The sequence below is a fragment of the Equus quagga genome, chromosome 13, assembly GCF_021613505.1.
Source record: "Equus quagga isolate Etosha38 chromosome 13, UCLA_HA_Equagga_1.0, whole genome shotgun sequence".
In the NCBI taxonomy this organism is placed as follows: Eukaryota; Metazoa; Chordata; class Mammalia; order Perissodactyla; family Equidae; genus Equus; species Equus quagga.
Genome location: NC_060279.1, coordinates 26,951,555 through 27,023,643, shown reverse-complemented (window position 1 = coordinate 27,023,643; position 72,089 = coordinate 26,951,555).

Genomic DNA, 72,089 nt, shown 5'->3' with positions numbered 1-72,089 from the left:
GTCAGGCGCTATTGTCTCGTAGATGCACAAGGCTCTTTCTTCTCCTTTGGGTGGACGGGATATAACTTACATAATAAATAATGGCAGGTTTCAGGCAATGGGGTAGAGCCATGTGTAGATTTTTTCTTTTTTCTTTTTTTTTGGTAGAGAGAGAAGAAGGAGGATTTTCAGTATCTCTAAAGGAAACCTGAACTGTCCATGGCTATTTAATACATAAAGAGAACGGGCCTCATCATCCTCAGAAAAGTTTCCAGTGCTACATGGATTCGAGTGCTACAGCTTGCAGGAGCCCAGCTGCAGGAGCCCCTTGGGGATGGTACGGACGGAGGGTGCTGAAGAAAGACGTTCTCCAGTCACCCCCAAGTTCATTTCCACTTCAAGCTGAGGGCGGACGGGAAGCTCTGTCTCTTCTGATTTGGTTTGAATCGAGGCCATCCATCCCTGGTGAGCTGCATTCCAGGCCTTTTCCTGGCTGATGTCAAAAGGCTGACTGTGGACTTCAGGAAGCCTTGAGGGCTGTCTTGCCTGCTAACACTGATTTTATGATATGCTAAACATAACATTCAATAGCTATTACTTCCCCTGTCAGAGAAACAACTTGGGCCATCTATCTTCCTCCTCAGACTATATTACATTTCTCCCTACAAATGACAACGCATTATAATATCTTTTATTATAATATTACTTATTTATCGCCAAAGGTTTTGCAGCATTAATGCTGAGGGTTCTCATCCTTTATCTGCTTTTTGGTTTGTTTGTTATGAACGTCACATGTTATTTATCAAGATGGGCTCTGTTCAAAATTTACGGAGACGGACTTCTCTGATTTACTTCTTATGCAAACCTGGGCTTTTATCTCATTAGATTTCTCAGCACGCAAGGGGGACAGGATGGACAAGATGCTCTGCTTTCTTGCTTTGTCAAAGGATCCAACGAGGAAAGACCAGGATTTAGGGTTATGGAGTCTGAACTTTGGAAGAGAGCTCCTGCGGTCATCTAGGCTGTGTCCCCTCTCTCTAGGCTGTGACCTTGACTATCCCATTTCAGCACATCTCTGCAGAAGGAGCCCCCAGAATTGTTCTTGGTAACTGGTTCCAAAGTTTAGCAGCCTTCCTTTCTAAGAAGCTCTTTTTTCCCCCAAATTAAACCTGCTTCCTTAAGTCGGTCAAAAATGTGACATTCTACTGAGATCTTATCTCTCTGGGAAGGATACTGGGAAGCTCAATGTAGAAAACACTTTAAGTGGCAGATACTCTTGGAGGCACTTATTTGTTTTACGAGAAAAAACCCTGCTCTCTTGAAGAATGACTCCTCTGGTTCTCCTAAGTGGCTGTGTATACATCATTAATGACTAGACAGAAAAGCTTTCTTTCCCCCGTTGGGGGTAGGTAGATGTGCTGGCAGAGAAGATAAAATTAAAGTGCCTGCAAACTAATGTTTACTGAAAGTCTGACAAAATTGCTGATATGGTCCTTGTGAAAAATAGAGATGTCTTTGCATTGATACATTGATATAAAGACATCAATTCACATTCCATTTTGTTAGAAAGAAATGTCCATTCAATTGTACTTGAGAGTGAACCTTTGTCCTGAATTTCTCTTGAACTTTTTCCAGCACCTAAAATCCAGGGGAGACTGAGTGTGGAGTCAAGACTGGCCTTGAACAAATGGCTAAGTGACAGATATAGGAGTTGCTGTTTACCTTTATTTATCTACCCACCTTCTCTGTTAATGCTCCTTTTCCATTGTAAAATTAAGACCTACCCCTATCCCATCTTTCCTTTCCTGGGCAGCCAGTACCTACATAACTCTAGCTTTTTCTGTCCTGTTCCATATGTCTCAGCTTTGCTGGGTAAAAACCTGAGAGGCTAACTGCTGATTGAGACCTGAAGCCAAAATTCCTGCCAGGCTGGTTTACATTTCAATAGCAGACTATTGGAAAGCAATATTATTCAAAGAATGATACCATTATGGCGGACATTCAGACCTCAGAGAGAACTGATGGGGAGGTACTTTGGACCAGGGCTGGAAGCAAAGGGGATTCGCAGGGAAGTACTTCAAATCACCCTAGGTGAGGGACTTAAATCCTTCTGTCCGTGAGACTGGATTAAAGTGTCCAGTTGAACAATCTTTCCTGCGGCCTCACATCCTGAGGCCCTCTCTTCGTTGGCAACGTGCCAGGGACAGGACAGAAGCAACAGTGCAATACCTTGACCACGCAGAGTGGTACATTTAGTATCCACTCAAAACAAGACTCCATGTACTTTTAGCTGTGTCCCCTGAAACAGGTGATGAGATGAAAGACTGTTTCTGTAAGCCTTGGGAAACTGCCATTCTTGCACCATGCTTGACCACTGTCTTCAAAAGAAAAGAAAATGATGTAGCTGAGAAGTCCTGCCTGATCGCGTAGGATTTCAAAGCAACACCGCCACAGGCAGGCGTAGAGCAGGGGTGGGGGCGGGGGTAACAGGGTGGCTTGGCTGATTGGTGAGACCTTGGGTGTTGCTGGGAAATTATATTGATCCAACCTCAGAGTCCTGCACTCTCCTTGAAGCCCTTGAGCTAGTAGCCAGTTGCTGGGGACTTGAGAAAGCTCTGCAAATTATTCACAAGGCAGAGGGACTCTTTCTGAAGCAGTGCAGGCCTGTTTCTGAAATACTAGTGTAGATCGGGAAAGTGGAAAAAAGGATGTTGATACTATACATTTTATTAGCCTGACTGCCTATCCTATATCCCACCCTTCAGTGTTGTTTTTCCCAAATAAAAAAATAAAGATGATGAGTTGAAAACAAGGGCTCTATGTCCAGATGAATGGAATGTCTTTGAATTTCCTCCTTTCCGCCATTTTCCAATAGTCCAGATGCTATTCTTTCTCCTCCTGCCCATTATGGTAAGTTTCATCCGTTTGGGTAGATTTGTTACCTCAAATCAGCTGAGTCCCTTTCTAATCCAGGAGGGAGGAGAACAGACTAGTTATCTTGTTCCTGATGGGACTTGGGCATCTCTTGCAGTGACGGTGGCCCTGAGGTGTAAGCTCCTTCTCTTTGATACTGCTGTAGGCTCGTTAATGGGCTGAGTTCAGGATGTCTTGGAAAGAGACCAGTGCTGACCAGTGGTCATCATTTTAGTACATTGTTTAAGACAAAAAAATGTCATTAATTATAAGCTATGGTTTGTAAAGTGGTGCAACAACAATTCTTGCATGTTGGTTTCTACAGACACGTAGACTCATGCCCAAGTTCTGTGAAGATGTTGGTAAGCTCTGTGGTGATGGAGAGAAAGATACTCCTAAAGACCTCTCAGCATCAGAGTCTGCTGTGGTATAGTCCACCTGATTCTTTTGGATTTTTTTGACCAGACAAGTTATTTACCTGTGTTATTTATTTGAGGTGCCTCTGGGTGATGTTGAATTGGTCTCTTCAATATCTTGCCATTGATAACTTCTAGGAGAGTGAGGTTGAAAAGTTACAGGCGACATGATCACCAATGAACTTTACCCTTTCAGTGTTGTAGTTCTCAGCAAACCATTTTAGTAGCATGGCCCAAGGAAGATAATAAATAGGATGCTATCTCTGCTCTGATCCAAAGAACTCCAGGTGCCATCTTTCTCCCTTCCTGAGTACCTGCTTTCCCTAAGTAGCTGACTAGGGCTGAGATTTTTGATGCCCACCTCTCCCTCAGCCCCTGCAGATTCAGTTGATGCTTCCCATATTTTTTGCTTGGATTGCTGCAAGAGCCCCTCAGTGCTCCCCACCCCTGCCTCCAGTTTTGCATTTCTTCAGTCCCTTCTCCATAATTTAGGCACAGTGACTATTCCAAAATGTGAATCTAACCATTTTAATTCCTTGCTTAAAATTTGCTTCATTTATCTCAGGATAAAACACAAATTCTTTTGCAGGCCAAAAATGGCCTTTGATGGCCTGTTCTTTTCAAGTTCAGCTCTCACCATCCTCCCCATCCTAATCTGATATAAACCTACTTGTACACCCATTGGGAGTCTTTTCAAATGGGCTCCCTCCTCTCTGGAATAGTCTCTCTGAAACCACTTCCCCTTCTTTGACTAGCTTCTACTTATCCTCCAGGATGAGCTCAGAGATTCCCGTCATTCAGGTGCCATTCGTAGTTGACTGTCATGGATCAGGTTTGAGCTAGGTGTCTGCTGTTGGGGTACATGTAAGCTTTGGGCTTGCTTCTGACATAGCAATGTCACCCTCTTTTGATGTTTTTTGTTTGCTTGCCTGTTTGCCTATGAGACATTAAGTTTTTGAGGCAAGGACCGTGTCTTAGTCGTCTTTTTAACTCGGGTACTTGATCAACAGAGTACGTAGCAAATGCTGGATGAATGATGCCTGACCTATACCAATATAGGCTAATTGCACACAGTTAAGCTCTTTCCTTCATTCCTCCCTCCCTCCCTTCTTTCTTTATTTTTCTCCTAGTTTGGGACTTTTTTTTTTAAATATAGTGCTACATGTGGCACTTCACTGGGTTTAGAAGGGGATCATTTTTTTGAATAGACGTCACCTCTGGTGTCTTTCCCAGATAAACCTGTACAGAGATTTACAACCCTTCCCTAGCCCCCTCCCACACTTTCTACTCTTATCACCAATCAGATATGTCTATGTCATATCTATATCTATATTTATATCTATATCTATCATGTCATGACCAAGATAGCTCTGTTCTCTATCATATTATCTCTAAGAATTCTGATAGAAAGTTAGAAGGTTCTGCTCCTCCTCTCCCTACCACAACAGCATCAAAATGAACAAGAAGGCCTAATTCTTTATTTGGTTCCAGTGGAGTGAGGCAATGGCGAGGATGGGGATGGAGGAGTAAGAGTGAACCCAAAGTGCTACCTTCACTAGGTAGAGCCTGGCAGGGAACCATTCTTTCCCCTCTCTAGTACCCTTCCTCTGAGGCTGGGGAAGCTGCAGAGTCTTTGGTAGTCATTACTGTTGTCTGTTAAATATTTCCCAGACTGATGATAGGATTGCACTTACTTGCCTAAATAGAAGTGGAAGGGTCACTTCCAGACAGAAGCTCCTAGAGCTGAGACGTGATTCACCACTCACAGATGGTGGCCACTCCATCAGCCTGGTCCCAGAGTTAGGGCAATGATGAGCAGAGCTCCCCTGCCAACCTGTACTGGGCATGTACTAGTGTTGAGAAATAAAGCTTCCTATGTAAAGCCACTGAGATTTGTGGGTTATTGGTTACCACAACATAACCTAGTCTCCCCTGGCTGATGCAGAGTCACTGAAATACAATTTTTCTCTTCACTAAAATTCTCCTGCTGGGGGTTCTACGGAGAAAGGTGGCTTCACATTATATACCCCAGCACTTCTGCAGGTCCAGCACTTCCTGGTCCAGCCTTGTGGGTGGGGAGCCATGATGCCTCTTCTTCACCTGATTTGCCCATGGCCCTCCCATCAGGAGAGCCTTGACCCAGTGCTTCACAATAGTAGACATCTCTTATGTGATCTCTGTAGCATCTCTCCCTGCTTCTTCTGCTGAGATCAATTTCCACTTCCTTTGGGGAGCTGTTCCTGCTCCACACCAACCTTATGATTATCATGGGCTGCCAATCACAGCATCAAGCACCCTTGAGCACAGGAATGGGCACATGATCTAGGCCTGGCCATTCATAATTCTACAAGTGATTGGTACAAGGGGTGGAAATATGACTCAAGTTGGTCTAATCAGAGAAATTTTCTGCTATTTTAAAGTGGGAAAGTAAGAGGCCTCTCTTTCCTTTGGGTTCTAAGATAGAATGACTTGAATGCAAAACATGCTGCCTGTTTCATGGAGAAGGTTCATCTGCAGTAGAAAAGAGCATTCTCAACACACACAGAAGCAGAGACAAGAGCTGTATATAGGGAGAAACCTGCCAGTTTTGTGAGCTAATAAATGTCCTCTTGTTCTTGAATCTCAGTCATTTATCTGGCAGTTATAACAGAAAGAATTCTTACTAATTCACCCAGCACTATCAAATCTTCTGTTTCTGAGTGATGCTGTTCCTCCAGGTCCTTTCCCTCTGTATTCTGGTGGTAAATACACAAGTGGTCCCCAGTCCTTGCTCATGATCTTCCTGGTAAGCAGACACTTGGCTCTGAGAGCCTCAGAGCTATGCCACTATTAACTTCACTTAGCCAGAGGTCAGATACAGACCCACTTCCAGCACACTGCTGGAACTAGAAATAAATGGAAAGGCCTCTGAGTAGATAAAATTCCATCCATAGAACTCACACTCAACCTCATGCATATTCCTCCAAGGATCATCTCTTCACAAAAACTCCGAGTTGATTTCCTCTCACTGTAGTTACAATTATGAGCCTCTTTCAATTTTCTTCTACCTTAGAATAGACCTAGTAAATCAGAAAGGGTGAGGGGGGCAGTGATTTTGGTCCTATTGGCAGGAAGTGACATTTGAGAGTCCATTCAAAGAGAAGTCAGAAAAACTGTAAATGGTGAGCAAAACGCCTCAAGGTTGGGGCTGTCAAGTGTCAGGACAAAGAGTGTTTTACACAACTGGAGCCCAGAGTACATCACTATGCATCAGTGCGCTGTCCATCACTGTTTCTACAGCTTCGTGCAAGAGCAGAGGCTGCTGATGGTGGCCCTGAGTCAGTGTAATGTTAAATCACGTTTGGGATCCTTGGTTTATTAAGGCAGAGGGTTGTATAAATTCATTCAAAAAAATACTGATATGATCAATTGTCTCAAATGCTCAGCATCCTAATGGTTAAACCCTAGTTTTTCCAGCAAATTTACTTATGTAGAACAGCCCTTTCTCTGTGCTGGGTCGATGAGATGTACTGTATTGTTTATCAATATAAATAATTTGCAGTATGGCTATATTTGCTTTGTTTGTATGCATACTCTTTAGTATTGCTATAATGTTTGTGAAAGCATTTTATAAACAGTGAAACACAATGCAAATGTTCTTTGTCACACGCCCCCTGGAAGTCCTGAAGGATACTGGTACCCCGCTGGCTCCTCCCTAGGAATCCCTAGACTAGAATCATTCTCAAAGTTTAGTGCACATCACACTCCTCTGGGGAACTTGTTAAAAACGCAGATTCCAAGGGCCCAGTCTCAGATATTCTGACTTAATGGCTCTGGGGTAGAACCGAGAAATCTGCATCGTTTTTTTGTGTGTGAGGAAGATTGGCCTTGAGCTAACATCTGTGCCAATCTTCCTCTGTTTTATGTGGGATGCCACCATAGTTGTTTGCTGGGTGCAAGCCCAGGATTTGAACCTGTGAACCTCGGGCCACCAAAGCACATGAACTTAACCACTACGCTACCAAGCTGGCCCCAGAAACCTGCATTTTTAAAAAAGATCCTCTCCCAAGGCACACCTCCCAGTGACTCTAACACAGATAGTCCAAAGTCTACCTTTTAAAAAATATTGCTCTCTGCTTCTCTTGAGCCTCCAGTTGCCCTAGGATAGTTCCCTTTCTCACAAGGGGCCTGAAAAGGAATTTCCCCTCCTGTACTGTGTCTAAAGTCAGAACCCAACCTGAATCATTGAACAGAGACTAGAAATCATAAAATAAAAGAATCTGGTTGAGGTGACTGAAATAAGTTGGAGAAAAAAAAAATAAAGGCTTCCTAAGTCAAATTTTAGATGGTGGTATAATTAGAATTATTATCCATTATTTATGTGGCAGACGATGTTCATGAGATACTTGATGACTCCATGTTAATAGGCAGTGTCTTTGCTGAAGGGGAGTGTGACATTGGTCTATCCCTTCTCTCTCCTCCTCCCTCCCTCCCACTGTCTCTCTTCTTCTCTTGAGCCCCAACCTGTTCTAACAGCACTTTTGGTTTAGCACCGTGTAGGAGTTTGCGACAGAGAAGTCAAGTACAAAATTAAGAGTCTTTCATTTAGAAACTGGTGACCTTCTTTCTATATTGTACCAGTTGTTTGACAATAGTTATGGGTGCTGTTGCCATTTCTTCCCCACCCTCTATTTGTTGGACATTTGTCATATATGACCTCATGAAATTCTCATAGCAGCCTTGCAAGTGGACACGATCTTTTTAAAGATGAAGAAGCTAAGGTTCAAAGAGGTGAAATGACCAGCCCATGGCAACACAGCTGATAAACAGTGAACCAGATGACCTTGAGTCCGACTCCCGGGGCCTCCCCAGTGCTTGTCAGGGTATCAGGACTCCCCAAGAGTCCTCAGAGGAAAGAGAGCGCGCCAGACTCTTTTGTCTTGGTAACGCATCTGGGTCTGTTTAGTGCTTTGCTCTCACTATGGCCAACTGGGATCCTTGCCTGCTCGTGTCAGGTTTAGTTAGTCTTCCCTGGGTTCCTCCAGCATCAAGGCCCAGACTACTTACTAAAGGAGCACTTTTGGTAGAGTGGCTCAATCTTAACCTGGAGGTTTCCAAGAACAAAAAGCACTTGGTACACGTTATCCTAGCTCTGTAGCTCAATCATATTAGCTTTACTATTGCCTTTGCTGTGACAAATTATTTCTTTCCTTCCTTCACCTGGACATAGCCTTTCAAAAAGTCAAGACCTATCCCGTGAGGTTGGTGTGTCCTAGGAGAGGGGGGAAACGCAAAGTTAGGTGTAGTCTGTCGAAACAAGAGGCAATTGGGCTTGAAAAATCCCTGCTCCTCAGGGGCAGTGATATCCTGGTTTAGTGTAATGAAAGTCCTCGTGCCCAGTGTCCTCTAACAATCTGACTTTAATGGGGTTACTATAGCTGGGGTAAAGCATTTTATATGGAACCAGGTTTACATTATCCCACTCTTTAGAGATCTTGCTTGCAATGCTGTTCAAATCCTTTAATCCATAAATAGGATTCCAGACAGCACTGGGCTGCCTTCCAAAACTGTAATCTTCCAGTATATGAATTATTACCAAAAGATTAGGGTGTTTCTAGTAATAACATTTCAAATAAATCAGCTTTCATGGAGGAACAACAAACTAATATTGGAAATAACAATATAAAGACATTTATATAGCCACTTGCTAGAATAACTTCCCTAACCAGGGGCTTCTTTTCTCATTTACATTCGTTCTGTTTGAAAAGTCTTTTTTCATTTATCATCAGCTGCTGGCGTTAGCCTTAAAGCATGCCACATGTTCCCGAGTCCTTGGCCTCTTAGGTTGTTTCTTTGAAGCCTATGAAATCACCGGGGATGGTCAGAGGTGTTGGCTATCGTCCCTAGAAGCTCCAGGTCCCTTTCACCTTTTTCTTTGGCCCTGGGCAAGTGTGTGGGAGAAAGGTGTAAGGAAATTTCAGACTGGAAAATGCTCCTTTGGGGCTTCACATCAAAGATCATGAATGAGATTGTGGAGTAGAAGAGAAGACTCCTCATATGGCCTTAGAGCTTGAGTCTTTTTTTGGTGCTACAAAGATCTCTGCTGACAGTAAAGATTTACCTCACATGCATGCACCATGGTGATGACCCCAGGGCGGCAGGATGTGAGGTAAGAGTACTTCCTTTATATCTGGATAGATTCTGGCTTCATCACTCACCAGTCTTGGAAAATTTGGGCAAATTCCTTTACTCCTTTTTCCTCCATTTTCTCATCTGTAAAATGGGATACTTACTGCCCCATGAGATTACTGAGAAGGTTAAATGAGTTACAAGTGGTACCATCACCATAGATATGAGTCTTTCTCTCTTTTCTACAATTCTTTTAAACCATTAAGTTCATGGTAAGAGGCTGAAGCAGCCTCTCTTAGCCACTGACGGCTGCTTTGAGAAATGCCTCCTGCCTAGAAGCAGAGACACCTAGCTCAACTCCCATTTCTGTGGCTAACCTGCTGTGACCTTGAGTGAGCTGTCACACTTTCGAATCTCTGTTCCATCTTCTATCAGAAGAAGAGTGTCTGGCTCCTCCCTCCCTTGGAGGGTGTGAAAGTAGTAAAGCCAATCTACTTATATGAGATCACGTTTTAAGGAGACATTTCATAGCCATAGAATTTTAATGCTAAAAGAGGTTATCTAGAAAGAGAAGGAATTAACATTCATTAAAAGTACTCAGCACATTCAAAGTGCGTTATATGCTTTGCCATATTTAATCCTAACAACCGCATTAGGGAGATGGAATTATGCCCAATTTACAGAAGTGGAAGCTGAGGTTCAGAAAGTCACTTTTAGGTAACTTACCCAAGGTCACACAGCTAACATGTGGCGGAGGCAGAACTCAAACCCAGATCTCTAAGACTCCAAAGCCCATGGTCTTCCCATCGCACCAGGTTTTTACCATCTGCAATTCTCCTTTTACAGGTGACAGAACTGGGACTCAAGAGGTGTTCAGTCGTTTATCCACAGACTTAGCTGGTTAGTGAAAAATCCAAGACTAGAACTCAGTTTTCCTGATTACTGTTCCTGAGGGCCCCCTTCCAAATTGGTATAAATCACTTAACCTAAACCTCTGTTTTCCATTATTATTTCAAAGATGTTTTGTTTTCGTTTCTGATAGATTTCCAACAGACAGAGGCTCCTAACATTTTAGCTCTCAGACTCCCTTCTTATATGAAAAGGCTGGAATAGTTGATTTCTTTGGTTCCTTCTAGCTCAAAAATTCTATTATTCCTATGACCCTCCATTCCCCATGGTAGCTAATGATCTGTAAAGAAACACTTAAATGCACAGGTTTACTACCTTCTCGCTCTGCAAGCTAGACGGGAGCCAGCTATTATTTTTCTTCTTCAAAAGGGAGATCTGAGACCCACATTGCTTGAGCAACTAACTCAAGGACATAGCTGATCAGTGGCTGAGCCAGGCCTGCAATGCTTCAGGGACATCCGTGTTTTATTCACCTTTTAACCTCAATCCGTAGCAGAGGGTCTGGAACATAGTACGCGCTGGTTTAGAGGAGAACAAATAAACTCATGCATTAATAGATGAATGAGTTGAACCCAGGCTTCCCAACTCCCAGAGTAGGTTTCCTTTTTCCAAAACCTTTGGTAGTGGGGAGGATTTGCCTGTTTGTTGAGTGCTTTGTGTGTTGGGCTTTCTTAAAACAGAGTAGACCTGTAGAGCACATGTCAAAAGGAGGATGTCTTTGCAGATCAGGAAGGTAGCAGGTTTGAATACAGACCTGGAAGGATGAATGAGTGAATTTGCACACACCACTCCAGCCACAGCGACTCAGTTTAAGGCAGCATTAGTGTATTATTAATGGAATGGGGAACAGGATGCCCGAAGAGGCGATGTGTGTGAATTGTCTCCTCAGATTAAAGGACCTTTGAAATGGAAAGCATTAGCCTCTGATTAACTGAGCCCAGCACTTTACATTCTGGACTTTTAAATGGAAAGGAAAAGAAAAGAGGAAAAACACCACTGTGTTTTTGGAAGCTCCTGTCATTTTTTTTTTCTTTCCAGTCCTGTGCTTAGCCGCCCCACAAGGCAGTGAAGAATGGCGTATACTACAAAGGGGAGCCGGCGGGCACACATGGGCCCGGTGCTGTTTCTGTCAGGGCAGCTCAAAGGGAAGTCTGCTCCACACGACGCATCCCCTTTTCCTCCCTAAACAAACGTTGTTTTACTGAAGCGGTGACGGTCTGATTTAATTACCGACGGAAAGAGAACCAGAACATCTATTCTTCTGCTCCATGGAGAAGTGAGATTGAAAGGCCTGGGAAGGATGGGAACCAGAATTCACCAGCCCCCAGGGTCCCCTGCTCAATTACTCTTTCTGCCTCGGTTTCCCCATCTGTCAAAGCGAAAACAAAGCTTTCCTAGCTGTCTCAGAGCATGTGGAAGGACCGCTTTTTACTAATTGATTGGATGGCAAAAGTGTGAGAAAGGGGAGAAAGAGGCACGAGGGGGGCTATGAAGACCAGTGGTGACAATTTCAGACATCTGTTTCCTGTCAGTATGGGAGATGGGATGGAGCTGAGTAAATGAGAGGGTTGGGGCATATTTCCCTGTTGGAATATGCCAGGTGCCACTCCCCATCCCCCCAATCATAGGCATAGATACTTTTGTTTAGATGAGATTTAAAATCATGAAAGCAGAGGGATGGACTTCTTGACCTGTAGAAGACCTTTGTCAGACCGTGATTCTGGGACACAGATTTTTGCAAGCAGGTCTTTGCTTTGGGAATTGCAGACAATGCATCTTCCCTGAAAGGCGCTCCATCCTTCTCCCAGCCTGCACATAGGGATGGTTCCACTCATTAGCGGGCAGGCCTGTTTCTCAGAGTCTCGCCTGCTCTTCTTAAGCAACTATTGTCTCCTCTCCTATTCAGCTGTCAGCTCATTCCCGTGATGCTGCTGACTTTCAGCCTGAGAAGAGAGCCCTTTCCCTGCTGGGCAGTGAGGCAAGTTCCATCTAAGGGGCTTGGAGGCCCTCCCCTCTGCCGCGGAGAAAGAGCAGGCACCCTCCTAATATCACACAGTGATCTGACTGGCCCTGGTCCTGTGAAAATAAGGGGGTGGGAAGACGAGTGAATTAATAACTCTTATCTGTATTTCTAGACACTCTTAGAGTTGGGCAAAATGTGGAGCCAAAATATTTCAGCCTAGCAGGTGGAGTTGAAAAAAATGAAGCACTGTGAGAAATCCACCTTGGGTTAATTGGACCGTGCATTTATTTTTAGAAATTAGGCAAACTCCAAAGATATCCTGTAATGTCACCTGGGAGAAGTGCTAAAACCAGAAGTCCAGATATTTAGGTTCCGGTTTCAACTCTGGAGCTAACAAACTAGCTTATCTGAACCCAACGTGCTGCAAGGCCAGTGAATGGTGATAATCACTTGACCAGAGGGTGAGCTTAGCTGAATCTCTGCATCTGCTTGAAAACAGATCTGCTCACAGACATGGAGCGTTTGATGGTACATAAAATAGTGGTAGCCTTAAATATGGGAAATTGTGAGGTTCTCTTGACACATCTCTCATAGGTATAAAAGGCATTTACTCTAAAGTTTGCTTTTTTGGATTCCAATTTATATTAAAACAGATTAGAAAGAGAGGAAGTAGAAAGAAAATACTGAAATTCTGTGCAAATCAGAGTTTTAATTATATTACAAAAGAAATACTTCCAAAAAATGAAAAAATTATATTTTGCTATTTGGCACCCCCAACACCTATCACTCTTTCTCCTTACTCCTGGGGCATGTTAGTGTGAACCATGTTTGGAAGATTCCAGAAAAGACAGGCTAACTCCAGAATTATTGTGGCATCAGTCCTGGGGTTGCTGGTGATGGAGGCAAACAGAAATTCTGGCTTGGGAAAGATAGAAAGGTGAAAAGTTCATGAGATACTTGAAGCTGAAAAAAAAAATGAAAATCGTATATCCATTAGAAGGAAGAGAGGAGGGAATTGCTAAAGTTTCTAATGGGACTAATTTGCCTGTTCTCCCTTGAGAGGCAGGTTCATCCCACACTTCAGGATGTTATGGATCTCTTGCATTTTCCCGCTGTCTTGTGAATTTCTTGTCACATGACATCTTTTCTCCTTTGCATTATTTTTTGCATCCCTTTTCCTCCACCTCAGGCTTCCGGATCATCAGCCCCACGGTGCCAGGTGACTTGCTCCCGTTCAGCATAATTGAGTCTCCACATTCACTTGAAACTTGGGCCCCTTAGGAGCTGGCCAAGCCTGGTAATTAAAATGTCCCCTTCATCTTTAATTGCTTCATTTAACATCTAGTGCAATGGTTTAGGAGTGCCCGTGCCCTCTGAAGCAAGCTGGTGTGTCCTGGATAACTGACAAGCAGACCTCTTGCCCTCGGCTCAGGCATATTCATCTATTTGGGAGCTGGGCATGTCTGAATCCCAGCCCTCCTCTCACCCACTGTGCTTTCTCACACATTTGCAAAATGTATTTTTAAATTTTCTCTGCCTTCCTGGGTGTCAAGTGGGGCCAGTCCCTGGCCTACCTCACAACAGGGAGAGGACATTATGTCTCCCAGCAAAACTTCTCATCACACGGGTCACACATTCTTACCTGAGTCAGGTGCGGGGCATGGGGAGAGCTCTAGGCTAGGAAGGGCAAAGTCAGTTCCAGAGTTCCCAGTCCTACTAGTTCCTAACCAACCAGTGTCTCATTGTGACATTGGGCAGGGCCCTGACTGAGCTCCCTTCAGCCTCCCTTTCCTTGTTTGCAAATGGTGTAGTGACAGCCACACTGCAAGGTTGCTGTGAGGACTAAAGGAGGCAAGCGAGGGAAGTTTGGGAATGCCTTAAATAAATGATAAAGAATTTAAGTTGTGATTTTGACCCAGAGGCCATCTGGGATCACGAGTGTGACTAAAAGAGACTGCCTCTTACTTGCGTCCTCTAAACATGGCTGTGGGAGAGGGGTGATAGCTCAAGGCCCCTAGACATGAGTTGTATATGGCAGGAGGGAGTGATGATTTTTCTGGGGAAATGCTGCTGCAAGAAGCCACAAGGCCACGACTCTTTACCTCCTCTTCTCTATACTGCTCTTCCCAAAGGAAGCATGGCTGGGTGGTGGGATGGGTACCTTCCCACCAGAGGGATTTTTCCATGCCACAGGTATCCTGATGGGGAAGGGTGGGTACCAGTGGCTCTTGCTCATAATTTGAAGAATCAGTCAGTAGCAGGTTAGGGTTAGATTTTTCTGAAACAATTTCCTGTGTTAGGGAAAGTCTAGCAAATTGGTCTTGAGTATCTCTTGGGAGCAGAGAAAGTTATGTGGGTGATACTAAGACCCCTCCCACTGAAAGTGAAGAAAAAAGGATCAAAGTATTGCCATATCCACTAAGATTTTTTCAATGAGCTTTACAATGCTTTGAATCTAGTAACTTCCCCCTCTTATGCATCAAAAAGTATTAGGGCTTCCTTTTGTAGGGTGTGTGTGTGTGGATGTGTGTTTGTATGCATGCACACGGGCACCTGTGCATTTGTGGACGGAGAGGGTATGGGGAGAGGGAATCCACCATATTCTATGTGGGGTGAGATGCCATGAGAAGACAACTCCCAGAACTGGACGTCTTGAACTGGCCTGGTTATTTGGGGGAAAGTCGACCCTTGGTGATTGCCAGATTTAGCAAATAAAAATATGGGGTGTCCAGTTAAATTTGAATTTCAGATAAGCAAAGAATTCCTTTTTTAGTATATTATGTACAATGCAATATTTGAGATACACATAATAAATAATTATTTGTTGTTTGTCTGAAATTCAAATTTAGCTGAGCATACTGCATTTTACCTGGCAACCCTACTTGGGGTGGGGTGGTAGGCAACATCAGAGTCTCTTTGGATTATGAAGGAAAAACACAACTTAGGAGGTAGGAGGATCAAGACCTGGTACCCACCCAATGAAGTATTTGGAAAAATATTCTGCTGCATACCTGAAAACAATAAATATGCTGAGAAAGCCACCAGTTATTCAGAGTAGGGTAACAGGATTCTGTGTTTATTCAGGATCAATCTTTCTTACCCTTTCGTTTGGAAAGCATTTATCAAGCATCTACTGTGTTCCAGACATTGCGTTTGGTCCTAGGAAACTTCAATAGAGAGACGATTGCGAAACAGTGCTGTCGGACTACTTAGACTGCAAGAGAAAAGAGTAGATCCACTCAAGGAAGCTCAAGAAATTTGAAGAATAAGTTTTTCTCTCAGATATTCCATGTTTATCTCAGATTTTCTCTAAATTTCTATTCTGTTCTCCTTTCCACCAACCAGCTTTTTCTACCTATTTGTTTTCCACATGGTCCCAAATGGCTATCCTGGTACCTAAAATTACCTAGTCTTCCAGTTCCAACATGGATCCTCAGTAGCGGCAAGTGTCTTTATGTATCTTAGTTTAAATCCTCAAAGAGAATATTTTTTTTTTCCTGAGGAAGATTAGCCCTGAGCTAACATCTGTTGCCAATCCTCCTCTTTTCGCTTAGGAAGGCTGGCCCTGAGCTAACGTCTCTGCCCATCTTCCTCTCCTTTATATGTGGGACGCCTATCACAGCATGGCTTGCTGAGTGGTGCCATGTCCATACCCGGGATCTGAACTGGTGAACCCAGGGCTGCTGAAGTGGAATGTGTGCATTTAACCACTGTGCCACCAAGCCAGCCCCATCAAAGAGAATTTGATTGACTAGCTTGTCTTTTAGGTAGCAGTGATAAGATGCTCATCAGCTTATGTATTCATGGCTCTTGTGTCATGTCCACCATGGTTTAATCAGCTATGGTCAGATGGGAAAATGGGCAAGAAGGCCCTGCAAAATTGTCTGGTACAGTCTGTTCCTTATTTCCTCTTCTTCTCACATGTTTAATTCCAAAAAATTTTCCTGTCTAAACAAAATCATTTTTAAAGCTTAGTGGTGAAGAGTGTAGACTCTGGAGTCAGACTGACTGGGTTTGAATCTTGGCTTTACTACTTTAGTTTTATTACGTCTGCAAGAAAGTTACTTAAACCGCTGTATTCCTTATTGTCCTCACCCACAAAATGGGGATAATGATAGCAACCACCTCATAGAGTTGCTGTCATAAATACAAGTAAAGCACTTAAATGGATCAGAAGGTGAGCACGCAATAAATGGTAGCTATTATCCTTAGTATTGTCACATATACAGACACACATTCACTCAGCCTCTTCCCATTAGAAGGCAATGTGGTGTCATGACCTGCTGTTGCATCTGGAGTTAATGTCAAAAGAGCCACTTTAAACGCTTATTTTTAGTCTCCAGGCAACGTCCATTTCTCTCCTGGTTACATTCCAATAGACTTAAATGGTAAACTTAATCAATATAAAATTAGAGATAAACCACAGAAAATTATGATAATAAAGAAGTAAAATATAATAAAAAATTATAGTAATGATTCTTACTCAAAATAGGAGGAAGAGGAACATTATGGAACATATATCCTATCTTGCAGGTTAGCCTTCCAGCCTTACAATACAGGATGTCCCTTCTGATCCTCTAAGTATTGTATTTGTGGGTGATAAAGTATTGGCAGAGGCCTGAATAGCCTGCACTTTTCTTTTTAAGACTCATTGAGGGGCCGGCCCAGTGGCCCAGCGGTTAAGTGCACACGTTCCACTTCTCAGCGGCCCGGGGTTCACTGGTTAGGATCCCGGGTGCAGACATGGCACCGCTTGGCAAGCCATGCTGAAGTAGGTATCCCCACCTCTAAAGTAGAGGGAGATGGGCATGGATGTTAGCTCAGGGCCAGTCTTCCTCAGCAAAAAGAGGAGGGTTAGCAGCAGATGTTAGCTCAGGGCTAATCTTCCTCAAAAAAAAAAAAGACTCATTGAGTTTGTGTATGAAAATTCCAACATCTGTTAAAACAGGCCTGAGCCTTTTGAAAATAGCCTGTCACCTTTAACCAAAGCAGCCACTTACCCATGAACACAACCACAAAAAGCTGCTCTGCCCTACAAGGGTTAAATCTCATGTGGCCCACACTCAGCAAGGCGCGGAAGCCTGCTGCCTCTGCCTCCATCGTGTAGAAGCATCAGCTCTCTGTGTGTTACTCTCATTTCCGCATGCCAGTCTGTGCCTATCTCCAGGTTTCTCAGTCAATGCGTTAATTGTTGGCATCTTCAGGGTGGTAATTGCTATCACCCCTTGAGTCTTCACTGAGTTTTGAATCAATTGAAATCAAGTAGAAAGGGGACTAAAACATAGAGGTCAAAACATACGCTTTTCTTGGTAATACTGGAGTTGAGAATGTGTGGTTTGTATCTATGGTCAGACTTATCGAAAATTGCTCTCTCTTGTCTGTTAGTCCTTCAAAGTGGAAACAGAGGCATGAGCCTCCGGGCCCAGGACATACGGCCATCAGACACCCCACTCCTCTTTTGGAAGCAGGAGCAGAACTGCGTGCACACACTTTGTTTCAGAGAAGGTGCTGCGTCAATCATGCCAAGTTCTTTACCTCCAGTGTCACCAATTAGATGGCCAGTTCCATCTGCTTTGGACAGCATCAGTTACGGACATAGAAGGAAGAGCAGAAGCAATTTTCCCAAAACTTTGGAAATAACTGAACCTCTTATTTTACGGAAAAGATAGAAACTTGAGGATGGGTGGGAAAGCATGGTTTGTTAACTTTGCAATGGAATGAATGCCTTGTCCAGGTGGGACTACTTGAGATGTTATGACTCCAAGATTTTCGGAGGGTCCTCATCCTTGGTTTGGTACTGATGGGAAATGGCATTTGTGCTCTACCTGAGGCAGGGGAGATGAGCAAGTTCCTGGGGCCCTGGGAAAGGAAATGGCAGAGTTAAGGCTGGATATTGGGAAAACAGAAGAGAGCTCCCAAAGCTCTTCTTGGCCTCCTTAAGTCCCCTTGGTCATTGGTGGAGAGAAATGAGAATACGATCGCTTCCAAATTCCTAGGGTTCGAGAGCAGACCTAGTGGGGAACAACCATAGCCACCTGGATTTGGTCCGATATTTGATGGTCAACTAGCTTTTATTGAGAGCAGCTGTATGTTTAAGGAGTCCTCCTACCTAGACCTCAAGAAACTTTGGTTCCAGTTGGAAGAGCATGCGTGTATGCAGCCATAGATGCACACACGCGTGCGCGCGTGCACACACACACAGCATGCATGTGCTAGGGAATGTAGAGCTCACTTTTAATGCAGTAGGACTTCAGAGAGGAGACAACGCTGGTTTTACCAAAGCCATCAGGAAAGGTTTAATGGAGGTGACAACACTGTAGCGCCACAGTGAATGCTTGATAACTTTTGAATAATTTGGCAGAAGAGAATAAGCATTGCAGACTGGGGGTGGGGACGATTTGGAGAGAGCGAGGAAAAATATAAGTTATTGAGGAGAAAACGAGCGAAATGTGTGTGTGTTTGTGTGTGTGTGTGTGTGTGTGTTTGGTGAGGAGGGAGAAACAGAGGAGGTGAGTAAAAATACCAGGATATAAAAATACATATTTTTCCCGTAGCTACAAAATAAAGGCCTTTTCGTGCCTTTCCTCTCTGACCTGTCCTGGGTATCTATGGTTCTGGTAATCAAATTTCCATACTCAGGGAGAACACAAATTCCACAAATGCCTTTTCTTTGTACACACACTCTCCACACCCATTTCCAACCACAGAAAATGCTGTATTAATTCGATTCAGGGGTACCTTTCATGATAGCATCTTTCCAAAGCAGACATGAACAGGCGCCATCTCCTCTTTCTCCTTTTGATGTAACCGCCCTGTGGGACCTATGGGAAAGCAGACCTCTCTGCAGGCTCAAGGGCCCTTTTTCCATTCCTCTGCCTTCTTCCCATTTAACGCCTTCCTTCCCTTCTCCAAGAGGCAATGTCAACTTCCTCCCTGCTGTGAGAAATACAGCTGGTTGTCTTTATCTGGAGAAGAGGTGTCTAGCAGCAGATGTTCAAGGAGGTTGTATATCCCACCTCTCCACCCCACCTCCTCCTGACGCACCCTATCAACGAAGGCATCTATGTCAGTCTTACAGAGTCTCTACAACTCTGGGCTCTGCTCTAAAGAGGGACATTCACTAATGAGAAGCTGGACCTTGTGGGAGTGACCATAAGTAAAAATAGTGTTTGGAGAAAGGAGAGACCAGGGGAGGATAAAGTGGCTAAGCTACATGGGGGACCTGGGATCTGAATTGCGTTTTGCTTATTTGTTAAAGGAGGGAATGGAGTCTGTGATGGAAATTTTGATAGCACTTGGGCCATTGATGATACAATATTGGAAGAGATGGTATAGGTTAGGAATGCATTTGCCTGCAAAGTTCTTGGCTGAGATACCTTGAGTTTTAAGGGTATAGGTTTCTTTCTCCTATTTCCCATTCCCTACTGGACTAGACATATCACTAACATCAAGCTATAAAGGGATTTCTTTCAGCAAAGAAAATTCTGTTCTAATTCTATCCTTTCTGAAAGGGTTGATGGTGATCAGCTCCCCTCCCCCCTCTTCTTGCCTCCCTGGAGGCTTTTTTTTCCTCCAGGTTGATGGATTCCCTTGACGTAAGAGGGAAAGGGAACTGCTAAAGAGTTGTATGCTGTGTATCTTCATCAATGTCTGCGCAGGCGAAAAGTGAGAGGCTGACTCAATTAAGTGGAACACCGATGGGGAAGGGGGCGTGGTTGGTATGGTTTTTCCAAAGGGCCACCAATCAAAATCAGCTCTAAATCAGTCTGTGGTAAATTTTAAAAGAACATTTTAATGATGAAATGACCATCTTTGAGATTATTTTGCAGGTAATTGAGTAAAATTCCCCAGTGAAAAATGTTTGGCATCAAATTCTTGAAAATGCTTCCTCCTCCTTTGTTCCCTAATGGACAGAAGCACAAACAGTCTCTAATCACATGAAACACAACTCTCCTTTCCAGCCTGTAATTATGGTGGGGACCCGGAGCGATGCCAGTTAAGGACTCTGTCAACTTGTCCATTAAAAGAGCTGGAGTTATGTGGGGGTTGTGTGTGTTTTCTTTCTTTCATTTTTCTTTCTTTTTTTTCCGTTCCCTTGAAAGAGTTCAGATCACAACTGTTTCCAGTGAGGCTGAAACTTTGACATAGATTGTCAGCAGGGGAGTAAATTATCGTCAACCAACTTTATAACACTTAAATACGAAATGAATGCTGCTTTGATTTGAAGGGAACCAGATCGGCTCTCTGACCTCATTGTTTTCAAGGTTCCTGCTGATTTGGAGACTGGGTTCGTGCTTGCTTGAGTTGCCAGGGAAAACAGAGGCGCTCTGTCTCTAGCTTTGAGGTGAAAGGGAGACAGCCTCCGAGGTTTCATGCCTCTCTGTGGAGTTAATTTCTCCCTCGCCCCCTCTCTTCCCTGTGCTCCTCCTTCTATTGGTTACCAACAGTCCTCAACTTGGGGGCAATGCCAGGTTTTCAACTGAAATTTTCCTTGATTTAAGAAAAGCGGCAATCTGAATGCCAAAGATTATTATTCAAAAGTGTTTCTCCTTCTGTTCTTTTCAGTTAGAACTGCTTCTCTTCTCCACCCAAGTGGGGAATACAGCACTTTAAGAAGAAAAGGACGGAGGAGCAGGGTTGGAACGGGCATCAGAAACAGGTAACCTGTGGTCACTCCAGGCAAAGTGTTGCCCTATCAGGAAGGCTAAGTCCAAGGTGAAGGTAAACCCTAACATTCTTTTGACAAGTAAAGGAATTAGATAACTCATTATGAAAGAAACAAAGCGTCAGCTTAGATCGTGTGGCTTATGTGATAGCTGACTCGTTTCGCTCTCAAAAATTTCAAGCACCCGCCATGTCAACTGAGTGAAGTTTCAGCTCCTCATCCTGGTGGGATTCAGGACAATCTAAGGCATGGCCCTGACCTGCCTTTCCAGGGTCATTTTCTACTGCTCCCCTCATTGGACCCTGTGCCCCAGCTGAGCTAATTTCCTCATACCTCCTGGCCCAGCCTTGCCCATCTCCATGCCTTTGTGCATCCTGGCCTCGAATGTTCTCTCAACACCTACCCCATGGAGCTCTGTTGAATCCCAACCTAGTTTTTACCAAATACCATCCTAGTATTTACCAAACACTGTCTCTCTCATGTGTCCTTTCCTGTCCAACCAGTTCTCACTGCCCTCCCTCCTCCGAAGACCTCGAGTGCTCTGTTCCTCCTTCAAGGTCAGTGCATATACTTGTGTATTTGCCTTAGTTCCTTTCTATATAGCAGGAGTTCCGACTTGCATCTGTGATTACTGCAGTGATTAATTCCCGAGACTCTGACATCATAGTGGGGGAGGCCAATTCTTTTTCTTTGCCCACTTTGAGGAACGTTCTGATTGTCTTCCACTTTTAATGGGGTTTCAGTAGCAATGGAAAATCAATGATAACGGAACAGCTCTGAGAAGCAGGAGAGCAAACTGCTTCCTTCTTTGTGTAATTTCAAGATCTGGAGGAATCTCTTGCAGAGAAAAATCTCCCTACTCTTTTACTGTTATTTTGAAATTTCTTGACCTGAGAACCAGGTCTCTGGGTTCCCCATGAGAGTCATAGCTATATACAAATACAGCTGGAAGAGAGAAAACAAGTGATTTTACTAGGAGTAAATGGCTGATATAAATTATTGATAAAAACACATTTTGATGGGGACTGTGACTCTGGATGGCTAGCATTGAAAGGAAAAGTGTGGTATCAGAAAGGGTGCAGGATCTGTGGGTGACTGATGAATAATCTAGATTACTCACAATTTAGCCTTGGGCCAGGTTGAAATTTGGCCAGAGATTCCTTAAATGGGTAGGAACTTGAAACCTATCCTGCCAATTTTCCAAATCCAGGCAGGTTCTGAAATCTCTAGGCAAGGCTGGACTGGGTGCTGCACGAGACTATGAGCTGCTTTGTAGACGGGGCCTCTGATAATCTGCCTCCTGCTTCATTCATTTACTGGAAGACTTTGATCTATATTACAATGAAAATGCCTCAATTGTTTCTAACCTTAGTGAAAATGAAAAAGCAGCATTTTTCCAGAAAGAGGTGAAAAAAGAGAGAAACTCTAAGGCCATTAAGCACCCAAGGGGAGAGAGAAAATAAAACCTCATTTTGCCTTGGGCTGAGTGAATCTCTCCCTCCCCACCCCCACAATAACCTCATATTCCCATTTGCCACAGCTCCACTGTTTGTCTGTCTTGTAGTCCTCATTGGCTATGCTTCCTTCCTTCTGTCGAGTTCCCACTCCCAATTCAATTTCAAATTGAACTCCCTCCTGCTTTCTCTTATTCTAACCCAGAGGAGATGGAGAACAGCTGGTCACCATCTTCCTTATGACAACCCTTCATATGGTGTAATTTTATTTCCTTAAATTAATGACAGTGTGTTGGGTGTCTTCCATCCCAGACACATTTTAATAGATGCTTTTAGCATACGGAGGGCTGAGGGAGAGAAAACAATGCCTCTGTCATGTTTGGGCATATCCTAGCTTTGAAGATGACTGAATCTCAACAAAGCTGGTGTCTTCTGATTGGAGATAGAATTTAGAAGAATTTACACATCCCAGACCCCCTGTGAGCAGACAGAATGGCGTAAGAATGTGCCCTTGGTTGAAGTGTGATGGGTTATACAACTCCAAAACCGACTTATTCACTTGAGATCAATTATTTACTACCTTGATAATACCGCTGCCATGATAGATGAGCCAGACAGTGAGAAGAATCATTCTCATTTGTCAACATTCTTTTCTCACAAGGCAGGAAAATGTTGAATTGGGTAGGTTTGGGTTTCTAATGGAGACCTGCTCATGATCTGTGGCGGTATTGGGGAACAGGGTGGTATGCTTAGGAAAAATACAGATTTAGAAATTATTTTCTAAGTTGTTCCCTGAGCTTGAAATCTTGCAATTCTACTCTCCTTCCATCTCACTGCATTCAGTTATCAAAGTCTTTTAACCCATCTGCTGTGGACTGATCATTTGTGTCCCCCCCAAATTCATATATTGAAACCTAATCCCCAAGGTGATGGTATCAGGAGGTGAGACCTTTGGGAGGTGATTAGGCCATGAGGGTGGAGCCCTCATGAATGGGATTAGTGCCCTTATAAATGAGACCCCAGAGGCTGTGTGAGGACACAGCTAGAAGTCAGCTGCCTATGAACCAGGATACAGATTCTCATCGGAACCCAACTATGCTGGCACCCTAACCTGGGACTTCCAGTCTGCAGAACTGTGAGAAATAAATTTCTGTTGTTTAGAAGCTACCCAGTCTACGGTACTTTATATAGCAGCCCAAATGGAGTAACACACCATCTTTTTAGAATTATCAATTTCTTCCCATTCCTGCAGCTACCACCTTTGACTGGATTTTCACTATTTTGCTTCTAGACTTTTGTAGTAGCTTCCTAAATGGTCTCCCCTTTCTAGGATTTTTAAAAGTTTTTCTTTGGTTTTAATTCTCTCTGTCTCTTCCTCCCCCCCGCCCCCTTCCTCTTTTGCTTGCCTTCTGTCTCTTTTGCTCCTTAGTCTTTTGCTTGAAGCAGATTCTGGTCATGTCATTTCCTGGCCAAAGTGTGGGCTGCAGAGTTTGCATCTCAGCCCTGCCAGTTGCTAGCTAAGTGATCTTGGGCAAGTTACTGAGTCTTTGCCTCAATTTCCTCGTTTCTACAATGAAGAGGTTGAAGATTGAGTCTGTAAGGAAACTCGTAGCTCTAATTTTCTGAGAATAGCTTTCCTTGCATAATGCCTGCCTCCTGAAGCCTTTGAATGCTTCATGACCCAGCTCAAATGTCACCTCTTTCCTTAACACTTTTCTAGTGGGTCAGTTAATGAAACCTTTCTCTTCTTTGAATAGTGACATCATTTTTTAACGTATATCTTCCAATTCTTTTCACTTTCTGTTTAATATTATATTTTATCTTCTTTTGGAGGACACTCTATACCTTACCCATTGTATATTTTATTCCTCTTCTCCATGCCTCGTCCCATGCCCTCCTTGTAGCTGGCACTCAAAATGTGATTGTTGATCTTTTCATGGATGGCAGGCAGTAAGCTTGGGGTTTTGGTATAGACATCAGCAAGCAGAGGCAGAGTTTATCAAGAGTGCTGCACTAGTTTCAGCCATGGCCAGAGGCTAAGTATAGGGCTGGAGGGGGTGAGAGTTTAGTGGGGAGGAGCTTCAAATAGGGGCTCTGTCTGTACCAGCATAGCACCCAGCACATAAAACATGCTCAAAAAATGTATGAATGAATGAGGAAAGCAGAGATGCAGCGTCTGACACCTGTAATTCATTTATCATTGTGCATTCCCAAAAGCTTTCCAGTTTTGCTCTCATATTTGTTCCTCAAATTCCAAACTGGAACATGTGATAGTGTATATATGATTATCCTGATTTTATAGATTTGGGAGTTTCCTATCTCAGAAACTTGAACAAGGTTGTGTAGCATCCATGTACTGAATACTGAGGATAAAAAGAGGAATAGAAATAGTCCTGGCCGTTCGTGAGCTCATAGTCCTAAGAGGAAGGAAAGCAGAAAGGCAGACAAGAAGTGACAATTGTCGTATAGCGTTCAGTTGCAATATTTGCTGTAATGGAGGGCTCCCGGAGAGGACAGTCTGCACGGATGGGGGAAGGATTCTAAGCGCGGAAGTGCTTGAAGTGATTCTTAAAGGATGAGTAGAAGCAAGAGCAAGAACTCAGGAACCCTCCACTGCCAGCCTAGTAATCTTTCTTTTTTGGGTAGAGAAATGCCCCAACTCAAAACTGTTATTTAATTTGCAACTTAAATCCACCCTCCCAGCTGCAAAAGCTAGCAGGTTTACTCTTTGTGTTACGGGAACAGGCCAGTGCCATATACCGAAATATATAAACACACAGGTGACTTTTTCATGTAGAATTCATGGCGAAACTGTGGAGACAGAAAGGTCCCTCCAAGGCCGGCCCCCCTTTGTAACCCCGGCCGCCTTGGGAGCTGCTGGTTTGGGAGACAGCCGTTATAGGCTGGGCTCCAGCTGGTGCATTTCTGTTTGCTGGGTCTGGGCTGCTGCAGTCTGGGCTGGTGAGACAAAGGGATGAATGGTCTGAGGTCTGGAAAGGTGGGAAAAAGGAGGCGGGCAGAGGAGGGGCTGGGTGGCCGGGTGACTGACTAATTGCTTTGTTCGGTGGCGGACTCCTTTCAGCAACAACAACAGCTACTTGAAGGCCCACTGCTTAAGTGCTTTTCATCATCATTACCTCCTGTCATTAGTCCCATCAGCTGCTTCCATCAGCTCATTGCTAGTCAGGGGCCACGGCATGTCACAATCTCGCTCTTGTTTGCAGCTATCTCTCGCGGCCTTCATCCGGAGCTCTCTTTTTCTAGCCATTGGTGCTCAACCTGTTCCTATATTTCATGGGTCCATCTGTTACTGGGCCTGCTGACGGCTGTCCCTGGCCATGTGTGCTTCTCCTATTAGACTGAGGGAGGAGTTAGGTCTGTCACTGCCCTGCACTGGCCCTGTGACCCTCTCCTCAGTGGTGACTCCCAGCCTGCCCTTGACCAGGCACTGCATCTCTATCAGCTTAGGGCTCTGCTCGGCTCTGGCCTCATGAGGACCCAGGATGGGGGCTGATTTCTCTAAGGACCCCAGAAAGAATGTCTCTCTTTTCCATCCAAGTGTGCCTATGTTGTATCAGGACTGCCACTGGTTATGCTGAAAGTCATTAATTGAGGGCTGATATGTGCCAGACAGTGTGCTGGTAACTATATGTATAATGAATCCTCTAACACCACTGGAGACAATGTCATCTCCATTTTACAGGTGAGAAAACTAAGTCTCAGTAGGCTCAGTAACTTATTCAGATCACATTAGTTTGACTCCATTTTTTATGACTTCAAAGTCATATTCAGAGGTCATTTTGTGCGGCCAGTTTATCCCTTAATTAGCCCTGTGGAAGAGTGATAGAAAAGTAGAATTCAGAATCAGACAGAACAAATTAAATTCCTGCTTTTGGCACTTAGTAGGTAAATGACATTTGGCAAACCACGTGACCTCTTTGGCTCTTAGTTTTCTTATCTATGAAATGGAGATTTAAATCTACCTCATTACCGCTGTTGAAAAGATTAAACGAGATAATGTAGGAAAAGTGTCTAGTACGGAGTCTTCAAAAATGGGAGCATTATGTAGACTATAATTGCTAGTCAGGATCACAATTGGGAAACACCACTGGGCGTATAGGAAGTTGTTTTATTTGAATTGTTTTCTTTGAATTGCTACCTGCTCAATTCCTGTTTCTTTCTCTTTTGGACTTGTGTATCAGTCAGAAGAAAGTGGGCTATACTGTGGTAACAAATGGCCCCTAAATCTTGCTGGCTTACAACAACACTGCTTTATTTTCTCTCTCTGTGCTGTGTGTCTACATCTTGAGTTGGTTGGGGCTCTGCTTCATGGTCATTGTTACTCCAGAACTCCGGCTGAAGGAGCGTTCCCTGGCTGGGGTACCCCTGGTAGTAGTGGCAGAGGGAGAAAGCCATGGTGGACCTCTGAAAGCCTCTGCATGGAAGTGACACCCATCACTTCTGCCCATATTTCATTGGCTGAAGCAAGTCACATGGTCACTCTGCGATCAACAGTGCAGGTGTGTGTAATGCTCTCCCAGGGAGTTGGAAACTAGAATATTCAGCAAAGACTAAAATGATCTGCCCCAAATGGGGCTGCAATTGACTTTCATAGTCTCAAACCTTATTTTGCTCCTGTCTTATGTACTGCTCAGATTTGCCCAGGAATGTTTAAGTTTGTTTTTGTCAGTTTTGATGAAAAAATATATTGCCTAAAATAACAAAATACACTTAGACTTAGTGAAAACATTTTCATTGCTGAAATTCCTGGAGGAAAGTAACTGTTTTTACATATCTCAAGGTCTCTAGTTCCAATCGTTTTTTTCCCTATGAGAATAATTATTTTTATAATGCTATTTTTGATAATGTGATATTTCTCAGGAATGCAACAAATGCTTTATAACAGAAAATAATGCATTTTTTATTGTTTAGAAATGAATTGGAATAGCTTTTGGTTGCCCCATGTTCCAGCTAAGGGAAGTTGAGAAGAGTCGGAAGACTGCCCCAGTAAACTTAATTTTCCCTAGTCACCCATCTCTTTTGCCTCCATCTCTAAGGGAGCATTTATCCTAGTTCTACTTTATTTAGGGTTTTTATTTATTTATTATTTCTTTTTTGAAGAAGATTAGCCTGAGCTAACATCCGTGCCCATCTTCCTCTATTTTATATGGGGGACGCCTACCTCAGCATGGCTTGATGAGTGGTGCGTAGGTCCTTGCCCGGGATCCAAACCCGTGAACCCTGGGCTGCCGAAGTGGGGAGTGTGAACTTAACCTCTACACCACTGGGCAGGCCCCTTATTTGTTATTTTAAAATTTATTTGTCAGTCATGGTCTGGTACTAGATTGTCAGTTCCTGGAGGGTAGTGACTATTTCTTTCTCATTTATCTCAGGTCTCCTCAGCAGAATACCTGGTCTTGCCTTACATAAAGCTTCTTGAACTGAACTGGGTGGAGCCAAGAATTACTCTCAAACATAACATAAGAGAATAGGCTATTTCCCTCTGTTCCTTACGTAAAAAGCTGTAAGAATGTTTTCTCCTCCATAGAAAGTAAAGTAGAGCCTTGCTAACTCTTCCTAAGGGTTATACCTTTAATTTGCCTTAATTTGCTCTTTCTAAGCCCGGTGTCGACTATGCAAGTTGCATGCTAATTTGTTTTCCTTCCATTCTCACCCCGTCAAATATTTGCTTGTGCTGCCTGCCCACGTTTAGAGACGTTCTCCTGGCTGTGCTCTGCGGGGTGGGTGGGAGCTGGCAGGGAGGGGAGGGAGAGAGGTTTCGGGGAAGCCACAGGCAATCCAAAACAAGGAAAGAATTGTACCTTGCTCTTTGGAAAAGAAAAAAAGATAAGAAACGCGGAGTCGTGATAGAGTCTGTTATATTAAATTGAGAGGAAAAATGTCTTTCTTTGATTTTTCTGGCTGAGCCCTGGGGTCAGCAGAACAGAGCACAGTGTTGGCTGGTAGCTGATTTAATATTCAACTGTTTCCTAAACACAAGAACAAGAGACCAAGGCTAGGATAGTGCCACACAGAATGATGCTGTTACCTATCTCTAAATAGCAGGACTTGGATAAGGAGAATTCTACTGACTTAGAGGATAATGAGTCTGTTACCACTCATTTAAGAATCACATCGACCGTCTTGTTTACCAAAGCGATGCTGGAGTTCAGCACAGAATTCTAACGATGAGGTGAACACACGCATGTCTTTTGGTGCCTCACCTAGAAGCTCGCTTACCTCTGCTGCTTGGGATTTCTGGGTGTTCAAAGGATTCTGGGTTCTCTCCACATGTGTCCAGACTGCTATGCCCTGTTGGCTAGATACTCAAGTTCTCCGGGCACCAGCCTTCATGATGCTTCCCACTGACGTGAAAGCACATACACTCTTCTTTATATTTTTGGTTTCCTGGGCTAGATAAAGTAGACAAGCTCTGCTGATAAGCTTTCACATAATCTAAAATTATTTTGGCAGCAAGAGAAAGGCAGGAGATAAGAGAGGAACACAGAAAGGGGGAGTTGGGTTGGCATCTTCTACCTTCCATTCACATAGTATTTTATAATTTCACAAAGCCCTTGCACATTCATTTTATCATGATGGTATGGCAGCAAATAATTGCACCATGATCCATAGACTTGAATTCCAACCCTACTTCTGACTCCTTTTAACTCATTTATTAAATATATTTTGAGTGCTTTCTACACTCTACAAAGCTCTGGGGAATACAAAGATGAAAAAGCCATCATCCTTGTCTTTGAGAGATTCACCATTTAGTAGAGAAGCATGTAAACATGTAAAAAAATGTGCTAAAAGTACAGTGTGATAATGCATGTAAAAAGGCATAGTACACAGCTTTAGAAATACACCCGATAAATGTGAGCTACTTTTAACATGATTGCTGTTATCACTATTAAGTGCTAACAGAAGTGTGTTCAATATGCTACAGGATCACTAAGGAATGTTTGCACCCGGGGTGCTAAGTGGGGACACAGGGGAAGGCTTCAAAGGAGAAATTGCTGTTGACCAGAATCTTAAAAGAATGAAAAGAATGGAAGATCCATAAGTGAGTAAGCTTTGGATGCAAAGCTGGGTGGGGGAGGGAGAAGGTAGGCAAAGATGATCCATATGGAGGGAACCATCTGCCCAATGCAGGAATGCATGGGAGACGGGGTGTGTGCCTGTGTGTGTGGAGTTTGGCTCGGCTGGCTAGAGTTTAAGAGGGAGGTTGAGTGATTAGAAGCAAACCAAGGGCCCCACATGCTGGTTGAGGAATTTGGACCTTATCTTTCAGGTTACAGGAATAAAAAGCATTTCATATATTTCAATCAGACTTTGATTTCAGAAAGCTGCCTCTGCCCCTGGTTAATCATTTGTCAAAATGCAACTGACGAACATCTACAGACCTTGGTTTTCTTATACGCAATGGGCGTAATGACTCATGACCTGCTCACCGAGGGAACACGTGGCAAGCATCAAAATGAGAAATAAAAAGGGGAAGGTCTGCTTTCTCATGATGTTGTCTTAACCATGTTCTATCATGTGCCTAACTGCTTCAAGACCCACCTCTTCCTTTCTCCACAGCATAACTGTTTCCTACCTCCTTCCAACTTCTTCAAGTTGTCGACATCCTCCTTCGGGCTCTGCTCAAGTCATTTCTCCTCTAAGAAGCATTCGTTTTCTATTGCTGTGTTAAAAATGACCACAAACTGAGTAGCTTAAAACAAAACCCCCATTTATTATATCTCTTTCTCCGGAGGGCGGGAGTCCAGGCACAGCTTAGACAGGTCTCAGAAGACTGAAATCAAGGTGTCATCCGGGTCTCATTCCTTTCTGGAGCTCAGGGTCCTCAAGCTCACGAAGTCGTTGGCATAATTCAGTTCCTTCTGTTGTAGGATGGAGGTCCCTACATTTTGCTGGCCATCAGTTGGGAGCTTCCCTCAGCTACTAAAGGCTGTCCCTCATTTCCTGCCCCATGGCCCTCTCTACAACATAGCAGTCTGCTTCTTCAAGGCAAACAGGAGAGCATCTGCTGCAGTTTTGAATTTCTCTGACTTCTTCTGTCTCTGACCTCTAGACCCGGTTTGAAAAGTCTCACCTGATTAGGTCAGCCCACCCAGACTTAAGGAGAATGGATTGTACAGGACATGCACACCAGGGGCTGGGAACCTAGGGGGCCATCTTCGGATTCTGCCTACACACCTTCTCTTAGTACCCTATAAAAAAAGAATTCTTCACCTTCTTGAAATTCTTACAGTTCCTGTGTGGTCTGTCATCATTCACTCCGTGTAAACACTCAATTGTATCCTGCCTCATATTACACTTGAGCTGTTGCAAGACGAGTCTCTTCAACTTCCAGAGCCAGGAGGATACCTTCCCTATTTTTTTAATTTATTTATTTTTTTGGTATCTTCTTGTACCTCCATTCATTGCTGGAGAGACTAGAAGTTAAAAAGGTGCTGGCATTTCTTTACTTTTTCATCTTGTGTTGAACTTTGCTGTGCATATGTTCCTTATTGCCATGCTAATAATACTCAGAACAATGACCTTGCTATGAAAGAATGCTCAAAGACCTCAGGACATCCCACTGGAATGCCACGCCACATGATATCTCTGTGGAGGCAGTCGGTACAGTGCTGTAGATCAGAGATACTGAATTTTGGAGCCTCAAGGTAACTGGAGAAACAGTCTTATTTGTGAACAAGAATAAATTCTCTGCTTAAAAAAACGTCTCACTCACTTTCAGTTAATGTCTCGCAGAAGCTGAACTAACGCTTAGGTTTCCTCTAATAGGTGATCCACATTTGAACTCAGTTCCTGTTTTTCCTTTAGAGCCTGGATTTTAAAGGGGGGCAACTTGATAAACCCCAGTCAACCTCCAAACGCTTTATCTCTGGAGGTTAACCTTCCGAAGAAAGTGTAGTGTGTTTGGAAAACAAATGCAGAGCAAACACCGTTTGAGGTAATCCATGCCCACCCAACTAACCGAGCTTGACAAGTCCTAAGAGATGACAAAACATATGAACTACTTCCAAGCAGTAAGTAGAGCTTAGAACTTCTCCTTTGTTAACACTACCTCTGGCTGTTGCACAGCAAGATCATTCAATTACTCCTGATGCTGAGTTTGAAAAAAAAGAGAGTCCTGTCCTTGTTTATTATTTTTCACATTTGCTGTAATGGCAGATTGTCAAGGCAGGGCCATTAAATATATGTGGGTGCGTGGCCTTGTCCTGATCAGGTCCAAACCCAACCCACCCACATTGTATATACAGACTAGTGTTTAAAGTTGGAAGATGGCTGTGTATATCCAGGCAGACAGATGTATTGTGTGTATAGAGAAAATGTATACAAGGGACCGCATTCCAATGTATACACTGAGCAATACACATTAGCTGTGGCTGTTGCTTCGAGGAGCAGGGCTGAGAGTGGAAGCATGAAGGATTCCAATCTTTTAGAGCCCTAATTACTATTCAGAGAGGCAGAAAATACTTGGAGGACAGAAACCTGCCAACAATTCTCCCTAAACTTAATAGTTTTAGTATCTCCCCAGAGCCACTTACAAGAATCTAGACAATCTGGGACAGTTTGTGACCTGTTCCTGGCTGGTCATAGTTGTAATGTTCACTTGCTTCAGAGCCCCAGACTGAATGCCAGCCAGGCACAGGGTTGCATACGCTGAGTAAACATGATGATGTATGGTTGGCTAGGGAGAGAGAGGTTGGACCATTGCTCTCTTGCTGTGAAGACATTATTAGAATTCACAGGAAATTAGAACCAAAAGCAATCCCAGAGATTGTCTCACTAAATCTCTCATTTTGCAAATGAGAAAACAACTGAGATTCAAATAAGCTAAAAATAGCTTGTGTAAGGTCCAAACATCAAATGGTAGCTGAGAATAGCCTGGGACCCTGATCTTCCGATTTCTAGTTCATGCTATTCTTCCATGATCACTCACACCTTAGAAAAGACCTGGAACGTTCCATCTCACTTAGGCTTTCAAACACACACTAGTGTTTATTGAGTGGCTGCTGGATGTGGGGCTATGTGCTCAGCATGTAGAAAGTAACAAGCAAGCAAGCAAAAGACTTTTCCTGCTCCACATGGAGAAGCAATTTTTGTGGGCTTGAGGAAGTTTCTCCAAGTCCCTGGTGTTGCCAGGAATCCTGCCGTGGTGCCCCATTCTCCAGCTTAAGACTTAGGAGGCTACCAAAATGCATTTATCTCCAGCCAAGGGCATCGCTTTCAACCTGTTCACTTACCCTCAGGATGAATGGTTTCTCCAGATTCTCTTCTGATAAAGAAGAGGAAGGCAGGGAATGCCAGAAAGTTGGAGAGAGAGGAGAAGCATTGATAAGAAGGTTGGTGTGAGGATGGGGCTGAAGAAGAAATTTCACTGAATCGTAGTTTTTCCAGGGTCTCAGCCTAATAGTGAAAACTGTGTTGTGTGGGTTTCCCTGGAGAATGGGGTTAGAAAGGAAGGAGAATGTATGTAAGAGATTGCAAAAATGGCCCCAGGTTTCCATCCCTGGAATCTGGGCCGGTTTCTTGATTTGCTTTGTTTAACAGAATGTGGCGGAAGTGATGTTGTACTGGTTTTGAGCTCAAGCCTGGAGAGGCTCTGAATTCTTTTTCCTTCTCTCTTGGGATACCTATAACAGGTATCAATCATGTGAACAAACCCAGGCTAGTCTTCTGGAGGATGTCCTTTATACACTGAAGAAATTGGGATGTGTGTGCACAGAAAAAAGATCATTTGAAGATTTAGGAAGAAGATGGCCATCTACAAGCCAAAAGGAGGGACCTCAGAAGAAATCAACCCTGCTGACACTTTGACGTAGGACCTATAGCCTCCAGAATTGTGAGAAAATGCATTTCTGCTGTTAAAGCCACCTAGTCAATGGTGCTTTGTTGTGGCGGCCCTAGCAAACAAATATACCAGCCTAGCAACCAACCACAAATGTATGCACCAATTTCGCCATCATCAGCCAAGCCTGGCTCAGGTTTGCAGAACCACCAAACTAATCCCAGCCCAAATTACCCATCTACAGAATTGTGATAGAAACAGGTGGTCGTTCTTTTAAGTCTCTAAGTTTCAGACTGGTTTTCCTCACAGTAATAGATAACTGAGACAATGGTTAAAGACCCACTGGACAGCCTGTTGCAAATGCATGCATGTTGAGTTGGCCCACGGAATTCACAGCATTTCCCCATCAGTCCTTGTGGGACTATGTGTGTGTATAAAGCCTTTATTAGACAAGAGTTTACTCTTTATGGATTTAGCCCCGCCAATCTTCTCATCCCCAACACCTACACTATCAGTAAGAAGAATTATTACTGCCGCTCTCCTGTTCTGTCTCCTTTCTCAATTGTTCCCACTGTCACTTAGTGCAACGAGCTTCTCTCTCAACTGGGAGTCAGACAACTTCTTTGAGTTGTACCAGAGCAAACATCAGAGGCCAGATTATTATCCATGAGTGGCTGGGATGACACGGTGGTGCAGGAAAGAAAGGTCATGATTATCGGCAGTAACTGCTTCCGGGTTGGATTTCTAGGTCTGTCAATGTATGTGTCTTTTGGGAAGCTCTTCAAGTTGATATTTCCTTAGGTTTACAACGTGGATAACAATGTATACTTGCAGGGTTGGTGTTATATACGGGAAATTCATGTAATTTCAAATAGCCCAGAATTCTGTATATAGTAGGCAGCCAATAAATGTTGGTTTTCTTTCTTCTCTATTCTACCACTGTTGGGAGGCTCAGAGTCATTTATTCACTGATGTTTGTTTAGTGCTAACAAGTTCAGGCACTGTTGTAGGCTCTAACAAGACAGTAGTGAGCCAGACAGATAATGTCCCTGCTGTCACAGAGATTACATTGTATTGGGAATATGAAGGGGTTAAAATCTATCTATCATTTATCTCTCTCTCTCTCTATCATCTCTAACTATCTATCTATCTATCTATCTATCTATCTATCTATCTATCTATCTACCTATCATCTATCTCTATCATTTATATCTATTTCTCTGTCTGCCTATCAACCTATCAATCATCTATCGATCAATCTATGCAAGGTAGTAGAGGCTCTGTTCCCATTCCGTTATCTTTAATCAGAGCAACTTCTCTTCTATTTGCTTTAGAAGTTGGGCTTCTGAATAAGGTTTAGTTTGAAGAAAGGGTCATCTAGTTGGACAAAAAAAGTTTGAAAACCACTCCACTCATTCATTTGCCACCAGAGAATTCCATGTTTTTCCTCACATAAATGATTTTACAAGTTAATTCAAGCTCACTACTTTAACTTGAAAATGTTACCAAAATATATAGCATATAAAAAGAAAATTTAAAAATATGGCACACGTCTCCTCTTTCTTAGAGTATGTTGAGCATGGAGTATGTGGAACATAATGCACACTTTTCTCAATGGTTCCAAATTCTCAGCCTCTTTGAAGCATTTGACAACACTCACATCCCACTCTTTGCAACTTCCCTAGGCATTCACAGCACTGAATTGTTCAGTTTTCTTGCTACTTTTTGGACTATTTTCTTCCCAGTTTCCTGAGCCTACTCTTGCTCTTCCTCCTACATCTCAGTGTCACTGAAATTCTTCTTCTGTTTTCTTCATTCTTTTTCAGAATGATTCTTTTCCTATGGTCTCAATGATCTTCCCCTTGCCCTTCGCAGATGACCCCTGCTTTCATATCTCTTAGCCCATTTCTCCACGGAGACTAAAACATTTCAGCTTCTTATGGGGCGGGCATGGCTTCCTGGACATCCCAGAGGCCTCACAAACTCAAGCCCAAATCCCACCTCAGTTGTTTCTTCAAAGTAGCCCCTCTTCTTACCTTTCTGGGCTGTGGTGTGACGTTATCAGTCTGTGAGTCGCCCACTTCAGAACCTCAGGGGCCTTATCCTCTAAACCTGCTTCTTCAGCTCTAACCTCCAGTAGTTTTTAAGATCTGTTGATTGAGTCCTACAAATTATAACTTATTTTTATGACCCTGGTTCAGGATCTAATTTTCTCCCACTTGGATTGTTGAAATTGTCTGCTGACTGGATTCCCTATCTTCATAACCTGGCCTTCAAAATTATTTTTATCTATTGCGTTTAAAATACTTTTCCTACAGTAGAGCTTTGATTGAATCAATTGCCTATTTGGAAAATATTTATGGCTTCCCACTGCAGATAAAATAAATCTCAAATTTCTGAGTAGCTCACCCCTCCATGACCTGGGTCTGACTTGCCTCTCTACCTCACTCTCTGTACACTTCTGACTTTGAACCTGCTTTGGACTTGAAATATTTGATATTTTCTGTTTCTATGTTTATTCTCACTTTTTTTTTTCCATTTGTCTACATTCCACCCTTCTTTCAAGGTACAATTTAGATTTTTTGTTTAGGGAGAAAGGAGAGTATCAGACAGTTGTTGTCCTACAAGCCACAGCCTGGGAGAAAGTATTCATACTACGTATATTTGACAAGACTTGTTTGTATCCAGAAGAACTCTTACAATTCAATAATAAGTAAACATCCCAGTTAAAAAATGGCTGAAAAATTTCATTCACAAAAAAATGTACAAATGGCCAATAGGCATACAAAAATAGGCTCAGCATCATTAAAACTGCAACACAATGCATACTATGTACTGAATAGAGTAGCTAAAATGAAGACTGACAATTCCAAGTGTTGGCAAGGCTGTGGGGCAACTTGAACTCTCAGGCGTTGCTCATGGCAATATAAAATGATACAATAACTTTGCAAAATAGTTTGACAGTTTCTCATTAAGTTAAAAATATGCTTAATATTTGACTCAATAATTCCACTCTGAGGTATTTTACACAAAAAGAAATGGAAACATGTCCTTACTGAAACTTGTATCTGAATATTCATAGCAGCTTTATTTATAATAGCCCCAAACCAAAAACAAGTCAAGTGTCCATCAAATGCTGAATGGATAAACCAACTGTAACATATTTAAAAATGGAATTCTACTAAGCATTAAAAAGGAATGAACTTTGATCTATACAATAACATGGATGAATCTTAAAAATACTATGCTGAGTGAAACAAATCAGATATAAAAGACACATATGGTATGATTCCATTTACATAAAATTCTAGAACAACCACAACTAATGTATAATGAGAGAAAAAGATCTGTGGTTACCTGGGTCTGGGTGTGGCTGGAACTAACTTCAAAGAGACATGAGGGAACATTCTGAGTTGATGGAATTATTCTGTCTTTCTTTGGGATGGTAGTAACATGAGGGTCTACATTTGTCAAAGATCACAGAACTGCACACTTAAAATGGGTACATTTTATTGCATGTAAATTACACCTCTATAAAATTGATTAATGAGTGCAAAAAATATTGTGCTTGATTTCTGGCATTTACCTATAGAGAACCCTTTGGGCCCTCACTCAGATATGATTTACCTTATTTTAGATAAACTAGAAAATATACATTACGTAATTTCTTAGCCCAGATGAGATGAATGGCTAGTAGCATGCACTCAAACCAGCCCGCTTAGATTTGAGGGCTCTGCGGCTTAATGACTCTAGACAAATTAGTTAACTCCGTCAGCCTTACCTTTCTCACCTGTTGTAGTGGGGATAACAATAGTGCCTCTCTCATTGGGTTTTCACAAGGGTTCAATGTACTGATACACGTAAAATACTTAATACAGTGTTTGGTATAAAGTAAGTACTATGTGTGGGGTTTTTTCCTTTTGTGGAGTAGTCTTCTCAAAATGTTTGTCGTATTCTGACTTGAATTTGAGCTTTTTATCTTTATGTGCTGTTCCCATTTGATTCTAAGCCACTTGAAGGCAAAGGAAATGTTTTCTTCCTGATGTGTCCCCAAGAGTCTACCACAGCATGTTGGATGGTTGGCTGAAATTTTATTCCACTGTCATAATGTGGCCAAATAATAATACTAGAAATTAATAACCCGTGACTGTCGATTGCATGTGAACACTTACCATTTAATCTTCAAACAGCCTGGCAAGATAGGCATTATTAACTCCATTTCAGAAATGAGAATGTTAGGATCAGAGAGGTTAGATGACTTGCCCAAGGTCACACAGCTAGGGAGAGAGGCTGGATTTTAAAGCTTTCTCAGGACTTTGTAGTTTTATACAACCATTTGCTTCTATGCTAAGAAGCCTGATAAAGCTTCATCTTCTGTCTTCTCGGGCCTGATTTTTATGTTTTGTTTTTTTCCTCTCTATTCTCTCTACTGTCTTTTCTATGCCAGACTTTTCACATTGTCCACATACCTGAGGCTACTAGAATCTACTGCTGTCCCCTCCCTACATCCAGTCACTTCTATTTTATGACAACTGTTGAAGGTCAAGAAATCCTGTAATTCACTTTGTTTGAATTTTATCTAAAACAAGAGTAAATAGGCTTGGTGGGGGGGCAAAGGGAGTTTTCCCATATATAAAATTTTATAATTCTAGAGCAGGAACTTTTCTGTAAACTTTTAAAGAAATTGAGATATAACATAGAGCCCAGTGCACGAATTATACGTGCATAGCTCCACGACTTTTTACAAAGGAAAGATCCATGCAACCGCCACTTAGATCAAAATATAGATAACTGCCAGCAGCCCGTAATCCTCCTTTGTTTTGGGCAGGTATTTTTTGACATATATTATGATTCAAAGTTCTTCTTTGCTTATGCCTGTGTTCTGGATGGTTGCACTTATGAATAAGTTAAGTTAATATTATTCACTGATTTTAATAGTCTTACCTTTTTAACTCTACTGTGTACCCCTGAAGTATACAGACAATGGGACGATGCCTTAGACTTCTCTTAATTCTGGAGAACATGCTGCACAGAGGTAGGGGCAGGGAGGATCAGAGACACAGCAGGGTGATGGGGCAGAGGAACTCAGTGCTCCCAGAATTGGCTCTTTTCTGAAGAACAGACGCAGTCTGGGCAACGTTGCCCCAAGCTGCAGACTGCCCTGAGTCTGCCAATTTCTGCTCGCCTCCCAGAGATGCCTTCAGGCCACAGTTTCCCAGCCCCTAGAACGTCCCTGAAAGCAACTAGTCTTTCTGTGTGGGTATCACATCACCTGCTCCTGCCCTGTGACTGTGTTTCTTTCATGCTCACCATGTCCCTTTGATCTGCTGAAAATGTCCTTCTTTATACTTCTGATGAAAATGAAATTAAACCTGGGGAGTAGGGCAGGGGAGGTTGGGACCCGAGCAGGAATGTATTGCCTGAGGCCCTGGCTGGGCTGTCTTCCAGCAACTGAGAGGCTGCTCTGGCCATTGGGCCTTTGGAAAGGCAGCCCTGGGAAAGGACTGGCTGATGAGCACTGAGAAAGCCCGCAGCTCCCAGGGTTGCAGGGGCTGGCCAACCGGGCTGCATTTTGAAGATTAGCAGCTAAACCTACAGGAACTGAGAGGCAGAGGAGGAGCCAAGGGGACTTCAGGCAGACTTTTGTCATCTGTCCTGCCCTTCTGTAGATAATGGCCCTGAGGCTTCTCTCTCCTCTTTTTTTCATCTGATGATTAGGTGACGAGACAAGAAGCCTTGGCAGATTCAGGCGTGCCTTAGGTAAAACCATGTCTATGAAACAGTTAAATTTACTCAGAAGGTAACTGGAGAGACGTCCGTCAGTGGAAAAACCTGCCTTATGAATTAAACCTCAACCCCTGAAGATTAGCTCTGGAGGGAGAATCTTCATGTGGGTGGGGCCGCAGGCCAGTGCTGCCCACATGGCCACGCTTAGGCTCCTCTTGCTTTGGGATCTCCCGGTGGGGAACTCCCCACTTGGCTGGCTTGCTCTCTCTTCTCTGGCCCGAGCTAGGCCTCCATACAGGCAAGATGGACCTTTGGAAAGACTTGACTAAACTGTAAGAGAGAACAAAAGTGAAAGAAGCCTGGGAAATACAAGACATATTTTAAATATCCTGGCTCGCTTCCTGTATGAGTTCCTGATGCTACTCCATCCTGCCTGCTGCAGGGGCTGTGGCTTCTACCCTCTGCCACCAAAGGCCTTGCGAACCTCAGATGACCCTTTGCCTTGGCAGTCTTATTTCTTACGTCTTAGTCTATATCTGCATGGGGGCTTTGCTGAAGAATGAGAAGGAACCCCTGCCCTTTGTTAACCTCTACTATGTGCCAGGCACCCTGTAAAGTGGTTTACGTGCACTATTTCATTTCCTCTTTCCAACAACCCTAGGTGATGGGTATTATTCAGCGCATTTTGCAGGTAAAGAAACTAAAGCCCAAACAGATTAATTCATTAGCTCGAGGCTGTACGAGTTAGTAAGTAGTGGGGTCCAGATGGGAATCCAGGGTTTACCATGCACTACCTGAGACGTCTCTCTTAAACGCCGTAACACCATCATGGTCAAATCCAAGAAAAGACCATTCTGTTGTCTGACAGGACTCTCGCCTCAGTTCTAGGCTCTAGACTGAGCAACAGACCTCTTCTCCAGGTATCTGCCTGAGGAGAGACCTGGACCCTTGAGATAGGTGTGTAATTTTACCCATGGGTGTCAACAGTATAGTCCCATTGTCATACTCCAGCATTCATAAAAGAACTATGCAAATTAAATAATGGGGAGGGGGCCACTACTTCACAGAGTGCTTTAATGTTTTACAAAAGGCTTCAACATAAGATTCTTTTATTGAGCAAACCCCGCAGGGCATTTCAAGTATCGACTGATTAGCATACAATTGCTCAGGTAAACTACTATGCTGCATGCATAATAGCTATTCTTGTAAGAGCAGTTACCACCTATTGAATACCTGCTACGTACTGTGTACTTTATATAGATATTTTCATTTATTCATCAAAACTTGACAAGAAGATATTATCTTCCCCATTTTAGAAGTGGAGCAATGGTGGCACTTTCCCACACTTGCAGAGGGAGGGAGGAGCGGAAATACGAACCCTTCCGCTGACTTGAGAGACCATGCTCCTTGCCATTCCACACGGACAGGTCTTAACAACCTATCTCACCATCATATCATTAACACAAATAACTTTTCTCTTTCTTTATTTCGAATGGGGCACTAGACTTCAAATACTCGTCATTCTCTGATAAAATCTCTTATTATTTGGACTAGCTTCCTCTTTTGCTTTCACTAAACTGTTCTTCAAAGTCATCACGCCCCCTTCAAACCTCACATCCTCTTTAGCCTGGTCCTCTGGGTGCATTCTTTCTATCACCCTCTTTCTACCCCCTTCAGTATTCTTGGTCAAATAAATTTAACTGACTCCACACATACTCCCTGATGGTTTAGTTCTTGCTGGTCCCTCAAAATACAAGGAGAAAGGAGAAAGACTGTCCCAGGCACTTGAAGACCTTATATTCGACTGGAAGTGTCAGGAGGTAAATAAATAATTATATGATTATTTATTAAATTAAAATAGTGATAAATGCTACCATGGAAAAATACAGTAAAACATATGGGTACAATGTCAATTCATTTATACCCATGGAATACTTAGGAGTGTTCAATGTACTTAATGCACTTTAGCTTATTTAATTTCCCCCATAATCCTTTGAGGGAGGTCCTATTGTCATCCCCATTCAGTAGACCAGTAAACCGAAGCACAGAGAGGCCCTATGGTTAGTGAGTGGTGAAGCCAGGATTCGACTTCAAGAAATGTCGTTTCCACTGTAAGAAATAAATATTGAGAGTACTGACCGAAGGAAGTGATGTTTCAGTGGGCATTGGAGCAGATGAAAGGGGGCCATAGAAGGGTAGAAGGAGAGAGCATGTCTGACCTCTGCCCGCATCCTTGACCTATCCTCTCTCTCCCCTTTTTGTAAGCTTTGCTCCACTGTTTTTCTCCTTCCCCTGATATATTTACAAAATTTTCCTCTCTTCTGGTACAGTTCTCAAAGCCTATGAAAGTTCTGGTGTGTCTTTGATTGTAACAGCAAACAAAGGAAGATGGCAAAAGAAACAACAGGCAGAAGCAACAGCAGCTCATCCTGGATGTCTTTCCCTGCCCTTCTCCCATGCTTCCCTCCAGCCAAGTTTCAGGAAGGATGGCTCCACCTGCTCTTCCACTTGCTCAGCCCCTCCCACACCGCTAAAGTGTCCTGGGACCAGGCTCAACCACCATTTCACTCCCAGAGATCTCACCAACGACCTTCTCATTTCCAAACCCCATAGACTCTTCACTTCTCAATCGCTCAGACCTTTGCATGGCAGGCGACGCTGTCTCCACTCCCTTCTTTCTGAATCCCTGCCCTCCCCTGGCTTTGGAGATGGCATTTTTGTTGGATTTGCCTCTCAGCCTTGACATTTTCTTCTCAATTGCAATCGTACATTCACCTTTCTTGTTCTCCTCCTTCGTCTACTCCTTAAACACTGGTGTTCCTTAGGTTCTCACTTGATGTGAAAATAGCGTCGATTTCCAGGTTTCTGCCTGTTGTCTGTGTCTGGATTCCTCACACGTCTGTGTCTCCAGCCTGGATCTCAGCCTGAGCCTCAGTCCTGGACGCCAGACGTCACCACCTTGATGCTCACAGGTCCCTCAGATCCATCATGTCCCAAACTGACCAAACAATCTTTCCTCCTAAATGGCACTGTTTCTTTTTATTTTCCTTTTGAGTAAATCACCCCACTATCTGCTCATCCAGCTCAAAATCTAGAACTCGTCCTATATTCTTTCTTCTTTACCATGCCACCACCTAAATAGATAGGAAATTGTGTAGCCCTCACCTTCAGCCTCACTTCTCTCTGTCTTCTCTCTGACACTCTGAGGAGCTCTTGCCCCAGTTCAGGCTGTTCTCTGTTATCTGGTCTTTTACAATAGACCCTTAATTGACCTCCCTGCCTCTTGTTTGTTCGCCTCCCGCCTCCCGTCTGCCACACATCCTGCTGCTTCCAGGGTGATTTTTCTGAGTGTAAACCATGTTCTCTTGCTTAAGACTCCAAAAATAGCTACCTCAAAGGGGGCTTCAAACTCCTCAGCACATCAGTGGAAAGTGGCCTTTCCACTCTGCCTCCCACCTACCTCACCACGGCTCCCTCACCTTATGCCAGACTCCCTGAAGTTCTCAGAACATGCTGGATTCTTTCATATCCCTGGGCCTTTGCACATGCTGCTCCCTCTGTCTGGTGAGCACTTCCCCAGCTCAGAGTCCAACCTTCTCCCTTTTCCTAAATAGGCTTCTCTTTTAGCACCTGTTGCACTTAATATTTTGCACTTATTTTTTTGTCAGCCTCCTTTAGTCCCACTCAATAGGGGCAGAGCCCCCACCCCGTGTCCCCAGTGCCTGGTGCAGCACTTGGCACATGGCAGCTGCTCTTTCAATGTTTATTGAATGAATGAATGAATATATATGTCTTGAATGAGTAGAGATGACATCATTTCTCCACATTATAATAGGCGCTCTGATGTAGGAAGCAGGAGGCTGTGATTTTTGGTAAGTTAATGAACCTCTCTGAGGTCAGTTTTCCCATCAGTAAAATTTGGATTTGTACCAGCTTCAAGACTGAGAGAGAGCTTAGATAGTATTTTGAGGTCTTTCTAAGATTTAGAACACTTTTAGTGCCTTGTTCACTAAGAGCATTTAAACACTGAACAGGAGGTATTAGTTCAGATTCCTCTCCTTGCCTAAGAGTTCTTTTATGAAATGCATTTTCTATAATATTGGAATTTATTGAGTGCTAGTCTATTGCGTGCTGGTCTATTAGGTGCCTTAAAAGGATAACTGTCATGTTATCCTCACAACAATGCATCAAGGAGGTATTTTCATTATCCCCGTTTTGCAGATAAATAGACTGAGGCCCAGGGTCACTTGCAGGATTCAAATGCAATCACTTCCACTATGGTTAACCTGTGATTTAATTCCTGCTCTATTCTATCTCAATTTTTGAAACTGTGGCTGGGGAGCCAGGTTTCATTTTATTGTACTATAGGCTTAGGGTGGCAAACTTTCTTTGGAAAGGACTAGGTGGTAAATATTTTATGCTCTGCTGTTGCATATTCCTCCTTTTGTTGGAGTGGAGGGGTATTTTGTTTTTCTTTTTGCAATCTTTTAAAAATGTGAAAAATATTTTTAGCTCATGGGCCATGCAAAAACAAGTCAAATGGCTTCGTCCTCTATAGAGTTCGCCTTGTTTTCGTGTGAGATTACTGAGTCAAGAAAGTTTTTCCATTAGATCATTGAAACAATACATGGAATTAACTAATGTTTTAGCAATTCTTGTTAGATAAAGATCAAGCAATGTAATTCCACAGCAAACAGATCGACAGTCCCAGCTTCCCTTGCAGCAGCCTATAAGGGTTCTGTTAAATGCTGACCAGCCAGACCAAAAATGTCAATTGTCTGCTCTGTGAACAGTTCTGTTTTACAGAATGTCAGGCACTGCAGGGAGCAAACGTCTTCATTTCCCCATTCTGATCTCAATAATTTATATCGGAGCTCTCTCCAAAAAGATCTGTGATGAAACAGGGGTGGGGACTTAAGATTTTGGACTGGCCTTACAGTGAAATAAATCAACAAATTAAGAGTTTATTCAACACCTCCTCTTTAACCTTTAGTGTTCTATGTGGGACATTAAAACAAAAGTTGCCTCAAGGAATTTTAAATTCACTTAGAGTAGAAGGGAACCCCGATGACTCTTAACTTTTTGGGGTGAGAGACCCCTATGAGTATTGCAAAACTCTGTAGACCCTAAGCTCTAGAAAATGCCTGGGTGAATATACACAACAGTTAGCATTCATTTTGAGGGGTTTCTTATTCTCCCAGAAGTCTAACCACAGGCTCAGTTTAAAAAGTCCTGTTTTAAACAATTAGGGAAAAACGAAATGCTTAAGTGAGTGGTATTGATTGAAGAATCAGTAGTCCCCTGAGCCTGGCATCCCTCTGGAGGAATATGATCTCAAGCTGCTGCCCACCTGTTTCTGGGTCAATGCCATCACTCAGACACCAGTAGAAAATGTCCGTTTTCTTGGCCCTGTTGTCCGTGTCATTCGGGCAGATGAGAGACCGAGCATGGTGCCCCAGAGGCTCGCTCCCATCGGTCCTCTGCTCCTTATCTCTGAGTGTCATGTTTTCCAGCCAGCGCATCTAATGGGAGGTCATGGTTCCCTAGCTCAGCAGTTTCCTCAGAGTGTTTTCCCACAAGTCAAGGACAGCCCTCTGGGAAGAGCGAAGTGTGATCTGTCTCCTCAGACTCCTGCTCAGTGGAGCATGTGTTCAAAATGAGTTATTCTCCATTCAAAACTATGACCTTTGCAATATGCTTACCTGATCTGTAGAGAGAGGCAAAGCTGGCAGAACTGAGACGGGGATAAAGGGATCCTATGGGGCACCAGAGCGGGCACCTGAGGGCTGTCCTTGATTATACCTGGTATCAAGGAAATGGTGGAAGAGGTGCCTGCTGAGCTGGTTCCTGAGAACCCAGCATTTTGCTCTTGTATATTTGTTCTCATGGCTGCAGCAGTGGGTTGAATAGTGTCTCCCAGATAGTCATGTCCACCTGGAACCTCAGAATGTGATCTTATCAGGGAATAGGGTCTTTGTAGATGTATTAGTTAAGGATCTCAGGATGAATTCTTCTGGGATTTAGAGTGGCTCCTAAATCCAAGCTCTGAGAGGAGCATGCACAGAGACAGAGGGGAGACGGCCACGTGAAGATGGAGGTAGAGATTGCAGTGATGCTGCCAGAAACCAAGAAGCACCTGGAACTACCAGAAGCTGGAAGAGACAAGGAAGGATTCTTCTTTAGAGCCTTAAGAGGGAGCACGGCCCAACCAACATCTTGATTTTATACTTTTAGCCTCCAGAACTGTGAGGGAATAAATTTCTACTATGTTAAGCTATCCAGTTTGTAGCACTTTGTTATAGCAGCCACAGGAAACTAATGCAGCTGCCTTCGAATTGCTGTAGATGAGTGATGAGCCAACCTCTTCATGGATGGAGATTCTGTTTCCTAGTGTACCCTGGCTGATGCTCGTGGAGGCATGATTGGGGGCCTGAAGACTGATTTGAGGGCCCTGCAGTTATTGGATGTGCTAACTGATTGAAAGAGTCAGCAAGTCATTTGAGCTTTCTGTGTGTTGGTGTCTGGAGTCTGTTATGGAGCCAGACCTTCCCTACTTCTGCCTTCTCAGCCAAGTTGCTCCCAGAGCTTCAGAAATTCTGACAAGTTTGTGAAGAAAACCATTCACTACCCTCCAAACTTACTCTGCTCTTTTCTTTTCTCTTTCAATGTCTTTGCTCAAAATTTCTTCTCCATTTGGGATAATCCTCCCCGTATTCATCATACCAAACTTTAAACCTGTAATGAATTGAGGAGTTACTTGCATCTGTTTTATTTCCTTTACTAGACTATTAGTTACTTGAGGTAGGGATCATTCACACTTGCTCCACAGCCGACACTGAGTCCAGCATCTTGTAAGTCCCCATTTGTAGTTCATGTCACACGCTACCCAATATAAAGGAAGAGTTTAAATCCAACGTGAAGGCTAAGGGTAATGTGCACGTTTTGGTGTTTTTAAATGGCAAAGAGCCATGTTTTTCTTCTTGAGACTTTTCTCTTGAATCACTGCCCAAATGTCACTGAGTTTGGTTAAAATTACAGAAGATCTCTAGCATACTATTGTGAGTGGAAGTAAGGCTTTTCACTTAGGTTAACTGGGTTTGCATCCTTGCTCCACCATTTACTCATGCAGCCATGGGTACAACTAAGGCTTGATATGCACATGGATTCGCAGATTGTAAAACCCACCTCATTGAGTGTTTAGAGGATGTACAATCCTTGTCAGATAGGTGGTAGCTGTTAGATGTTAGCTCTCTTTATCCCACTATCTTTTTTATTGGCTCTCTTTTTGTTTCAAGATGGCAGACTGACATATATTCAATGCACAGTATTTCTTGATATCTAGAAATAATAATGGCAAAGACATATGTAGCTTCTACCATGCATCAGGCAATGTACTAAGTTCTTACCTATGCTAACTCATAGTGGAGGTACTATTATTCTTCCCATTTAATGAATCAGGAAACTGAGTCATGGAGAGGTTAGGTAACTGGCCTAGGTCTTTTCAGTTAGTTAGAAGTGATGTCAAGACTTGAATCCAGCAGTCTGGTGCTAGAGTCTGAGGTCTTAATCACTAAACATACTGCATTGAAGTTATTGAAATAAACAAGCAGAGAAACATATGGACCTCCTGAGCGGCCCAGTTGGAACCCAGATCTGCTTTCTAAAAATTTTAATCAGTGAGAGAATCTTCATAGCTGATCTCATTGAGCCTTCTATATTAATAATGGGAGCAATGGTAAAAACTCAGAATAGAGGCCAGCCCGGTGGTACAGCAGTTAAGTTTGCATGTTCCACTTTGGTGGCCTGGGGTTCGCTGGTTTGGATCCCGGGTGTGGACATGGCACTGCTTGGCAAGCCATGCTGTGATAGGCATCCCACATATAAAGTAGAGGACGATGGACACTGATGCTAGCTCAGGGCCAGTCTTCCTCAGCAAAAAGAGGAAGATTGGCAGCAGATGTTAGCTCAGGACTAATCTTCCTCAAAAGACAAAAACAAAAAACAAAAACTCAAAATAATTTAGCAGTGGTCGAAATCTGCTCCCCTTTAGGACTACCGTAGCAAAACAGGTAGTCAAGAATAATGGTTAACCTCAAGAGTTTTGGTAACAGAACTGAGTCTGAAACCACTTACTAACCCCAGGATGTGGGGCTAGATAGTGAACCTCTCCCAGCCTCAGTTTCCTCTGTAGTAAACTCCTCAAAGAGTTACTGTGAGGATCAAGTGAGACTTTGTACATGAACTGCCTGGCAAAGGAACACCTGATAAATGGTGTTTCACCATAACGAAACCCATCTATCCAGTGGCTTCAAGTCTACTGTCATGATCTCCTGGTGTGCCACAATCACTTGTGAAGGATATAATTCCTTTAAAACAATAATGAAAACACCAACATTCGTAAATGATAAATCCTTTGTTTTCTATAGATTCAAGTACAATAAAGGTTATCTCTGTGTTAGTGCCACTCTTGCTTGCATTTATTTTATTTTATTTTTTTTGAGGAAGATTAGCCCTGAGCGAACATCTGCCGCCAATCCTCCTCTTTTGCTGAGGAAGACTGGCCCTGAGCTGACATCCCTGCCTGTCTTCTTCTATTTTATATGTGGGACGCCTACCACAGCATGGCTTGCCAAGCAGTGCTATGTCCGCACCTGGGATCCGAACTGGCGAACTCCAGACCGCCAAAGCGGAACCTGCACACTTAACTGCTGTGCCACTGGGACTGCCCCTCTTGCTTGTGTTTATACATAGTTTCTTCAGGAGGGAGAAAGGGATAAAGTTAGTTGGTGTTGAGGGGATTGTGTACAACCTAGGTATGTGCAGGGAAATGTCAGATCTCAAGTGCAAGGCACTGGAAAAAACAAGTTGAGGTCCTCACCACTCACCTGTTCCTCCACCTTAGTGGTAGAGAGTGTACATGTGAGCTGTGGTCACCTGGGAGAGCCAAAGATTGATCTCAGTGCTGGATGCTAAGCATTGGTTTGTAGAAGGAGTAAAAAATATGTCTTGCTCTTATTTGTACAACTTATTTTCAAATATATACATGAATGTATATGTATGTGTGTGTGTGCACTATTGGGATATACATATATGTGCGTATGTGTGTATATATACACACACACGTCTGTACATATGCATATACACATATGTATGCTGTTGGGATTAATAAAAGTCACCTAAAGACATAATTATACTCATGGTAGCTGCTTGCCTTTATGTACTTTTCAATCAGCAAATACTCAAGATAACATTTTTTTTTATATTAAAAAGGGTACAACATACTTAAAAAGATTGAGAAATAAACTCACTGATGAAAGTGTGCCGCACCATGTCTTGCACGTTCAGCCGCTCAATGACCATTTCTGCCTGCTCCTTGCAGTGGTGCAGCAAGCTGTCGGCTCTTGCTAGGGAAGGGACATGAGCCAAGACCTCAGGCCAGGAGATGGGAGAATCAGAACGCTGGGTGGATCTAGACTGGGCTCAACTCCCAGGCCTTGGGGACATGAGATCATGGAATTCCTTCTAGGCAATAAGTCCTCTATTTGGAGATGTCTGCACTGTTTTCGAGGAGATCTATTCAATTTCCTGTTGAGGCTATAAAGCTGGGCCTATCTCTGGGGAAAGAGCTAAACTGAGGCAAAGTTTCTGGTCAGTTGGGCTGGGATTTAAGCTTCCAAGGGGTATTGGAAAAGACATGAAGAAGCAAGGACCAGATAGAAGGGCACTTAGATGCTGTCTACTCATAGTGGGGGCAGAAAGAAGGCCGCGGTCCAGTGCCCATGGGGGCCTTGGCAGCAAAGTCTACTCTAGACACAGCTGACACCGTTTATTTGGGGGTGGGCTCTCTATTTCAGAAATTAATGGTGCTGCGTCTGCAGAAAGCAAGATGTTACTCCTCACAGCTGGGCAGATCAAAGGCAGTCAGAAAAAATGTATGATTTTCCCTCTCCCAACGTCCTATGTGGGTGGCCATCCATTCTCCGCACACACAGCTTTAGTGATATCAGTCCCCTTAGGGGTGAAGTGGGGTCGCATGCCACTCAGGGGAAAATAGACCTGGTTTTTATTGGAGAAGGAGTCTCAACAGGGTGTTGCAACTTGTCCCAAATGACTATTTGGAAGGAGGCAAGGTTATGATGTCGAATTGCAAGTTCATGAGGTTCCAAGTTAGGATCTGATCATTTTTGCAGAAGGTTTCAATTGCACATTTGAATACAAAAAAAATTGTTACGTGTGGAGCAAGTGTGTGTGGGAGAGAGAGAGAGAAGGAGAAGAGGCAGACAGACAGACAAACAGACACACACTAGAGAGGAGAGAAATTTCTTTATGTTGAAAAATATGGCCTCCCTTCAGGAGGCAGGACCTAGAGTATAAGAGTTTCCTTTCAACTCTATACTTCTGGAATTCTCTCGGCTTTTCCTTTTTGTTCATTTTTATGATTGTTTTAGCTGGTAATCATTGCACAAGCATGCTGGGTCAGGCACTGGGCTAAGTGACTTATATACAATATCACACCTAATCCTTGCAACAGAGACAGTATTATCCCCATTTAAGGTGAGGAAAACGAGGCTCAAATTCATTAAATGACTCTCTCAAGGTCACAGATTCATATGAGGCTGAGAAAAACCATATTTTGACTAATTTGAAAGTCCTGTGTATAGCCCCTACACACATCTCCTTATTTCTATACATTCCTGTACCTAAGGCTCCCTTTCACGTATTAGAATCTCAGAAGCCAGAACTAGAATCTCAGGATTACTGTTCAAACCTTTCTTCCAAATTATGTGTGATGGGATCACAAATTTAACTTCCCACCTAACACAGATATGCAAAAGAGTGAAGTACGACATTTTACTTGTGTCTGTAATTAACTCGGTCTTTCTCCTGAATTTCCGCTTAGTGGGAAAATAAATTAATGAAATGTTCAGTCTGATAGAACCTTAGTACAATTTTAAAAGTTAACAAGTTAAATAATGCCTTCAGATAATGACCCATCTCTCTCCAGGAAAAAACAGTCTATTATCTCACAGAGCTTCTCTCTCTCCTTGACATTTGGGCAGTTGGAAGAGGAGCGTGTGGCTTGGTACTGGGCAGATATATTAGTCAGAACACATACTGCTAGCTTGTATAACAACCTCCCCAAATCTCAGTGGCTTACTTAACACAAAGAAAGTTTATTTCTCCTTCAGATGACAGTTTGATGTGGGAAGGCTGACTTTTCTCCAAGTGGTTAATGATCGGGGCTCCTTTCCTTTTTTTTTTTCCCTTCAAAAAATCCCTCTCTAATGCATGACCTTAGCACTTTTCTGGGAGACAGAGTACATAAAGGAATTGTGCATGGTGGATATACTACTGCTCACGTTCCATTTACCAGAACCTGGTCACAAGGTCTTAGCCTAGGTGCAAGGGAGGCTAGTAAATGTAGTTTCCTGCGTGCTCAAGAAGAGGAACCAGGATTGGTGGGATCTAGTCGGGATCTGCTGTGGTGAGGAATTGCTCCCCAGCACTCCTGCTGGTTCCTCTTTCTAGTGCCAGCTGCCAGCTCCCTCGTCTGCCTAATCACTGGGTTAAGGTGCTTTGTCTGCTTCTGATGCTGAAGTGAGTGGCTGGTGCAACAGCATCATTTGTCTTGGTTCAGCTAACACTTTCATTGGAGCTTCCTGCTGACCTGGCCTCACCTTGGCTCCCACTGGCATCTTACTACTGAGCCTAATGCTATGTCTCTGGTCAGTCTGCTGTCCAGAAGTTCCACTCCTAGGTCCTACAGTGAGGTTATCTTACATTGCCATGAGGGACCCAGTGAATCTCAACTCAGCAGCCAAATCACCCAGGAACTCCCTGTGGTTCAGTCAAGCTAGACTCAGGGCTGCCCTCTGCTTGACCACACTCCAGTAATCATTGCTTGCTAAAGCCTCGGTTGCGGGGGGCGCTGCCTGATAGCAAGATTCTTCCCAGAATTCCACAAAGTAACAGGATAGATGATTCCTCCCGTTCGTGCTCTCATCAGTTTATCTAATTTACCTTGTCCTTCCCTGTACCTAAGTCTAGACAGGGGAAGAGGGGTGACCATGCTGTTCTCTGTGCCTCACCCCATTCCTTCCTGCCATCCCCAGGATCCAACAAGGTGGGCTTTTCTTCCTCCTCCCTCTGCGATCGCCTGTCCTTCACAGAACAGGCCTTCACACTGTAGGAAAAAAGCCTAAGATTCAGTCCAGGTGTTGATTGAAACCAGGTGCTGCTGTGCTAAAGCAGGAGATAAAGAGATTCGGATAATCCTTTCTCAAGACAATAGCCTGGGTTGCCTGTTATTGGAGAGCTTCAACGATCTAGATTTTGACTTTCAAAATTGAATATTACCTCAGTTTTTTTCTTTACAATCATTTTATAACAATTTCTAATCTTGCCTAGGCAGGCAGATGCCTAGGGTGGAGAGTAAAGGCATGTATACTCAGACAAAAGAGAAGCCTCATTTAATTTTAAATCCCTCAGTTTAATGAGGATTCTCTAAGGATTATGGGCCAGGATGCATCCATTTAACAAATATTTATTGATTATGTTCTGAACACTGTTGCAGGTAATGATGATACTGCAGCAAACAATTTGTCCTTGAGAAGCCTATATTCAAGTGGAGTCAAGGTACACAGAAATGAACACAAAGGAAGTGAGTGTATATATTTCGCTAAGTAGAGCTAAGTGCTAAGGGAAAAAATGAAGCAGAAAAGGGGATATGCAATACCAGGTAAAATGTTAGACAGGATGAACAGGGAAGGCCTTACTGAAGTCTTTTGAGCAAAGACTTGAAGGAACTGAGACAGTGAGTTATGTAGATTTTTGGAGAAAGAATGTTCCAGGCAGAGGGGACCACAAGTACAAGGATCCCAAGTGGGAGTCTTCCTGGCTTCCTGGAAGAATGCGAGGAGGCCAGCAGCTGGAGCAGTAAGAGGGGAGAGGGGAAGGAAATGAGGTCAGAGAGTAATGAGGGGTGTGCAGACAATGCTGAGGCTTTATCTTTTATGCTAAGTGAGATGGGGAGCTGGTCAGGACTCCGATCAGAAAAGTGATGTGATCTGAACTTCGATTTTAGCAGAATGGCTGTGGGCCAGCATTGTCATTAGAGTTAGAGCCAGAATGGCCCGTCTCCCTCAGATGGCAGGGCATGTTCCTTCACATGGAAGTCCATCGAGGTTGGGCAGGCTGAATTGTCAGGAAAATCTTCTCTCTTACTCAGTTCCTCTAGGACAGAGGTTGCAAACGATTGCCTACAAGCCAAATCTGCGCCCGCCTGTTTTTGTAAATAAAGGTTAACTGGAACACGGCCATGCTTATTTTGTTGATGGGTCTATGGTTGCTTTTGAACTACAATGGCAGAGTTGAGTAGCTTCAACAGAAACCATATCGTCTGCAAAGCCGAAAATATTTACTAACCGGCCCTTTTAAGAAAATGTTTGCCAACCCCTGTGCTGGTAAACAAATACTGGAAAGACAGCCAAAGACATGAAATGTGGGGATAAAGTAGATTTAAACCAAAAGATGTCAAAACAGGATGCAAATTTATTTTTATCAAAAATATGTCATAAAATGAAAAGGAAATAGGAATTTAGTTGCAATATCACTTCCTGGAAGTCTGGAGATTTGGGGATGTCAGGAGGGAACTTGGCGAGGTTGCCGTACCACTGGGAACAGCGTTGGTAGAAGAGCTACCTGTTGAACCTAGTGGATCACAAGCTAGGCTGGCAAATTCCATCATGGCTTAGACTGGAGGCGGCTGCACTTGACCTGATTTGCTAATTGCTTTGCCTTTATTTTAAATGTCTTGCTTAAGTATATGCCGATTTAGTCTGAGAGATCATCAACCCATTTCCATTATCAGCTCCTGTATGTTAATGTCAGATAATAGCTAGCAATAGCCTTCAGACTCTTAGAAGTGTGTTTAATTTTGCAAAAATAATGGGGACTTTCTTCTCCTCTTAGACCCTCTTCTGTGCTTCATTCTCTTCTGTTTAATATCACTAGCTCGGCCCAGGGCAGCCTTGGTGAGAGGACAATTCTTGCTAATGCAGGACTGTCAGGAACTGGCTGGGCAGCTCTCTGCTCGCGTCTCACCTGAGCCCTCCGCGAAGTCTGGCCTCCTACATGCCTGGTTTCCCCAGTTTAATTGGTTCCACTCAATGCATGCACAGTCACCAAGACATTTTCCAAATTACTTATAATTAGTGCTCTAGTCATTACAAATGAGTTGTCTCAGGCCAACTTCAATTCCCTATTCAATGGCCCGAGCAGGCAGCATAGTCAGAGCTGGGGTCACAGGTACCATAGTTACCCTAGAGGAGGAAGCTAATGCTCAGTCATGTCTGCACCTGCTAATAAAGTCATGTTGGTGAATGTTTCGGTGTAAATGGCAGTTACTTAAGGTATCTTATGCAATTTTGCATAGATGAGGATTTAACAAGACACTACACACCTTAGGGCCATTAGCACTCTTCCAAGAATACGCCCTTTGACTGTAACAGCTCATATGTCTATATCCTGGAGTCCCTTGGCCTCTGGAAAGTTAATACCATCACCCAATCACCCAAGCACATAAGGAGTGCCTGTTGCCATGGCTGGACCAGGCCCATGCAGTGACTTTGTAGAATTATCTTTGCCCTGTGAAAATTGAAGCTGCAGGGCCCTCTCTGGCCATGACTTAACCAACTTGATAGAAGCTTAGAGTGATACCATTCAAAAGCCTCCTGTCTAGAGCTGAACTGGGTGAGAACAGAGAGTTTTCTTTCTTTGAGAAGCTTTGTGTCAGTGTCAGAGGATTAGGTTCCTGCTTCCTGCTCTGCCCCCTGGTCTTACCTGGTCTATACCCACATAGGTGGGTAGAAGCTGGAGTTCAGGGGTAGGCCCTAGGCCCCTACGGTATTTATACTTAGAATACAGGAAAAATAGGCCAATCGGGCAGAGAGGAATATAAAATTTTCAGGGTTGCAGCCTAGTTCACACAACCCAGTGTGAGAGATTAAATCTGGCTCAGGGCACACTCCGTACTCAACACTGAAGATTCCAGCTAGGATGAGATCCTGTTGGAACACCGTGTTGGTTGGCTTCTCCAGAGAAACAGAACCAATAGGATGTATAGAGATATATAGAAAGAGATTTATTATAAGGATTGGCTCATGTGATTATGGAGGCTGAGAAGTTCCCCCATCTGCCTTCTGCAAGCTGGAGGCCCAGGAAAGCTGGGATGTAGTTACGGTCCAAGACCGAAGGCCTGAGAACCAGGGGAGCTGATGGTGAGTCTCAATCCAAGTCTGAAGGCCCAAGAACCAGGAGTACCATTGTCTGTGGGTAGGAAAAGACGGATGTCCCAGCTCAAGCAGAGAGAGTATTCACCCTTTCTCTGCTTTTCTGTTCTATTTGAGTCCTCAACAGATTGATTGATGTCCACCCACATGGGTGACGGTGATCAGTTTGCCTGTTCAAATGCTAATCTCATCTGGAAAACCCTCACAGACACCTAGAAATAATATTTTACCAGCTATCTGGACATCCCTTAACCCAGTCAAGTTGACACAAAATTAACCATCATGACCACCAGGCTGATAAGACATTGGATGAACTTACAAATAGTGATGTCATTATAGTCACCAGGTGGCATTTAAGCTGGGCTGTGAAGGATGTAGAGCTGAGGGCATCCCAGGCTCAGGGGACAACTTGGACAAAAGCAAGGAAGTATAAAGAGAAACGGGACAATATAAAGATCAGATGGACATGGTCACTATCTGTAAACAGCTTACATGTTGAAATGAGCTTCCATAGAGCATCATGGCAGCAGCAAGGCTTTGCTAAGGCAGTAAGCTTGCACCCTGAGCGATATTCTAGAGGAGATGCTATGTGCATCATAGCTAGGAAATCCCCATGCCTCCAGGCCTTGGGATGCCCACCCGTGGTGGTTGGTGCTGCCACAGTAGGGGCCTGGGCTGCTAGGAGGGAGTTCTAAGCTGTGATGGTTAATTTTATGCATCAGTTTGATTGGGCTACTGACTGCCCAGACATTTGGCCAGACATTATTCTGAGTCTGTCTGTAACAGCGTTTCTGGATAAGATTAACATTTGAATTGGTAGACTGAGTAAAGCAGATTGCCCTCCCTAATGTGGGTAAGGTTTATCCCATCAATTGAAGACCTGAATAGAACAAAAAAGGCTGAGTAAGATGGAGTGGGCTGCCTGCCTGACTTTTGAGCTGGTACGTTTGGTCTATTCCAGCCTGCACACTTGAACTGAAACATTGCCTCTGGTTGGGTCTTAAGCCTGCTGGCTTTTGGACTGAAACTTATACCATTGGCTGTCCTGGTCTCCAGTTTGCTGACTGTATGTAGATACTGAGATTTCTCACCCTGCATAATTGTGTGAGCCAATTCCTTGTAATAAATCTCTCTGCTTTCTTCTCTCTCTTTCTACACATGCACAAACACACACCCACACACATACACATCCTATTGGTCCTATTTCTCTGGAGAACCCTGATGAATGCATAAGCCCAGTTGATATTCAAAAAGAAGACGTTAGTCTCTACTTTTCAAATTCCATGTTGTGGTGTGTTCTCATTCTAAAGAGTTCTGGACGTGTCTCTTTTCATCCTCTTCCTGGCCTGGCAGTCAGAAAGCTCCTGTTGTAGGGAGAGGGAGGGGAGGTTAAGAGGACAGACAGTCCCTCATTCTCTGGCTCTTCAGCCCCTTCAGCCCACCTCCCAAGTCTTTGGAGCCTCCTCACTTCGAGACCCTTCCAGAGAAATTCTATGGTTTCACTTCCAAGGGCCCGGTGGCTCATCTGGAAAATGAGGTCTTATTTTGTGGTGTTGCAGGGAAGCACCATAGACCAGCCCCAGTAAAGGGGAAGAATTATTACCCTTCAGTTTTTCTCGTCTTCTCTGCTTATCAAAAGATTTTGCTATTAACCAGAAATTTTCCCTTAAAGATTTTCATTTTGTACCAACTGCGGTGAATGAAGTTAAAGGGAAAGAAAACTCTCCAGGTACAGGAGTATCACGGTTACTTGTACAGCTCTGGCTCTTTCTGCTGAGTCAAGCTGGGTTTGTTTGTTCTCAGCTCCATCAATGAATATACATAGGTACACACGAGGGGGTATGGAATCATGCTGAAGGATATTTTTATACAATATCAAAAAAAAAAAATGTGGTCTCTATCCAGTACAACAGAGATAAAAATCCTTTGTATTTATAAATTATCTCATGTTAGCCTAGAGTGCTATCCTATACCTACCTTATCTCCTTTATCTACCCCCCAGCCCATGCAGTCCAAAGCTGTAAGGATGATCCCCCTCAAGTGGAATATGAAGAAATTTAGAACTAGGTGGATTAAATGATTCGTTGTCAGTCACATGTTGCAAAGTCTGAATTAGAAACTTGGTTCCTTCCACTCTTCCGTCTTCTTTTATCCTCCCTTCCTCCTGCCTCCCTTCCTTCCATCCTTCTGTCTTCCTCTCTTTCCTCTTTCATCAGACATTTGCAGGGAATCTAGAGGTACTTTCCTAGGTGCTGGTGATACAGGGATGAGGAGCACACAGCTCCTGCCTCTGAAATGGGCAGGCAACAGGAAACACAGACATGCTAGCACATCAGTAGAATGCAATGTTGGGAAGTAACCATACAAGTTTAAACCAGGCACTGTGGGACATCCTGGGTGGGGCAGGCTAAATCCTCCGGGAGGATTTATAGAAAATTTTCTCTGAAAGTAATATTTGAGTTAAGGATAGAAGGATGTATAACAATTTTTTAGATGAAGAAAAAGATGTGGGCAGAGGGAACAGCTTATGCAAAAACATAGCTTTGTGTAAGGTCATCCTGTGGTCAGAGAATTGCAAGACGGTCAGCATTGCTGAAACACAAGGAGCTCTCTTCTGATCAGCTGATGCTGACTTCCAGCAAGAAATACAAGCCTTCTAATCATAGTTTGGCCCATTCCTGAGACCGCAAGAACAGAGTCCAGGCGATGTGTCGTAAACACTGCCTGACATAGATTAATTCTGCCTGCCCGTTGCCAGCCTTTGATGGCTGTTCCTTTTTCTTCAACAATGAAGAGAGCTGTGTCAGTCTAATGACTGTCATATTACCTCCCATTAACTTCATTATTGGACACTAACTGTTTCTAGTAATAATTCATTCACTGGTAATGACTTGGTGTCCAATTCTTGAATAATTACTGTCACAAATGCAATCAGACGGGTGCTCTGGGTTGCTTTCTCCATCTGGGATTGGGGCACAGATCAACTGAGGGCTCAAAGCCTGTAGGATTTGCCTGGATTTGACAGAGGAAAGTCATCTCATGAGTGACAGGGACAGAGATTTCCCCTGTGGATTCTGGAAACCCAAGATAGATTTTTCCCTGCCCTTAGGCTTTTGGATGTGGTAGGTCTGGGTGTGTATGTGTGTGTGTGTGCATGTGTGTTCATGTGCAAAGCCATTGCTTGGTGGAAACATCAGACCTTTCTTTCACTTTAGGGACAGTAATTGATATCTGGCCGGAAGCTTCTGGTGGATTAAATTTTATAAGCCATGACACACAGAGGCCTTGACTCAAATCACTCAAACCCTACTCTAATTAACCACATTTATTTGTGAGCAGAGATATGATGCTCGTTTGGAAGACCACAAAGTGGGTTTCTGAAATTGTGTGTGGTTGGGGATAATGTTAGAAAGAGGAATGAAAAATTGGCCATAGAATTAATGAGCTAGGCTGATATGAAATATCACAGTGTAGAGAGAAGGAACCAGAATGAAACTGGGGAAGAAGAGAAGATGGATAGAGGTCAATGAGGGAAACTCAATGGGCCTGAGACCTCAGGTCAGCCTACTGAGCTTTCCCAACAACACTGTTAGGAAAGATCTCTTCTAACATAAGCAAATCCTTCAAGTCCTATAGGCTGAGAATGTTGGGCCTGTTCAGAAACCATGCACATAACTCTTCTTCTGTGAAAAATCACACCTTGCCTAGACAAGAGAGTGCTCTTGAAATTTTCTGGACAAAGAGTTACCAATTTTTTTCTGCATTATATATATATATATTTGCTGAGGAAGAGTTGCCCTGAGCTAACATCTGTTGCCAGTCTTCCTCTATTTTGTATGTGGATTGCCACCACAGCATGGCTACCGACAAGTGGTGTAGGTCCATGCCAGGGAAACAAACCTGGGCTGCCAAAGTGGAGCGCACCAAACTTAACCACTAGCCATGGGGCCTGCCCCCTGAATAATATTTTTTGACCTTATGTTCACAGAATTAAGTTGATCAGCATCCTCAATTCATGACACAATATTGATATCAACATCTGTTATTTTATTCTGTTATTTGCTGCTCTGTTCCTGCTCTTCACATCTCTACCCCTCCCTTCATAGGCACCAACTCGTGTGTCTGTGTTATATATATTCTTGATGACTCTTAACAAACTACCATGAACACAGAAGCTTTAAGCAAAACAAATTTATTATCTCACCATTTCTGTAGTTCAGAAGTCCAGCAGACTGGCTGGGTTCTCTGCTAACTGTCCTACAAGGTTGAAATCAAGGTTTCAGCTGGCCTTGGCTCTGGAGGGGAGTCTGTTTCTTAGCTCATTCAGGTTATTGGTTGCATGGAGTTCCTTGCTGGCTATTGGTGGCAGTCATTCTCTGCGTCTAGAAGCCACCTACATTCCTTGGTTCGTAGCTCTCTCCATCTTCAAAGCCAGCAATGGCGCATTGAATCCTTCCTGTGCTTAGAATTTCTTCTGTTAGAATCTCTCCAGTTTCCTCTTCTGTTTTCATCTTTGCTTCTAAGAGATCATTGACCCACCCCAACAATACAAGATAATCTCCTTATTTTAAGGTCAAATGGTTAGTAACCTTAATTACATCTGTAAAGTCTCTTTTGCCATATAAATTAACACATTAACAGTTCTGAGGATTAAGGAGTAGAATCTTTTTGGAGGTCATAATTTTGCCTAGCATTATCACCCAACTTTCATTTGCTTGTTTACAGAAATAGCCTTATAAAATTATGTTGTGTATACTAAAAAATTACAGAAATAGTTTTGTGCTATAAATCTTACTTTTCCTTGCTTAAAATCATATTTTGAAATCTATCCTGTTCATTATTTCTGGCCAATATGTAGCATTCTGTCATATACATATATTCAATAAATTACATTTTATTTATCCATTTCCCTAGCTGTGAATACGCACAAACAGAGCTGCAATGACTATGTGTCTATATCTCATTATGGGCCTGTGTGAAAGTTTCACTGGGATACACATCCAAGATGGGATTGCTAGATAATAGAGCAAAGCATACCCAACTCCACTAAAGTTTCCAGATCGTTCTCTAGAATGGCTACACCAGTTTGATTTCCCATTAGCAGGACATTAATGTCCCATTTCCCCACTTCCTTGACAGTGCTTCATATTAAATCTTGCCTCTGCCACTCTTTTGCTATCTAACCTTTGTTTAAGATACTTAACATCTCTTTCCCTCTGTTTCCTCCACTGCAATATGGAGTGATACAAACATCTTCTTCATAATGTGTTGAGAGGATTAAATGAGTCAATATATGTTTTGCTCAGAACAGGGTCTGACACATAGTAGGTGGTATTATTATTATTCTATTATTTTATTGTCAAATGTTTACAATATAATAGACATAAAGTAGCATTTTTTTTGTTTTAATTCACATTTTTTTCCTTATTAACGAGGTAGACCATAACTTCATATAATTATCAGCTGTCTAGATTTTCCTTTCCCTTTTCGTGACTTTATTATATTTTCAAAAATAATATTTTCCAGTGTTTCATGGCCTGTTTCATCTCCACAAATATAACACTTAAAATATTAAGCCCCTCAACATGTCTAATAGTGAAACTTGTTTACATGCTGTGTACCATACAGGATGTTTCTGCCCATGGAAGAGGCACTGACAGAGAACAATTCTTGTTACACATTGTGTGGCTCGTGAGCATCCTCACTTTGCAGTGGTACCCCAGCTAGCTTTAGTTTTGTTTATTTCCCATCAATGGTTAGTCCCACTGCTTAGAGATGATCACTGTCATTAGGGTTGCGGATTTGGTTCCCGTCTGGTATGTGCCAGTTTCCTTCAATCTGTACCTCATGGGAGACTAGTCTATGGCCTCACTGTTGATTGATCTCAAAGGGGAAAGTACCAGAGAGGAGAGAGTCTGACTCCATCTCGACCTCCAGAAAAACAACAGAAGGCGTGGGTGAGACACACAAGCCATTTTTGTGTAGGGCAAGGACCACTATAAACGGGCCTGTTCATCTGCAAATTGACAAATGGAACTTTCTTATATGTAGAGAAAACATGATTCATAACTTAAAAACAAAATGGATTTAATTTAGTAAAGTATCTTACTGATCTGGAAATTGGTGAATTCAAACACCATTAAAATAATGAAACAGGGGGTGGCCCGGTGGCATAGTGGTTGTTTGCGTGTTCTGCTTCAGTGGCCAGCGTTCACAGACCCGGATCCTGGGTGCTGATCTATGCACCAGTTATCAAGCCATGGTGTAGCATGTGTCACACATATAAAATAGAGGAAGATGGGCACAGATCTTAATTCAGGGCCAATCTTCCTCAGCAAAAAGAGGAGGATTGGTGGCGGATGTTAGCTCATGGCTAATCTTCCTCAAAGAAAACAATAAAAAGAAAAGAAACAGTCTCACTCTGTAACTCAATTGGATTGTTATTCTTCATTTCTTATTTTTTAACCTTGTTAACTATAAGGTGGTTGAAATATTATTTTCGAAGAGTTGCAAATGGGCTGTCGTCTCTGTGTGGCTTTTGACATACCCAAGGGGCAGTGTATTCTTATTGTTGTTCAGCATTCTTTTTTGTCAAGTTTTCAAAGTTAATATTTACTGCTTTGGAAATCTTTAATTAAAAGTAACCACATACGCGAGAGGTAGACTCCTCAGAGGCTGGGCCCTACAGGTGAGACTAGATGGTGCTGGAACAGATGGCAGGATGTGGTCTGCTGGGAGCAGGAGTCAGGTTCTATGGTCTGAAAAGGCCAGAAGAAAAAAGATCTGTTATGTTCAAGACTGAAGAGAGCCCTGCTAGACCAACTGGCATTTGGAGAAGGAGTTTCAGCTGATTCTGGGTAATTGATAAGCAGCCTTTCTCCTTATCAGGTATAGAGAGCACAACACTCTGCTTGGGGTTTGAATGGTCTTCACGGAACAGCCTCTGACTTGCAGTTAAGAAACAGAATTGTTTTGATTATTGTTGCTGTCTAAACCCATGGTGTATAAGGAGAGTTTCCCCCCCAGGCTATGGTATCTGGGAAGAAATATCAGCATCCGTTGATATATGGACACATGTATAAAAATAGTTATAGGTAATAACAAAGCAGCATAGAGAGGTGGATTTTTTTTCCTGTCTCTCTCCCAAATGCCACAGGGAACTGTGAAAAGGTCAGTCTGTTTTCACCTAAACGGAAGAAGGCATATGTAGTAGGGCCTGCCTTAGGATTCCCTTGAAGCCTTCTACCTGTGAGCAGCTTGCTGAGCTGGCGAGTTGTCTCAGCTCTGAACACACACCCAGTATCTACAGGAGTGGACCTTATCATCTGTGTGATGGCTTTTCCAGTTCAGTGGGGCAACAACTTGAATTCAGGAGCCCTGTCCTGATCAGGGACGCTTGATAATTCTGCCCCGGTCAGGTATTTGTCTGTCTACCCTGTCTTGGAGATTTTCTTTATATCGTCATTTTGCTCACATTTTCCACAGATACTCTTCTTCAAATGAACTAGGATATGGTAACAGATGAAACTTCTGCCTTTGTTTTCCATAAATCCAACCCTAGACACAATAGGTTCTGGAGTGGAGTCATGGATGTGCCTCAGAAGGCTCCAGTTAAAAGGGCTGTGGGTGGCAGGCCACAATGCAACAAAGGGAGTGTCTATAAGTCATAATTAACAGTGATAATAACAAGTAAAACTGAGCGTTATAAGTATTTTCGAACATTGTGCTAAACGCTTAAATACATTATCTCACTTAATCCTCTCAATGATTTCATGAGGCAGATATTATGATCAGTATTTCCTCCTCACAGTGAGGAAATTGAAATGTGGAGAGTCTCACTAACTTCCCCAAGGGGCTGGGGTTGAACCTGATTTTGTAAGATTCCTGAGCTCAAACTATTCACCACCCCTGTATTAACTGCTGCCCCAGCAGAGAGAGTTCAGGTTTTGATCTCTTACTATTTATAAAGTGCTGTGAGGGATACAAGGGGGACAGCTTGTGTTTATAAGGAGGGTTAAGATGGTGGTTCAGACCATAAGTACTCCATCTTTGGTGGAAGGGAAATCTCTGTGGGCTGGAATTGTCAGGGAAGTCATTATGGAGTAGGTAGATCTAGAAAATGGGAGAGGATTTGGGCCTGCTTTTTGGAGGAGAGAACACTTTCCAGATAGTAAGGAAAACTAAATAAAATCTGTGGACTTATCTGAAAAGATAAAAAAGACAGGACAGTCGTGTAACAGAATACCTCCTGACCTGTGGCTAGGGTGATGTTATGAAGTCCTATGCCAATCCTTGCTTTCTCAAGAAAAAGCTGTTATTATTATCAGCACTCCAGCAGACAGGGAAATGTCTACATCTGAAAGATTTGCCCTAAAGGCCTCATTGTAAAGCCTGGTGTAACAAAGCTAGTCAGATACCAAATTCTTGTTACTTTTCAACACTTGGGAGGATTCCAAAATGGCAGCTGCTTTGACAGTCCCATGAAGTATTAATGGAATTTTATCTAGAAGGGAATAATCTGCTTAGGCATACCAACTCAGAAGCAAAGATCAAGGAGAACCTGGGTCACTGACAGGAGCATATCTCTCTTCTCCTGAATGAATAGGTGTTATGGAAAGAGGAGCTTTCCCTTTGATGGTTGTGCCCTCTGGTCCATGGCATGGTCTTCTCCATCCTGAATTATTGGGTGACAGAACATGCACTCCAGCAGAACACATTATTATTATTCAGGAGCGAGTGACTTGAAATTGAAATGCTCACACGGTCGTGAACTCCAACAGCGTTAAAAATAAATCCCTTTATCTGTTCTACATTCCTAGGCTGGTAGTCTTTTCCATTGGATCCCCCTTTAAAAGATGTGTGGACTGCACGTTGAACAAGATCGAATGTGACTTTGCAAAAATAGAATGGCTGGTCTCTCCTCTTTCCCTCTCCACTCGACAATGCAAGATAAATTCACTCCACGGGAACCTTTTGTGGGCTGTACTGCTCAGGCAATTTGCAGTTTGCTGGGGGAAAGGTAGCTCACGCTACATTTATCACCCCCTGCTGCCGGCTACAATTCAACCCACTTCGAACCACTGAGCAGAGGTGCTGATGGGGGCTCTGGCATTAGAATTCCACATCATAATGGAAGTGCAGGGAAGCAAAAGACAAATGTATCAGGGCCACTCCAGGTCTTTCACTAAGGAAGGGGTCTTAGTATGACACTGGGTGATGGGCACCAAAGATGGCTATTTTGCAATAAGAAAAAATATGGTTGCTTTTCTGTATTCTTTTATATTTTCCCTTCTGATAATCCTAGCTCCAATTGTGAGTTTCCTGTTGTTACCAGAATCATCAGCTCATATTGTGAGTGGTAGCCTTGATTTTACTCTACAATCACTGCACAACTCAACATGGCCAAAGCAAGGAAATAATAAAAGGACACGATGTGCCTTCCTTTTCTTCTTCTACTTTACTTTGGGACATGTTCTAAAAAACACACACACAACAAGAACAACAATAGAAAAGTGGATGTAGTGGGTGGTTGTATGGAGTTAATGTATTAGTCACGATAGGATAGGTTATGCTGCAGAGATGAACAACCTCCAAACCTCTCAAAACCAAAGTGTATTTCTCATGAAAGTCTGTGGATGAGTCTGCTTCATTTGATTCCTCAGGGACCCAAGCTGATGGAGCACTACTTGGTGCTGGATCATCTTGAACACGTGGACTTGTCAATAATTCTGGCAGAAGAAGAATATGCTGGAAGGTGTCCCACTGACATTGAAGTTCTTGGACTCAGAAGTGAAACACGTCCCTACCACTCACAGTTTGTTGGTCAGAACCAGTCACGTGGTCTGCCTAACTGCAAGGGGCCAAGGGAGAGTAACCCTCTTGTGTGCCTAGAAGGAAATGAGAATTGGTTATAGGTGAGCCCTAGAAATCTCTCCTACTATTGTATCATGTCTCTACTGTTGGTTGGCTTAGGAAAGTTGACCTGAATGGAGTGATAATGGTTTTGAAATTTAAATAAACCCTGTATACTTACCATTTCTTTTTATTTCCAGGTACAGTGATGTTCACAAATGGTCAGATTCCATTTCAGTGGTAAAAAGATTTCAGTGGTAGAAGGACCACATCAGCCCCCTAATTGAATGGATGAGACAACAGACCTAGAGAGGTTGTAAGTTGTCCGTGATCTCACCACGGTTAACAGAGACAGGTTGATTTCCAGGCCAGTACTCTTTCCTCCACGTCAAGTTGCCTTTCTGCCATTCCCTGGATGACGTCAGGAGGGAGTATGATATCGGGAGGCAATGTCGTGCAAGTCTGACCAACAATGAATGTGAGACACTATGAGAATCAACGACAAAGTGGACAGCCTATGATTTATTTTCAGTGTTAACACCCAAGGTCTTCAGTACTCTGTTTAGAACTGATATATTTTTACATTATTCACCCATTTCTCTACTTGCTGTTATTAGTGTTGACTTGTTAATCATAACACTAACGACAAATTTTTTCCTTTTAATTCCCCTCAAGTTTCATTTTTGATTCTAGGGCCATGTGTTGAGCCATGGCAGTGCATCCTAATGTTTTTATGCTATGGAAATGTTACTATTGGATAGTTAAGTGGAGTCAAACTGCTGAGGTTGCTCAATCCCTGAGACAATAGCCCACGTGTTCTGGCTGCTTCAGGACCCAGCCTGGCCACCTGAGGAGTGGAGGATCAGTACCTTGGCACACCAATGACCCAGTCACGATGCATAGGTTGGGAAACCCTTGCATACAGAGAAGAATATTGAGATGGACATTAGTTTCTCTTTCAGACTGGTTAGACTTGGGGTCAGAACTATGTCCGTATTTTTTTTTTTTTTTTTTTGAGGAAGATTAGCCCTGAGCTGACATCTGCTGCCAATCCTCCTCTTTTTGCTGAGGAAGACTAGCACTGAGCTAACATCCGTGTCCATCTTCCTCCACTTTATATGTGGGATGCCTACCACAGCATGGCTTGCCAAGCGGTGCTGTGTCCGCACCCAGGATCCGAACCGGCGAGCCCTGGGCCGCAGAAGCAGAATGTGCGAACTTAAAACCGCTGCACCACCGGGCCGGCGCCTGTGTCAGTATTTATCTGTGCTGATTGGAATACTTAGAAAGAAATATCTATTAGAAGTGATTGTTAAGAGGAAAAAGTCACCTCCCTCTGACCCCACTTGATCAGGGAAGGCTTCTTGGAAGAATTCGGCTTTCGGCATATTTAGGGAGTGGGAATGGATGCCCATACCAGGTCAGAACTCATCGACAAGCTTGTAACCCTGGAGTGCTGTTTGGAGCCATTCTGGAGGCATAATGAAAAGTTTTAAATAAGGGATATTTTTAGCCTAAAATGCTTAACAGATCAAATGCCTCCAGGTTTCTGCAGGGTTCAGAGGAGGCATAATGGAAAGCCACACTGATGAAACACTGGTAACAGACAAATGTTCTCTTTTCCCACAAGGTGAGTGGCTCATGGGGTTTAACTTAGGTGAAAACTCTTTGGTGGCCGACTTAGGTAATAAGCATCTGGCTGGGAAGACCTCGTGAGCATTATTTGTGCCAAAGTCTGTGCAAAAAATATCTCTTCCCTTTATGGTGTGGGGTTTCAAAGGAAAATGGCCTTCCATTGGAGGAAGAGTCTGATCACTGTCTGGCTCTATCTTTTTTGTCCTTTATAACTCTTTTCTATGTCACTGTTTGACGTCTATCATTATAATGCTGCCAGACAATTTCCTCCCTCCCTTTCTACTACGTGGAGGTCTCTTTGTTAAAAACAAAGATGCTAATGTCATTTCAACTGCAAGTGTGTGTGTGTGTGTGTGTGTGTGTGTGTGTTTTGAGGATGGACATACTTGTCTATGGAGCATGGACAGAAAGCTGGAATTTCATTCTAACGTACTCACTGATTCTCTGCCCAGCAACCCAAAAGCTATGGAATAGACAGAAGTAGGTCAGGACAGGAATTGTCCTATCTCAGCATATTACAAGGTGGGTGTGACAAGTGAGTGAGTTGTCAGTTTAGAGACAGAAGCAGGCAAAACCAGAGATGGGTAGGGTGACCGTATAATTTATCACCCACACTGTGACACTTATGAGAATGAAAGGGGGTGCTATTAATAATTACACTGGGACAATGTGTGAAAATTGGGACTGTCCCAGGCAATCTGAGATGAATAGTGTGCCTGGGGATGGGCTAAGTGTCAAAATTCCAGGGGAGGAACAGCCACATAATTGAACCTAGCCTTTCCATTGGAATGGAGTCAGGAGCATGGCCAGTGCTACATACTGGAATAACATAATGAGAAATGCAAAAACTGAATGGGGCAGATGAGAGAACCAGTCTTCCATGGTTAAAAGCAGACTTGAAAATAAACAGGAGCTAACAAGAATTGTGCTTGGAGGGTGTGAGCCATGTGGACTTGGAGTAATCTAGGGAAGGATGTTTGCTCCTTTTGAAGGCCAGCACATGCTTCCCTTTCCCTATGGAAATCCTTTGATCTATCTAACAGGCAAAGTTCCTCACTTGACATCTGTCAGGAATGGATGATCTGTGTTAGATAGAAGCATTCTAACACTGCCATGTGTAAGGTTGAAGGGCTAAGAGTATAGAGGATTTCTGGGACAGGGCTGTCAGTAATGGATGGGGGCATTCCATCTGGGGGACACCCCCCTATATTCTCCTCTGATTTGTATGCTACACACAAGACTGATATTGGGGGCAATAAAGTGCAAAATACAAGCCCAAGAATGTCTGTAAGTGAGGTCTTTTTCTTCAAGATGATGCATTAGGCGAGAGAAGGGTATTGTTGGGAATCCTAGGAACATCAAGCTTTTAGAGGAAAGCACCTGACACCCAGCAGACCTCAGATTCATTCATTCATTCAATCACTCACTTACTTTTTCATTAATTGAGTGCCTACTGGTAACCAGGCACCACACTTAGAACAAAGCATACAGAACTAAATGAAACATGGTCCCTACTTTGGAGGGACACTCATTCTAGTAGGAAAATTCTAAGAAATTACCTTATAAAAGTAAAGAGCTGAACCAGAAAGGGATAATGCATTAAGGAGAGTCAGGGAAGTGACCATTTGGGCTCACACTTAGAAGGTGTGTTGGGGTTTGACAAGTATATAAGGTAAAGAAAGAATTTTCAGGCAGAGGAAGTGGGATGAAGAAAGGAACTGAGACACAACAAGGACATGGAGTGTTTGGGAAAGGGACCAACTCTTTGCTGGTCTGAAGGGCCTAGTGCAGGGAGGGACAGAGTGAGTGGCAGAAAAATAAACCTGGCCTGTATTGGGCTGCTGGTCCAGATGTTGAAGTACTGTGATGGCAAAAGAGGGGAAACTCTAACGATCTCAGAGGAGAAAAGAAAGGTATGGGGAATTAACAATCCAACTGAAAAAGGGGAAATAAATAGGAGAAGCAGAGACAATGGGGAAAGAGGAGCAAAACTCTCAAAAGAACCCTTACAAGGTCTAATAGACACACACAGTCTGACTTCCCTTAACTACCTTTCTGGGCCTGGGAGCTATGGCTGAGACTCATGGTTACAGGGCCACCGGGACTCAGCACAGATGTTAGGATAATGACACCACAAAGCCTTCCCATAAAGGGACAAACCCAGCCCTCAGCTTGCTTCCAAGAAGCATCTGTGGCTAGACAAACCAGAATGGTATTTGGTTTTTTAAAACCTTACTCTTCACAGCAAAGAAGGGGACCCAGTGCATGGGGAGGGCAAACTGGGTTCTGTGGTTAGTGGCCCTGTTGGGAGTCCAGGGCCCACCCCTTGGCAAGCTCTGTGGCCACGCCTTGAGAGGGCAGTCAAGGAAAATGCTGATGTTTTACTGCAATGCCAAGCTACCTGCTGGCATAGATTAGCCTGCATTAAAGCTGCTTTTATGTCAGAAAAACGTAAGCCACCAGATCCTAGACCAGCATTTAATAAGGGGCGCTCATACCCACTGTGGTTCTGCTCACTAATTGTCCCACCAGTCTGGCTCCCAGGAGATCCAGATAAAGATGGGAACTTAGCTCCAAAGCCTAGCTCAGCCCTGTCATTATGGCCATGAAATACACAAACCCAGATCATCAAACAAACATGCAGACACAAGGGTGTATTTCTTATTTATTCATTGTGCAATTCTGCTTCTTTGGGGAAAGTGAGGATTGTTGTCCTCAGCCCAGTAGCATGTGACTGTGCTGAAGGCCACAGGGAACACCAGCCAGCTCTTTCAAGCCCTGTCCATGCCAGCGGGGGCTGAGCAAAGAGGGTGGGAGGTCAGATCCCACAATGTTGCAGCCCTTATTTTTGTCCTTACTTCTCCATGGAGACATATCAGTTAAGAAGGGAGTTCCTTTTGGTCACAGATGTGTGACTCCTACCCAGAATCCTTGTGTCGCTCCTTCATTACAGAGGTGGGGACAAATAGCTCATTCGTTTGTTCAATAACTATTTATTGAACAATGATCATATACCAGGGACCGTGCCAAATTCTCTGGATACAATAGCAAAGAAGATGGTCAAGTTGCATCTAGGGGTTTACATTCTAATGGGGGATATAAGCAATACATGAATGCATAAACAAAATCATTACAGATTGAATTATAATACCCAACACTTCTGTATAGAACTTACTAGCCTTCTTCTAACGCTAGCCTTATCATGTATTTTAGGCTGATCCCTATGAAATTGTCTATATTTGGCCATTTTCGATCCCTGCAAAATGGAAAATTCCTAGGTTCAACCTAGTATGATGTCAGTTAATCTTCACAGCAACTCTAGATGATAGGTACTATGGTGACCAATTAATAATAGAAAGTAGAGGCAAGTAAGATTAAATAAGTTGCCCAAATTCACACAGCAAGTTTGTGACAGAATCTGGATTTAAATCCAGGCAACTTGGCTTGAGGGCCATGCTTCTAACTGTTTTGTACTCAGGGTGAAGAGTCAGAGGGTGACTAGAGGAGGTCTTCAGAAGAGATAGTAAGCAAAGGGCTCTCAGAGGAAGGCATTTGAGCTGAGCCTGAAGGATCAGAATGATTCAGCCATGAAATGACATTCATAAATGCCACTATCATTTGCCAAACACTCTCAAACCTACAAGGATACCTCCTAATTCTGTAATGCCAGGAGTATAACCACATCTCCCAGGGTGTGTCCTTCCTAGTGACTACCTCTGGGGTCATGGCTCCTCTTGCCTCCCTCCTTGCTGCTTCCTGGAAGAAATATGGCCTGGGAACTAGCCTGACTTATGAATCTTCACTGGTTTCTCTGAGTTCTCTGTGAAGAGAACTTCAGGTCTGTGTGAGCTGAAGCAGCTCTAAGAGTTCCTTCTCCTCCAAAGCCTTCATGTCTCCAGCCCATGTGAGAAAACTCTGTTAGGAGCATAGACCTTGCAGTCTTCCTTCAGTTGTACATATATTCTGTATGAAAATTGCCTCCTCAAGTGCTCACAACCCCTGTAGATGTGAACTTGCAACCACAGCCTCAGGGACTGAGCTACTTTCAGTGCCTGGGCTCTCTTCCTGAGTATCCTTGACTCTATTTTTTTCCCCAAGCCTGTCATTTATGCAAGTGTCTCCATTGAGGTACCCACAGTGACTATGACAGGGTGTCTGGGGCAAAGAAGTCTTCATATCCTTCATTTCCACTTCTCCACAGCTGGTCTCCTATCTCTCTTCTTCGCCTCATCAGATCTGCCCAGCTCTGAGATCCTGATCTAGAGAAAGAAGGACTTAAATGATCTCACACCGTCTTATGATAGGTTTAGTATTAAGCTATTTTCCCTGCTATTCTGGCTGAGGATATGGTGTTCAGTACCGACTCTGGCACTTCTTTTGCCTCTTCCATCCACCCCCATAACCCATGGCACACTTGTCTTGAGAACAAGCTCTTGCCTTTATCTAGTGCCCAATTATAATTCTGTGAACCATATTGTAAAACAATAATTCTGTTTTGATCTTCATCCAAGTTTCTCTCCATCCTTGCTTTTAACTTTACTGAGTTTTTATCATGGATGGGAAGCCTTCCCTGGAATGACTGTCCTGTGGCTTTTGATTACAGGTGACCAGATGGGACCACTAGGTATTACTTATCTAGAGCTCCTTTTCCAACTTTCACTTACTTACTGGCATCTGAGGCTTCTTATTCATATCCCCTACTCCCTTACTAATTGCATGAATGGACCAGAATTAAAGAAGCAACACACTGTCTGAGTGTGGCTAGAAATGGACCTCAAATGAAGATGATCTGGGGTTGGTCATGGGATAGACAAGTCCACAAATATGATGTCACAAGCCTAGAAAGACAAGCAGTATGATGACTCTACGCACAGAGCCTGGAATCACACAGATCTAGGTGTAGTTCCTGATTCCCTCACTTAGGAGCTCTGCACACTCAAGCAAGTTTAACCTCTCGGTCCTTCAAAGTATCTTAAAACAAGCAGAATTTCAATACGAATTTAACGCTTATCAAGTGGTCATGAGATCTAAAAAATAACGTAGTTAAAGACTTCTGCTTCTGAACAAGGTGGAGTAACATGGACTGGTTTTACCATCCTGTCTGAAGCAACCAAAGAAAAAACAGACAAGATATATGAAACAGTGGTTTCAAGAAATTGGACATCAGGTAGAAGAAGACTGTGATTCCTGAGAGATGGGAAACAAATGAGGTGAGCTCTCCAATTACACCAGCTTACTGTCTTGAGGAGTTTCTAGTCTGTGATGCAGGCAGGGGAATCCAGACAGCTTAACAAACTTTCTAAGTTGAGAAAATGGATGGAGAGTCCAAGGAGTCCAAGGTTAAACTTTGCAAGGCAGAGAACTGAAGAGGAGAGAGCTACAAAGATAAAGAATCCCAGAGATCTGCAGAGGGGTTCTCTTAAGTATTTACAGAGTAATAACCAACATATGTCTGTTTGGAAAATTCCTGAGGCCAGGAAATAACTACCCAAAAGTATTAGAGAGAATGGAGTTGCGAGGTCGCACTGTGCTGTAAATAGTGCCTATTCCCACCACCCAGGCTGGAAAAACTTATAATTAATGAGGCATAGGGTGCAGACTCAGGAAGGTCTTGCCTCAGTAGTGGAGGATATTTAGCCCAAGAGTGAGCACAGATCTGGTCTCATCTAACAAATCTTAAAAACAAGACATAAAAAGACCAAACTGTTTTCAAGTAACTCAACTATGATTGACAGCAAAAGTCAGGGATATTTGTAGAAATACAAAAATATCTAGCCCCCAACAAAGTAACTTCACAATGCTTGGAATCCAATAAAGGATGACAAGGGATGCAAAGAAATAGGGAAATCTGACATATAGTGAGGAAAATAATCAATTGAAAATGATTGAGAACGACATAGATGATAGATTTAGACAAGGGCAATAAGACAGTTGTCATAACTATATTTACATGTTCAAAGAGTTAAGTATAAACACGGAAGATATACAAAACACCCAGAATGAACTTCTACATATAAAAACCACAGTGTCTGATATGAAAAATACACTGGGTGGGATTAATGGCAGATTAGAGATTAGACATTATAGAAGAAAATATTTTTAAATATGAAGATGTAGCAATAGAAACTACATCAAATAAAACAGGCAGAATAAAAAAGGAATTTAAAAAATAGGAGGAGCTGTGGGATCACTGCAAGTAGCCTGATATACATGTGATTGGAGTCCCTAAAGAAAGGGGAAAGGGAGTCAAAAAACATATTTGGAGACAAAATGAACTAATTTTTTCCTAAACTTGAAAACTACAAAGTCACAGATCTCACATAGAAAATCAGCAAGAACAAGGTACACTTGAACAATGCTATCAACTAACTTGCCTG